The sequence below is a fragment of the Mesitornis unicolor genome, unplaced genomic scaffold (genome assembly GCF_000695765.1).
Source record: "Mesitornis unicolor isolate BGI_N332 unplaced genomic scaffold, ASM69576v1 scaffold776, whole genome shotgun sequence".
NCBI lineage: Eukaryota > Metazoa > Chordata > Aves > Mesitornithiformes > Mesitornithidae > Mesitornis > Mesitornis unicolor.
This window is the reverse complement of record NW_010192760.1, coordinates 31,682-92,662: the sequence shown is the minus strand read 5'-3', so window position 1 is coordinate 92,662 and position 60,981 is coordinate 31,682. Positions and strand designations below refer to the sequence as shown.

Genomic DNA, 60,981 nt, shown 5'->3' with positions numbered 1-60,981 from the left:
AGTTTTCCCGTGTGCATCCCCCGTCGGTGAGGGGGTGGCCGGGCCTCTTCGGAGAGTGGCGCACGGCTGTCTCGTTGCGGAGTTGGGGATGGGGAAGGGATGGGGATGGTTAGTGCATGCATGCCTGGGAGAGAAGCGGTGCTTCTGCTCTAAAACCTCCTTATGTTTCATAGTTCGTAGCCGTCTGGCATAGGGATAGAGTGTGAGGCGTGTACATGTGTTGTCATCTTTAAGCCACGCACACACACACGTGTACCCTGGCTTACTGAAGATTAGGTGCAGGGGGCTGTGAAATGCAGAAGCCTGACCTTCAGCCAGCCTCTGTGTCCGGGTGCGCTGTCTTGCAGAAGAGCAGAACCTCAGCGCTCTGCAGTTCATTGAGTCCAGTTCTTCCTTTCCTGAGCTTCACTACAGAAATAATCATTTGGGGTGCAAAGATTTTCTTCCTCCCCTGCCCGAATTGATTGTACTGTTCTTTTCTCACAGTCATTAGTTTAACATCAGTTATATTGATTTTGAGCTTAATGCCAGTTATACTCAAAATACACAAGGTTTTCTGATTGTTGATCACAGAAGTCACTTATGTGCATTCACTGTTCTCAGAAGTTTCAATTTTATCCTTCAGCTCCTTGTACTTCATGGCTTTGCTATGTATGTAAGGGTATTTTATAGAAGTCTGAAATCTTTGCTACCATCTGTAATTCAAATTTATACTACAATCTGCTAACTAAATCTTGAATTATTTATCTTACTGTTTGTATTTTACAGCCTGAACAGGGAAAACAATGTCCGCAGAAGTAATCACGTACACTTCTGTGCATATGTAGAAATACTTATATTCAAATCGTTGCTAGGTTATGTTCTAAAAAAAAATAAAATAAGGAAAGCCCTTGTAATAGGTTTGGAATATTTATTTTGATAGTCTTAGGGTGTGGGGAATTTCGGTGTGCTTTTGAATGGTTATATACTGGGATTGTCATATAGCTGATGAACACACCTGGCACCCTGCAACTTCTCAGGAGTGACCTATGCCCTTGGGATGAGAGTTGGTCATCAAGTGCTTTACGGGTCAGTGCTTAGAAACTTACTTTCCTATGCCACACTACTATAAGCTGGAATCAGCAGAAGTCATGAAGTCATTCCTTCTCCTTTGCAACCGAGAACTAAAATGCTGGCAAAGCATTTTCTTAAGAGCTTACAAACACTGTCTTCCCTTAGGCCTGAAGTAACCTGGGTATGTTTTAAAAGGCCTTAAAAGTATATGCTATTAAACTTCAGACAAATTTTAATTACTCAAAGGAGTAGAAAAAAATGTGTTAAGATGGAATGAAGACATCTTTTGCCTCTCTAATGTATTTCTGCTACATTTTATTAGGAACTTCCAGCATTGGTTCTGGTGCCCAACTTTAGGTAAATGCTCCTTGGTGTGGCCTTCTAAAAGGATTAATCTTAATATTCAACAGCAGGAGTTGGCATACTTAGTTTCCCATAGATATTAAACTTTGTAGTCAGTTTGTGTCTGAAAAAAGCGTTCTCGGAAGCCTTTGCAGTTACAGCACATTAAGTTCCACTGAATTTGTTGTAAATCACAAGGAAAGCTATCTTAATCTCTGATGTACTCCAGAGTTTAAAATATGACCTTACTGATTACTATCCTGTAGGAAAGAGGATGTTGTTTTATCTTCTCTCTGTTATATGTGACCGCTAGACATTGAGATTTTTGTTATGTTACTTACTGTGTTGGGTCAGAGAATGGAAGGAACAAGGCAATTGCAGATACGCTTAATTAGCACCTTATTATTCAAGCATGTCATCTTAAGTGTTACGATGTATTTGCTTATGTAATGGCTGTGATAGCTAGTAAGCAGTAGATTATTGCAGATTTTATGGTTGTGTCCTAATTTTTAAGGACAAAGTATAGAAGAAAAATACGACTTAACGTGGCTAATACCACATTAGTCTTGTGAACATCCCACTCCCTTGTGCTAAGCTTACGAAATCTGACCAGTGCTGCTATGCTCACTGTGTCTTTTTTCTGGTGATGAATTATAGCAAACACTTTTTTTTTTTCCCCAATTGTACCCATTCTGCCTTTGCTTCTAACTGATCTGTTTTGCTCTATTCAGGGCAAGTTCTCCTCTAAATAGAAAGAGTGATAGGCGTACATTATTGAAGGAATTACTGACGTGCATTTCTGTTCCTGGCAGTGACAGTAGCACATCAGTGAAGCTGAAGGAGTTAGCTCACTGCTGCCTCTTTTTATTTGTAGCTTCTTCAAGTAAGTTAAACTAAAAGACCTTAAGAATGGCAGGCAATTTACTTTTGAGCTTTAGCACAACAAGAAAGTTTTATGACTTCTTATGAAACAGAAAATGTCTGATCATAAAGCTAACGCTCAGCTTCTCTTGTTTTTCATCTCTGTCATGAATAGCATTAAAACTGTGTTCTGCACCTTACTCTTTCTTGTGCGGCTGCGTTTTATTTAAAAAGCAGTTTTAAAGCGTTCAAGCCAGGCAGCTGTTAAAAAGCTGGTACTTGGAGCTGCAGCAAAGTCAGTGTTGCGAGCAGAGAGCGGGCAGCACATCAGCATTACGTAACTCTCTGCCATGGGGAATGTGTGATTTGTGTTGCTTTCTGCCCCTCCTTTTCTGTCCTCTCTTCACAGGGCAAAAAGGCAACTAATTGATGGGTGAGAATTTGTCATGCCGCCCTGCAGGAATATGACATCAGAAGTAAATTAGCCAACCTTTGTTGTCTTGTCTTACTTCCTTCTTTTTTTTTCCTTAGTCACTTGCATGCTGCAATCCTGTTTGTAAACGTATCTTAAATTTTACATCCGTCACAGGTACAGTCAGTTCAATTGTGTCGTTTTCTTCTTTTCCTTCCCCATTCTGCTCCTTGTTGGGTAAAGGGACTGAAGCATCTACTTTAGGAAAATCGTTAAAAAAATTATTCAGTGATTATTCTCCTGAGTCTTTTTATCTTTTGGCTCATTGTCATCTGACCTTTAATTTGTGCATTACTGTCTTGTCTGAAATGTCTGCTTCTAGTCCAGCTTGTTTGCAGAAAAGTGATTTGAATGACTCTTTGTGGATCTATACTGAGACAAAGCAAAAGAAATGCAGATGTTTTCTGCAGTGCATACAACTGGATGAGCAACTAAGTACTAAAGCTCGGGATTGCCTTTTTTTTCCTGTGAAGTATGATTTTCCAGATAACTGAGTCATGAGGGAAGACTTCACGTGCGTATGAGTGATTTAGACATGGAAATTATAGAATCATGGAATGGTTTGGGTTAGAAGAGACCTTAAAAATCATCTTGTCCACCCCCACACTCAGAGCTGTGGGCAGGGACACCTCCCACCAGACCAGGTTGCCCAAAGCCCTGTCCAACCTGGCCTTGAACATTTCCAGGAAGGAGGCATCCACAACTTCCCTGGGCAACCTGTGCCAGTGTCTCACCACCCTCACAGTGAAGAATTTCTTCCTAATATCTAAATCTACCCTGTTTCAGTTTGAAACCATTACCCTTCGTCCTGTCACTACATCCCCTGATAAAGAGACCTTCCCCAGCTTTCCTGTAGGTCCTTCTTAAGTACTGGAAGGTCACTGTAAGGTCTCCCTGGAGCCTTCTCTTCTCCAGGCTGAACAAGCCCAGCTGTACCAGCCTGTCTTCATAGGGGAGGAACTACAGCCACCTGATCATCTTCGTGGCCCTCCTCTGGACTTGTTCCAACATCTCCATGTCCTTCTTATGTTGGGAGTCTCAGAGCTGGATGCAGTACTCCAGATGGGGTCTCACAAGAGCAGAGGCAGAATCACCCCCCTTGACCTGCTGTCCACGCTTCTGATGCAGCCCAGGTTATGCTTGGCTTTCTGGGCTGCAGATGCACATTGCCAACTCATGTTTAGCTTCTCATCAACCAGCACCCCCAAATCTTTCTCCTCAGGGCTGCTTTCAAGCCATTCTTCACCCAGCCTGTATTTGTGCTTGAGATTACTATGACTCATGTCCAGGACCTTGCACTTGGCTTTCTTGAATCCGCTTGAAAGGTGTAGGACCTACATACTGAACTGGTAAGAATTACAATCAACTTACCGCTCACTCTAGTCTTCCTTCATTAAAGCTTTGGTTTATCAGTACGGGGTCAGATGGTCATCAGTCTTTGACTTACGGGATGGTCAGAGCTAGATAGGCTGGTGGTAAAATGGGGAGGTATTAGACTGGGATATATGGAGCCAAAGACAGCAGTCTACATGGATGCCAGTTTAGCTGCTACTGAACTTGCTGTGTCAATGTGGTACTTGGGTTTGGTGGCATTTGTAAGTGATGTGTGGTGCAAGACTCTGACACGGCAGCCTGCTGTTGTACAGCACCAGACAGGGATAAAGAAATTGTCATTTTTAAAAGGCATGTGAATCTTGTATCAATGCAGGTTGTCTGTGCTTTTTAAAAACAGAGGTGAGACATTAAAATTGCTTCTGTAAACACTTCATTCCAATCTGTTTGCCAACATCATGCTACGTGTCGTAAATAGTTTTAAATTATCTCAGATAAGGCTTAATTTTCATATATCTTAACTCCATTGTCACTGACACTTTACTCTCACAGTGTTATCTGGTTAAAAACCTTAAAGTCAAGTTGTCTTTGTAGGTCTCAAACACATGAAAGTCAACCTACACAGGAAACGTGCACAAAGAAAAATCTCTTTCCCCTTCATTTCTTTTCACAGGACTGAGTCTGATAGTGATTGGCAAATAAAACCCCAAACGTTGTGTACTTTATGCCTTTGTTATAAGATCCCTAGCTTATATCTATCATATTTTCTGTGGTATTTATTGTCTTTGGAGAACTCTTATGTAATTGGTGTTACTGAGCAGATCGAGCTCGCTGACATTAGGGAAATTCTGCTGCTTTACGCAGACCTGGTGATGAAGTCCTAACTGGAAGATAAAATACTGTGTTTAGGGGCCTGTGTTTATAGTACTGAAAAATACTGAGTAGAGGTGCATTAAGTGGTAAGCTTTACTGTTGCTAGCCTGTGACAGTTACACTGATACTTTTAGTGATACGAACCTCTTAATCATTAAAGACAAAATTTTTCAGTGTGCTGGCTTTTTGCACGTGAAACGCCTAGCATAGACTTTTAATAGTTTAGAACGGTGAATGAGGATCTTCTGAAATGAGGTAAATTGCACTTTGAAAGAATGAGCTGTCCTTGCAGATACAGTAGTGATGCAATTAATGCTTAAAAAGTGGTATGTTTTACTTTTTTCCCACTTTTTAGTTAAGTTTTTAAATATTTACGTGTTACATATGAACAAAGAAATAAACCTCATATCTCTTTGTATGTTCTTCCTGAGTCAGGGTGATGAGGTACCAGAACAGGTACAATCCTTTCTGTCTATTCCCCTTTGTAAATTTAAAGCAGGGTGGTCTAACTGCATGTTGCCATTGCTGTGGTTTTTGGATCCACCTTTTGGAGGGCCGCAGATACAACACCCCACTCTGCAGCTGATTCACAGGAAGAAATGCTGGCTTACTGGTACAACAAGAGTAGCAGTGGTTAAAATACCTTTCTGGTTCTTTATGTGGACACAGGTTGTGGGATGTGGGCAGTTTCCATTCTTTTTGGCGTGGGCACAGACAGACATAAGATGGTTTTTATCAGCACTGTGCGCAAATTGGTTTATGGATATAGGGCACCAGTTTTACTGTACTGAACAAAATAAAATGAGTAGCGAAAACCAGCAAGAGTTACATGGTTGGTCCCACTCAGGTTTCTCTTCAGAGGTTTTGATTGAGTCTGCACGAGGGTAGTGCAGGAGGAGAGGGTAGGAACAAGACTGCCCTTTCTGGTGGCACCAAGTTGACGTGGTTGGGCCTATTATGTGAGATTTTTAGGTTCTTGAAAGGTGCACAAAGTCAAAAGAAATATGTACCTGATCTGTGCAGTGACATGTAATGTAAAAGGACTGCTTCAGGCTGTGGTATGCATACCTGCCACATCTAGTAAGTCTTCTAATCCTATTAAAAAAGGTTCAGTAACAGGAATAAAATGCCTTCAAATAGCAGGGTTAGCAGAAGTCAGCTGGGATGTGGCCAAGCTAGATGTTCTCTTCATGCTGCTTCAAAAAAGAGAAAGTCTGAGCTCTCTCTCAGCTTGTTCGTATCTGAAAAATGTAGTAGGAACCACATCAGAATAATCTCGGAAATCAAGCACTATGTTAATACAGACTGTTAGTAGCAGTCTTCTAGATGGGGAAAATGAGGTTCTTTTGACAAATGGCTAATTCTGGGCTTATTTTGAAACTTTCTTCCCAGTGACAGCATTGACAAAACAAGGAGGATGTGGCAACTGGCAATGTCATCACACCTGACTTGTGAGACCTCAGTGCTCAGTTCACAGCCGTAGATTTGAATGTTGGGTTGGGCTTTGTAGCCTCACACCTTCTTCTGGGCTTCAGGTGCGTCAGCTGCTTTGGAAAGAGAAATGAACAAACAGACGCATAGCAGTACACCCTTATTAGGCAAGCCATTTTCAAACAGAGACGAAAAGTGATCCTAAGAGATTGAGTGGAAAAAAAAATAAATTAAAAATTGGCAACTTATGTTGGAGAGACACTGCCAACTCCTCCTACTGAAATGGAGCTATTGCACAGCCAAGACTGTGGGTTTGAGCTGCCCCAGGCTTAGGTCTCCCACTTCCTGGACAAGTACTGTCACAGCTCGCTGATTTTAGTAAAACAGGCACCCCCTTTGCCAGCTGGGTTTTTAATGAAAATTACTGACTTCTATTTTGTGCTGAAGTCATTTCAGACTCGCACAGCCGAGGCTCCCGCAGCACACGTCAGGATGCTGATGCCTTACACCTTTGAGATTTACAGTGAAAGTGGAAAATGTATTTCCATTTTAACATCTAACTGTTTATTCCGCTTAAGCATCATTTCCATTATCGTAGGCTAAGATTAGCCTACAACTGATACAGTCTAACTTACTTCTCGATCACTTTGTAGCCTAAACATTAGGTATTGAGTCAGCCCCCAACCCCGTACCTGGCTGTGCTGCTTCCAACTGTGTTTGGAATGGAACGTGTATTTTAGAAAACAAGCCTCCAAGTTTTTAGTGGTGTAGACACGACTAAATCTGGTTAATACCGTGCATGTGACTGTATTTTGGATTGTAATCCCAGTTTTCTTTTTCTTGAGTTACTGTTCAAGGTGTTGGCAGAAACTTGTCCTCTTCCTTCTTGTTGCACATGGCTTTCCAGTTAAAAAATAGAAGCAAAATCTTGGTCTCTCACTATTGTATGATGACTTAACATATTCACAAAAACAGCTTGTCCATTTTAGCTTTGAACGATATGTTACCTTTTGACAGTAATCCTTTTGATGTTGACTGATTGTTGTTGTAGCAGAGGTCAGAATCATGTCCTTGGTAAAGCTGTGTATATATGAAATAAGTTTTGGTGGTGTTTTTTGTGGTTTTGGGTTTTTGGGTTTTTTTGTTGCTGTTTTTTGCAAAGTAGCACAAGCTCATATATAAGCATTGCAATGGTAATGGTTAGTGTAGTTAACACTTGTCATTGTTGAGGAGCGAGTGATGCTTTTTGTAAAGCATGAGACAATTGGGATAAGAACCCTGGGTGATACTGAGGCCAGTTGTCCATTTTGGTCATGGTACTTTGACTGTATTTTTAAGGAATGTACGGTCGCATTAAGACTGTCAGTTGAAACTTCAGAGTTCTGGTCACAAAATTGACTTGCATCAAATGCATAGAGTAGGTGGTTAGGAAAAAGACTTGCACAAGCTGTTTGCTCTTGAAAACCTGTGGCAAATCCTAGAGTGAGTGTCCATAATTCGAACAAAGGAGCAAGCTGCTAAAGCCCTGCAGTGCTGATGGTGGGCAATGTGGCCTGTGTTCCTTTCTCTTGTACCTCAGTGTCTGCTACTTTTTATTTGTTTGGGTTTTTTTGTTTGTTTAGCTGCCTTAGAATCAAAACTTGCTGGAAAGTGCCTGCTTCCAGATGTGTGCCTCATCTGTCTCGCAACTGAGAAGTCCAGAGAATTGTCCTTTAGGCCACATATATTGTAGGTTTGATTTAAAATGCTTGGTCAGCACTCTTTAACAGTAGGGCTGAAAAAACTCAGTGCTGTTTGTTGAGACATAAACATGCATTCTTTATAGAAGGGGCCTTTAATGTTCATTGCTGTTGTGTGAGTTGTGTTTCCTTTGCTATTAAACTTTATTAAAGCTGTGTATCCCATGGTGGATGAAAGAGGAAGCAGACCACAAATCAAAATGAGGATCTTTTCAGCAGGGCCTGTTCTTCTCCATGCAATGTACAAAAAGTGTGATCAGCTGGTGTTGTGTATGCGTGTGGGTTTTTTAAGCTGTTGAAATTTCTGCCTGTGTTATCTCTAAATTAAGGAGCTTGAGTATTCACTTTCCTGTTACTAAGAAAATGAGTTATGCTGAAAAAGTCAGGCACGATTGACCCACTAATAAGAATAGAGTGTGTTTGCTCTTCCTGCTTAATAATATCCACCTGATTCATATTTTATTTAATTAATGATTTCATTTTGGGCTACTCTGTACTGTTGAGTAGGAAACTGTTCTGCTTGACTAGCTTTATTCAAATGCACAAGCAATAAAACCCCTGTGTTGTCAATACAGCTGAGATATTTGAAGTTTTTAAGAGTTTTCCTGCAGGATTTTCAAGGACAGTTACTTACCTGTGATATGGGAGAGACAAACTCAAGCTGGTTTTTTTTTTAATGTGAAACTGTATGTTCCTTCTGCAGTTCAGTTCCCATTTAGGAAGAAATTCATCCTTTTCTTTATCCTACCTCTTGTAACATGAATTTGCTGTTTTTAGGGTCCTCCTGCATTATCTTCATAGGAAGCTTGGTGTGTCAGCCTTCCTACTGTACCCGGTCCTTTAAGTGAAACATACATAGTATATTTGGAGAAATATTCACTTTTCAATTGACATTTAATTTTTCAGCCCAGATGAATGCGGGCTAAAATGGAAGCTGGGGCTAACTGTTGTATATTGAGTTTGCCCTTGGGGACAGCCCTGTCCATTTCCTAATTTTACAGGCTTTCCTCTTTCTTCTGCTTTTATAGTTTACATGTTTTGTATGCTCTCTGTGACTCTAGAGTGTCCGGGATCTGCTTTCTGTACTGATTCTATAAAGCTGCTGGTAAGTAGAGACGTGACCTTTCGGCTTGCAATTCTTGGAGCTGTCACTAATGTTTTGCTGAAGCTGTTGGTCAGTGGCAGCTGCCAACAAATTCTGATGAAACATTGCCCATCGTCAGGGAGGATGGTGAGAATGAACAGGAAGCATCATTGCATGAAACCTGGGGCCTGACCACGTGTTGGATACTGTATGCAAGAGGAGTACCCAAGAGGAGTAGAGGAGCTACAGAAAGTAGGGGGAAGCAGACTTCTTAAAAGGCTTCTTTCACCCTCTGAAGTGGGCAGTGGTGGTTGGGAGTGATCAGCGCTTACAAAGTCACCAAGGCAGTGGATAAAGCATTTGCAGAGTTGTCATTCACAAAAGTGTGCAATATTAAGACTCTAGAGTGCTCACTGAAGTTTGATTTAAATCTTGGAAGAGAAACTATACAAGGAGAAGCAGACACACAGAGTTTGTTAATACCCAAGGCCATTGAGGCAGATAGTACTAGCAAGTTCAGAAACACAAATTCACACACATCAAATTCAAAACGGATGCAAATGGAATAGGCAGAAACATACCCTTTACCAGACATAACATCAAAGCTGTGAATGCTGGGGGAGTCTGTGGAAAATGGATGGCAAATAAGTGACTAAGGCTTGTGTGCTGTCCCTGTGTCTCCTGATGGTTGTGTTGGGGATGGAGCACTTCCTCAGACTGACTGCTGCTCTGGTAACACACTTCTGTTTGATTAAGGCATCTGTAGTATACACTCCTATTTCGAACTAGAGGGTCTTCAAGATGGAGAGCCTCGTTTTGCACTTTGTTTGTAGAATTTAAACCAGTTCCTCAAGCTGCTCTCGAGTTACCATTTGACAAACAGAAGGCTACGTGGTACTTGGTAATCTTTTTAGTGATTTTTTTTTTTTCAATCCTAGAGTAACTCAGAGCTGCAGTACCTCACTGCATACAAGCTTTAGAGTCAGCTTTTACTAACTTTTTTTTCTAGAAATATTTTTTGTGCTCGTGCTTGAAGATCTGCAAAACGTTGGTCCCAGCCACAGTCTTTATTACTATTAGAGACAACACGTTTTTGTTGGCAGATTTCACAATTAATTCCTATGACCATAGGAAAAACTAATGGAAACTATGCCCAATTTATAGTTTTACAATAAATATGAAGCATATATCTGTTTGGGTCATACCAAAAATTCACTGTTCAGATTTCTGAATAATTCCTTAGTCGAGAAGAAACCTGAAAAAATAAGCGGAGAGAAATAAATGCGCTTTAAAGTGTAATGCTACACTTCTAGTGGCATTAGTCTCCGAATATTTGCTTTTCTAAAAGAGTTCCCATATTGACACATGGAGTGTCCTGTACTAACAACTTTGCTCTTGCTGTTAAGGTGGGGGATGGGAAGGAATGTTTTAGAATCCATAGGGAATGAATGCCAATGTGTGTGTTGTGCTGTTGAATGCTAATTGCTTAAATCTGAATTTAAATCCATGAAAATGAAAGAGCAAGTAAAGTGTTATATGTAAAGTAGCCATTGGGATAGAGAGGGAAGAGATCTATAAGTATCTTGTCCACACACACATTATACATTTAATTTTTTAATTTTTTTTTCTCCTTCAGAAAGTCCTAATCACCGTTGTTGGGTTTTTTCCCTGACGTGCTTATAAGCTTTTTCTGTTAAGAGAAACTTGAAAAATCCAATAGGTTAATCAGCCCTAGTTACAGAGAACTGACTAAAACAACAAAGAATGAATTTAAAAAATCTCTTATTCTAGAATTATGGCAGTTTTCCAGTTCCTGAAGGAGGAGTCCTACAGGAAAGCTGAGGAGGGACTTTTTACAAGAGCAGGTAGTGATAGCACAAGGGGTAATGGTTTTAAACTGGCAGAAGGTAGATTTAGATTATATATTAGGAGGAAATTCTGTACTGTGAGGGTGGTGAGACCCTGGCACAGGTTGCCCAGGGAAGCTGTGGATGCCCCCTCCCTGGAAGTGTTCAAGGCCAGGTTGGACAGGGCTTTGGGCAACTTGGTCTGCTAACATTGTACCTGCTTCCTGCAGGGGGGTTGGACCGGATGATCTTTAAAGGTCCCTTCCAACCCAAACCATTCTGTGATTCTGTGATTTAACTATCACTTAAGTGCATGTAAAACACTTTCAATCGCTATGGATCACTTTATTTTCACATGAGGACTCCCATTGTGGCAGAAAAGCTGTTCTGTTGCAATGTACTTTTCAACAATATTCAGTATAAATCTCTTTGGATTCTTTTTGGTGGAAGTTTGCCTCCAGAGGTTGAGGGTTTCCATGGTACCTAATCGTTATTTAGCAGACACACTTGGTATTTCTACACAGCTGTGGAATGGCAGCAGTGGACTTCTGTTCTGCTTTCCTGCTTCTGGTGCGGATTTACACCTTTGACCTTCTAACATACTGACTGCTGTTGAACATTTTCTGCTGAGATACATCAAGAAGGAGAAAATCCAAACCACTGTCATGAAGGGAGGGCTGTTGCTAGATATGGGTACGTGATAGTTGATGCTTGCCAAGTGATGATGGGATGATGGGGCAAAAAAAATTGATGTGGATCTTTTCTATGCAGTCCAGGATTATGATAAAATCTGATCACTTAGTTTTAAATACCTAAAATGAAAAAGTAGGTGAAAGTTGCTGGACTTTTGCATTTTACTGGGATGTACTGAAGTGCCTTACAAGTTTAGTTGCTTAGTACTTTTGTAGCGTATTTATCAATCCGAAGGCTCCCTGGTATCTAGAGGATGATGTTTCTCTGGAGTGTTGTGGCTGTGGCCAGGAATGTGTTTCGGAAGAGGTTGCGTTTGGGGCTGGACTACAAATAGCTGCCTTCATACTAGCTGGGAAGTTAATCTGGTCTGCATGGGTTTGTGGTAAATTGGTGTTACAACAGGAATGTGAAGAAAAAGGCATGATGTTGTTGTACCTTATTGCTAGAGGATAAAAACTGATACTGAGGAGAAAGCTAGTATGTTAAAATGCTACATATTTGTTTTTCTTTTTTTCCCTCTTTTTTTCCCTTACTTGTTTTTTACAGAATTATAAAATATTTCTTCCAGAGGCCATTGTGGATATTTTTTTATTTTCTGGTAAACAGGAAAATTAGAGCATTTATTTTGTAGAACCATATATTTATCTCTTTCACTCTTAGATTTCTTATCTAAGTGTAATTACAGATTATTTGTTTTACTTTTGATTTTTCAGTGGCTACTAGTGACCTAAATTAGGGCTGATTGATCTTAGCACTTGAGTGGCGTTCATGGGTTAATGGTATAGGTTTTATGGGTTTTTCTAAAAATAAAAAGGTAATAGTCAATAGCATGGGCTGCTGAGACTGTTATGTGTCACTGAGAAGCAATAGAGATGGGGAAATGGAGGTCAAAGCTGTCTCCAACATGAAGTATTTTTGTAACAGGTTCAGAACTAAATTTTATTTCAAGATTTTTTTGTGTTTTCTTGAAATTTGCAAGATTAATAGTTGGCTGTATTGCCACTCTTGTACAATCAGTCAGGTCACCACAAATGAAGCAAACCCTGTTTATCCAGGCAAGCAAACCTTTGTACATCAGACTAAATGGCTTTCTGCAGGTAAATGAGAAGTGTGAGGAGAGACTGAGATTTTCCTTCCAGTTTAAGTTTTAATTTTGAAAAGTGTAAAGAGTAAAAGCATCTGCAGGAGTCCCCTCAGTAGAGGCTTCTGTACTAAGCACTTTCTTGTGGTTCATGTTCTTTGTGGGGTGTCAGCTGATTTCAGGCATTGCATCTGATTACTTGGGAAGTAATTACACGGACGGAATAACCTAAGGAAATAAATTACAGGAGGAGATGCAGTACTTCTTTAGAGAAATTATCTATTAAAAAAGTTAAATACATAAAATAAAGGTAGCTGTATTTTCCACAATATGTTGGTGCTGAAAGGTCTGACATTGATTCTAACTTTTTTAGAAATGAAATAGTGAATCATTGTTTTAGAGACCTTTTCTGGGAAAGGAACTGAAGGTAGTATAGGGTAAAAATCATATGAAGGAAACGGATGTTTTTTCCTGCACTGTGCGCTCTTTTGTAGTTACCATGAGATTTTGAGTCATCCGTGGCAGAAGAGTCATTGCTTCTCGATTGAACTTTGAATTTTAAGTGTCCTAACACAGATATGTCTTGAGAATATGAGAGTCATGGCTTTTGAGCCTGTAATATACTGTAGTTCAAGGGCTGCAAAAGCAAGGGTTGAAATACTTGTGTAAACAGTTTGAGTAGTATGTTTAAAAACAAAATATTCCCTTTTTTAAAATTTAAAAAATTCCCTTTTTGTAAAGCTCCATGTAGTCAGTCAGATACCCTGTGTACAGACTAAGATGTGAAGGAAAACAAAAAAAAGTCTTTGTCCTGCTTTTAAAATGTGAAGGTGGTGGGCAGGGCAAGGTGGTAATTTACAGTTGTCCATAGTTTAATAGGTCCTTGCAATCATTTTGACCATAATGTTGCCAAAAGCAGCTGTATTTCTTACTCCCATATACTGGTTCACTGGAGGCTTGGGAGGGGGCTGGGCTGATGAACTGTGAGTTCTCCTTAGTCCTTTAATTTAAAAAGCGGGCAAAATAATCTTATTTCTGTACTTTTAATGTTAAATACTGTTTCAGGTAACATTTGAGTACATAGGATAAGTGATGCCTCGAAACAGACATTTACTGTTCCCTTCTGAGTGTTTTTAGCTTGGTTTCTATGGCAATGAAACCTATGCAGAGTGTCAGGCCTCATCTTCCCCTGTCTCCAAAAATAACTTCTAAATTTACCAGCAAGTATAAGCCAAAATTAAACGGGAAGAGGGAGGCTCAAAGGTAGGCAGATTCCTACTGGTTTCAAGCAAACTGGTGTCTCTGCAGAGGAGAATCAGTACCTTGTGAAGAGAAAGTTAGAGTTGCTACAAGTCAAAACGATATAACCTACCCTGCTGGCATAGGCAGAACTTCCAGCTTGCCATGGCAAGTTTTGCTGTGTTTGTGGGGCTTCACTAGTTTTTTTTTACCCAAGTGGATTCCCCTGAGAGGAGCTGCTGTTACTGCCTTGAGGAGAGAGTAGGAGACAGGACACTTGAACGAGAACTAACAGAAGCTGGTTTCTGTTCATGAAACAACTTGTGTTTATTATTCTAGCTGTAAATACTCACAGCTGCTTAATCCACTTGTGATTTTTATGATGGAGTATTCTGTAAGGAGTGTTATGATTTTTTCTTTAAGTTGCTGCATCAGAATAACGTTGATGCTTTTCAGAATTTCTCTGTTCAGTAGAGGACAAGATAAATAGAAATGCTTGGCCCCTGAATATAAGTCCTACAAAATAAAGAACTTTTGAATGCACTGAAAGGCATATCAGAACTCTTTTGTATGGAGCCCTTAGATGGCTTTTTTCCTGTTTCTTCATTGTAGTTGCTGTAACAATTTCCTGACTTGTTAACTCGGGTCTTCAAGGGCAAGAAGTCTCACATGCATGTTCTTCTCCCGTCCTCACGTTACCTCCATTGTAACTGTCATTAAATTACAGATACTTTGGAGAATGGTAACTTTCAAGAAAGCATATGGAAGACACAAAATCGATTTATTTGATAACAGCAAAGTGGGTTTTGAGTAATAATATGCTCTTTGACCAGTGAGCTGCTCTGTGTGTCTGCAGGATAGCGATAACCATGTAGTATGGCTTGGTAGTAGAAAAAAAATGCAGTGATTGAAGTTAGAAGGCGAAAGGAAAGGAAGAATGAAGGTAACAGACAGAAATCCATTAATTAGGCTTTCCTTCTTCCCCTGCTCATAGGCCAGGTTGTTGAGGTGGGGTAGTCAGAACCATACAGACATCCCAAATGATGGTGGGTGTAGCAGCCCTGAGTGTAAAAGTATGCCAGGTACATTCTGTTATTTGTCTCATTGCTAATCAAATTACATTATTATTTAAAAATGAGTTTATTTTAGCTATATCCATTGCAATACAAGATTTTTTTTTTCTTGCGAAAGATTGTACTTAATTTAGAACCATAACATTTATAATTCTCAGGCTGTTTTTCTGACCTACTCTACTGTTTTAGAATCAAGTGTCTTTTCTTCTCACTCGCTTTCTGTATCCCTAAATATATATGGTTGTTTTGAAATGGTTTTGTTTTCTTTGGCTTTAACTACTCTAAATGGCTATACATATTTCTCACATTACTACTTCTTCTGGATCACTGATTAGCCATTAAATGACCTGATTAAATAACCCTATCGGTTCCATTGGAGATGACTTCTTGACAGTATGTGCTCGTGTATGCCAGTGTGTATATATATACTTACGTATGTTTGTGCATATATATGTAGTTTATAGGTATATAAAAATCTTTGAAACTGTAGGTTTTTGAATACAATATTTAGAGGGGCTCTTGAAAAATGTTGGAAAATGCTGTAGAAAGTTACCTTATCACTTTTTCTAATTTGACTCCTTTAAAGAGTGTGGTAGAAGCCACATGAAAATTGCACGACATTGTGCTGTTGCACTTACTTCTTTTGAAGCATTTTCTATTTTCCCTTGAACTTACCTTTCTAATTTACGTCCAGACTGTTGAAACGTCTTCTCTGCTTATAATCCCTGCTGGTTTTGGTTATCCTTAGTTTTTTGTTAGAAAGAAAAGCACAGAATTTGTAACCTGCAGAACTTGAACGTGAGCCAGCGATGTGCCCTTGCTGCAAAGGCAGCTGATGGTACCCTGGGCTGCACTGGGCAAAGCATTGCTAGCAGCTGGAGGAAGGTGACCCTTCCCTTCTGCTCAGCACTGGTGAGGCCACGGGTCTGGGCTCCCCAGTATAAGAGGGACATGGACATACTGGAAGAGAGTACAACAAAGGGTCCCCAAAATTATGTCTTTTCTCTGAAGAAAGACTGAGAGAGCTGGGACTGTTCAGCCTGGAAAAGTCTCAGGGAAGATTTTTTCACTGTATATAAATACATGAAGGGAGGGTGGAAAGAGGACAGAGCCAGGCTTTTTTGGTGGTGCCCAGTGACAGGACCAGAGACAATGGGCACACACTGAAACACAGGACGTTCCCAGGATCCCTCTGAACATCAGGAAACACCGTAGGAGTTTTTGTTTTGGTTTTTTTTTTTTATAATGCGAGGGTGACTGAGCTCTGGCACAGGTTGCCCAAGGAGGTTGTAGAATCACAGAATCACAGAACGTTAGGGATTGGAAGGGACCTCAAAAGATCATCTAGTCCAATCCCCCTGCCGGAGCAGGAACACCTAGATGAGGTTACACAGGAAGGCGTCCAGACGGGTTTTGAATGTCTCCAGAGAAGGAGATGGAGAGTTTCCATCCTCGGAGATGCTCAAAAGCCATCTGGACACGGTCCTGGGCAGCTGACTGTAAGTGGCCCTGCTTGAGCAGGGGGTTGGATCAGATGATCTCCAGAGGTCCCTTCCAACCTCAGCCATTCTGTGAACTTTGATATGCTCTGGATATAAAACAATTTTGGTATGAATGTCACACTATTTAACAAAGAACTTGGCATTCTTCTGAGAATGTGTTCTTCCCAATAATCTGATTGTAGTTTGCCTAATATGAAATGAAGGTAGATACATTATTAATATTTTTTGTTATTGAAATGAAAATAATATGTTTCTGTAGGATATTCCTAGAAACTACCAATAGTTATCTTTTTTCAGATGTGTTGAACTTACCTTATTTTTTGGGTTTTAAATATGGTTCTTCAGTAGTTGGCTTCTACACGTCTTATCTTGTAGTTTACACTAGTGGGAACTAGCACTTTAATGCTAGTTCTCTTTCTTCTTTAAGTTTGTTTCGTATTCTAAACACCATTGAGGTAGCTAAAATAATCAGAAATACCTTCTGTAAGAAAATATATTAGTTCCTGGGTCCGAATTCCACATTTTTAATCAATTTTCTTGGTTATCCAAATTCTTGTTTCTATATATGCTTAACTGAACATGTCCTTTACAACTTCATTTTAAAGAACCAAACAAACCAGAAACTTAAATTTTTGTAGGGAAAGGATTCTTTACAAGTTGTAAAGTACAGCAGAATGTTTGAAAAGTCTCAGATTTTGAGTGGAGAAGCTCTCTGACAAGATGAAGTGTATAAAAAATTCCTGGCCGTAGGAGTAGAAATGTCTTATTTTTTTAATTCCCTTGGTTTAATACAATAAAAGATAATGTTACTCACCTGTGTTATTTTAAAATGGGTTAATTTTATGGATTTTGGAGAAAAAGTGTAATGCTGTTAAAATATTCATATAATAGAAATAACTTTATAGTCAGCATTTTCCCATATAGTAAACACTTTTTAAAAAAACAGATCTTTAAGACTGTGAACATCACTGATGAGAAGGAATCCATTTCAGGGGAGGCAGAGGGCAAATACAGTTAAGATTGTCTTTAATTGTTTGCTAGAAAGGATTTAATTAGACTACTTAATGCTGTTTTGTAAGTAATTTTTTGTTTTGTTGAAGAATAATCTCTCTTTTTTGAAGACGGTTCTGCAAGTACTGGCTTGTCATTTCAAGTGTTCCCTAATGCATCTGAACTTTGTGTGTTTCTCCTCTCAGCTTCACAATGAGGATGATCCCCCAGAGTCTTCAGCAGCTGAGCAGCCTTCCACATCTGCAGAGACAACGCAGGTTCCCCAGACAGCAGCCTCACCCGAAGCAGATACTTCCCCTCCACCTTACTGTAGCATAGCTGTAGAAGCAGCTGCAACTTCAGGTATTTCTTACACAACAGCTTGTGTGTGTGAATCAGCACTCGGGTCAAAGTGGTACGATGCTGCGGTGCTGGGTTTTATTCTTCCTACGCATATAATTGCAGTAAAAAGTTACGCTTTCATGCACAGCCCTCTGTTGGGTTTGTTCAGAAGCAGCACACTTCTAAACTACGCTTATTGTTCCAAATGACTAGACTAAATGGGTGTTCATTAATTAGTTCAATAGGTTTTATTTAAGTCTGCGTGTAGTTCAGTTCCACATTTAATCTACATCTTTGACTAGTGCTCCATTATTTGATCTCATTAGCAATTTTTGTTGCCTCTCTATTAAAAAAAAAAGAAAAAGCCCAACAAAACAAAAAAACCAACCAACCAACCAAAAAAAAAACCAACAAAAAACCCCACAACGCACTGACTTGTCAAAACTCAAACTTCTTAAGCATGTGCTATCATTTGGTGAAAATACTGCCATGAAAAGATTCATTTTGCTTCAAAGACTCTTGATAAAACTTTTTATGAAAAATGAGTTTTTCTCATGAGGTTGTGACTTTTCTTTGGGGTATGGGAGACCTAACAGAAGGCAATGTCAAAGTGTCTGTTTAAGCAAAGTTGCTTGAATTTGCTTCTCCCATGTGCCAGAAACTATTTTAGAAGTAATATCCAACCTAATTTAATTTTTTAATATTGATTGGAAAAGCAATTTCCTGTCCCTGTTTTTTGAGACAGTGTTTGAAAGTATAATACATACCTATGCAGTGTTATCCCTATATATAACATCTTTCTGGTGATGCACTGACAGATCTTTTTACCATGTGATCTGTGCTGACAAATCTTTACCACGTAAGCAATCTTTTTACAAACTACTGCTGGCTGTAGGAGGAAGCCCAAGGTATTTTTAAAATATTTTTTTATTCACTTTGCTTATAATTCTATTCTATGTCATGATGCTTCACTGTTTCTATGTATAAGAATGAAGTCTGTGGTCCATTTTGATAGAAGGAACATTTTTAAAATAATGCAATGAAATTGAAACACTGGAAAAAACAGATTTCCATAGAACAACTGCAGTTAGCAACAAGGCCATGCTAATAAAAACACAGCATGATTATTACTGGACTTAAGTAACTAGTTGATGGTGATAGTGAAAAGCTTCTTTTTAGGATGTTTCTGTGCATGTCTTTTGTATGGTTTGATAATGGTTGGAATGCCTAAGGATGTAACTGCAAGTACAGTTTTTTTGTTCATAAATTTGTTGGCTCCTTGCAGCATCTAGGTTAAGGTTTCTGCCTTGAGTAGCAACTGAAAGCACCATCAAGCTGTTCACTGTTTTATTTTGTAAAAATAAAGGGGTTTTTTTTAAAGCTTAAAAGAACTTGAAATACAAATATCACCAATTTCAGCTTCTGTTGAAAAAAAAAATACTTTAAAGCTCAGTAGCTATGTGTATGTAAAATTTAATATTCTTCACATCTTTCTGGCTTAAAAATGTGTAACCTCTTTATTTTGAACAGAACCACACAATGAATTTTACCCTGTACCACCTCCATACAGTGTAGCTACCTCTCTTCCTACTTACGATGAAGCAGAGAAGGCCAAAGCTGCAGCAATGGCAGCTGCTGCAGCAGAAGTTGCCCAACGAGTAAGTGATACAGTTCTGCTTTATTTCAATGTTGTGAAAAGTGTGAGGCTAATATAATTATTTTCAACAGTTGGCCCCATGTTATGGCCTATTTATTAAAATAATGGTGGAATGGTGATTTAAATGTTTTGGATGTTTAGGTTTTGTATAGATAGTGTTAGTTGTAAAGTACTATGAAAAGTGTGTCATATTCACTCTTCTCTGAGGCATAGCTGCTGTCTAAGCAGCAAATTTTGCCCTGTTTTAATAGTTTAGCCTGTATTTTGTAATCTTTTAATTAGATATCCACTACTAATATTACGGTGTATTGTTATTGTTAATATTTAATGTTTCAGATGATAAGAAAAAAAATTAAAAATAGACCTTTAGAGAGGAAAGAGAATTACAACAGTCTGGAAGGGGCAAAACCTCAAATAATGTAGATCTTTTTTAAAAGGAAAGCTCTCTGTTGCTTATTTCATGAAGACATCAATACTGAAGTTCAAAGAAACATCCCAAGTACTTAGAACAAACAAAAAAACCCACACCATGAGTTACAGTAAACATTAAATTAAGCAATAGGTATACAGTCATTGCTTATAGTTTTGTAAGAATTAACATTGTAAAGAATAGTGTTCAAAATAGAAATTGGATATCTGCAATTAGTGTTAAATGTTAATTTTGTAAGGAAAGTTCTTCCTTTTTTTTTTTTCTCCCAAGTTTTGGAATGTGGAAACTCTACTGTAGGGTAGTATTGACCACAATATACTATACTCAAATTAGGCTTACAGCGCTTTCACTGAAAATCTCCACCTTGAGATTAAATGTGATTGCATTTGAGATGCGTTTGAAGTCTTTCTGACTGCAGTGTGCTTGTGACTGGAAAATAAAAGGTTCTGTTCACCAAGTGGGAGGCCACTCTCATTCCTTGACTGCTGTGCAGTAATCGCAGTGCACAACACTCACTGTAAGGCATGCACAGCTAAGGTTAAAGTGGATTTGTGTAACATGTGAAGGTGTTACACAAATCTGTTTCACTAAATGCAGCAGGGAACCAGGAACATGTGCAGGGTTACTTGTCAAGTTTCTGCTGTGAAGTGATGATCCCAGTTGTAACCTTTAACAGAAGTTGTAATCTGTCCATACTGCTTGTCTTGTCATGTAAGCAAAAATTTTGCTAAAATACTGGTCTGAATGAAACCCTCAATCTGAAATTATAAACCTTTGAATTTACTTGGAACATTATCAACCCAAACCTTAACTGTTAGGGCAGCATTACCAGTCCTGTGACACTTCAGACAGGAAGGACATGCACAACTCTCTGGCAAGACTCTTGTTGCTTTTAACTTTGTGTGTCTAGAACCCTAAGGGGTGAAAGTTTCAGACATACAAGCAGTCTTCCTTGACCTGAAATTCACAAGGAAAACCTCAGAATAGGGTTCAGCCAATTTCAAGAATAAAGCTGAGCAAACAAAAAAAAAAAAGTTTTTTCCTTGTCATATGAAAGGTTTGGTTTTTTTTTTTATTTTGAAGAACTCTTTTTCACATGTTCAGGTCATTGTGTCAGAAACAATTTTTGCCTTTCTGTAGAAAACTGGCCTGGTTTTGGCCAAATTACAAGTTTTTGAGAAACGAAGTTCCACAGTTGATACCTACAGCTTTCAATTTAGTAAATGGGTGGAGTTTGTCTTGCCTGAACTAGCTGAGACTGCTCATAGCTCTGAAGAGGATGGGACAACAGATGTGCTGTTGCCAGAAAACATTCCCAAATGTTCTGTATCGGAGTGGGATTACCCGACTAAAAGCAGATGCACCTTGTGACTGCTTCTGGTGAAAACACTGGAACTGAGCAGCAGGAATTTCTGGTGTGCCCTGAGGTAGTTTTATTATACTTGGCCTTTGGTTAGAACGGAAGGAGTAAGCCACTTGATTCAACTGCAAGGTCATCAGTGATAGGTGCAGGGAAGGAGGGCAATGACTGAGCCTTTGAAGCTTACGTGGTGTAGGATGAGAAGTCTGGTTTTGGTTGGGCAAGGAGGTAACTGGCTCAAAGTGAGCACAGACAGGGTTTAGAGAGGATGGGGTCTAAGTCAAAATGAGAAAAGGGAAGAGTGAATGGAGGGCAGTGGTATGGAGCATGTACAGAGAGATTTAAATGAGAAGCAGGAGGGAGAAGGATAACTGAATTGGTGGAGCAAGGAAAACCCCAGTGGGGACAAAATGTGGTAATGGGAAAGGAGCTGTAGCTGGTGTCTGAGAAAAGAGTAGGGAGGGAGAAGGAATCTGGAGTTAAGAGGCAGGAGGGTAGAATATGGTGACAAATAAATAAACTTCTACATAGTCTGCTTTTCCAAACCATACAGTAGAAGTGGGCACTCAAGAACTAGGCACTGGCACTGCAAGAATTTCACTTACGCAAAATCAGTAGGAACACAGCATCATTCCCCAGAGCAGAGACTGGCTAAAAAGTTGTAGACTTACAGCAGTACTAAGTTAGTGTCAGAAGTCTGCTCAGTGTACCTAAAAGCCACAGCCCTGCTGACTGCTAAAGATCTCACGTTTGGTAGAATTTCTGCTCAGTTTGCTTCTATGTTTTTTGGTGGGTTTTTTTGTGTTGTTTTTTTTTTTTTTAAGCACGCACATGAGCACAAAACTATGCTAAAGAAACAGTATTGAGCACAGCTTTAATTACTGCCATTTTAATCACCTTACCGTGTGATACTGCCACAAAATCCTTGCCTTATTTAATACCTCTGATGGACTTAGTCTGGAGTAGACTAAGACTGTGTAATAAGACTGTCTTAATCTGGCAAATGACTGGAACAAGAGAAAAAGGTCATTATGGTTAGAGTGGTGGCTTGCCATCTTGGGGAAGGAGTTTGATCCTTAGCTCTGCATACACATGGAAGAAGAGTTAAGTGACTTCAACTTGGCACTACTGGTGTGTAATTGATTGTTTTCTCACTTTCACTGTCCTGGCTATCACAAGCAGTGACAGCTGTAGACACTATCTGACACTTTGCAAAACATACACAAACAATATAACATGTAGCTTTTCAGGTTATATTTTCAGCCAGATGAAGTTAGTGCTCTTATGAATGTGAATTCTTCTATGATCCACGTCTCTAGTTTCTTCCTTGAAAATGAGGGTATAATGCCTCTTCACTACATAATGTGAACAGTTGGGAAAAATTAAGTGTCCTTATATTACCTTGAGTGATACATGAAGCTGATAATCGGTTCATAGAATAGTCCAACGTGTGCAGCAAAGAAGGCTGCAGACCTGCTCATCGAACAGCAGTGAAGAAAATGGTATAAAAAGCACATTCACTAAACAACTGTTATCCTTTTCTTTACCGGGATGAGGTAGCAGTCTTACAAAAGACATTAGTGTGATCAAAGTCTTCATCATAGGCCCTGCATCCACAGACAGATTTTATGAATAATCTAAACTTAAAATTTACTGAAACTGTTAGTACTTGTTTTTGTAGTCTTTTATATAGTTTGTCTTACAAGAATACATTGTGCATAAACGTTTCTGTATTTCAAATGCTCCCAGATAGCTCAGTGTATCAAAGATATTGTAGCAGCCCTATGTCATCAGTAGTGATAGCATTAGTTTACCCTGGCTTTTCACGTTTTCCTTTTCAAACTCTCAAGGTCAGTTTTGAAAGGATAATTTAAATGGGCAAAAGTATTGCTAACAGTTAAATGACCTGTTTGTATGTTGCAATGAATCGCTTTTACTTAACGCTTTTCAGTTGCATTTGTCTTATGTTTTTCTGTTTTTACATGCTTAGCACGCCCAGTTTAGGGAGTCTAGGAGTCTGTTTGATGAAATATTCCTCAGTCGTCCAGAGGTATGGTATAGTTCTCTCTAGTTTAGACTTTAACTGTGAATTTTCCTGCAGGCAAATAAATGCTTCTGGGGTTCATTGTGCCTTTTTTCCCCCACCACTAACTTGTCCATATCATTTTGTATGCTGAAGGTATCATTTATGGGTTTTATTAAGTAATTTGACCTTTTCCTCAGAAGTTTTTCTCTGTAAATCTACTACGATCAGAAGAGTTATATTAGTTTAGTTGTCCAAGGAATTCCTGAAAACTTGGGTTCTTTACTTGATTAAAGGTGATTTTTCTCACCATATGCCATGATGGGTTTCAATTTGAAAGAAGTTGCAAAGCATTGGGGGAAAAAACAGTCCTCTTTTTGCAGCATACTACAGAGAGCACTGTAGTTTCAGAAGTGTTAATAGATTGACTTCAGTAATGCTGTGTACCATTTGATTTCCTTCTGCTTAGAGAAATTACTCTGTGTGACATGCCATGTATGTTGATAATATATTTTGCAGTTTAGCTGTTTCTTTGGTCATAGGAACAGCAGGTTTTCTGTTTATACAGATCTCAGCATCTTTAGCAAACAAGAAATGTTGTCCATGATCTTTAACATGGCTAAATTTGTCAAGAATCAATATGATACACTGAAACAGTATTATATATTTTATGGATTTGTGTGTGTTGTTCTATGACATTCTTCTTATTAAAAAGAAAAAATATAAATAAAATATATAATTACTGATATAAATGTAAATGTCCAGTAGAAGTATTATTATGAAATTGTGTTTACTTATAACTGTCAGCAGAGAGGACAGTCCTTCTGCACTGTCCCTTTTGTCCCATTTGTCCCTCAATGGATGGTGGCAAACAATTACATTTTGAAGAAAGGTTGGAGAAGTTGACACCAACTAGATCACGTGAGAGCACTGTGGAAGACGTTAGCGTCTTCTATCTGCACAAATGATCATAAAACCACGTAATACTAAATGATGTCGATACAAGCTGAACATGATTTAAGCACCGGAAACTATTTTATTTCTTAAACATTCTGATAATTTTCGTATTGCAGTTTTTGGAGATGGTGCTATTCTTCACTAAATTTGGTTTAATATAATTCCCTTTTGACATAGGGTGTGATAAATTGCAACTTGTTCACACTTACTGCAGCAGTGCCTATTTACGAATGTCTGCTTTTGTATCCTTGGGTTATATATTGACCTGTGTTTCTCACACATGTAAGCCTTAGAAAAGCCTATGTATATAGAGAGAAACCTGTTGAACTTGTTATTTTAGTTGAGCAAAATTTTCTTTTTGTGAAGCAACATTTTGCATAGCCTGTAATTCACTAGTTGATTTGGAAGTGCCAGTGTAAAATACGGTAGTAAGCAGACATTTGTTTTTTTTTTAAAAAGAAGTCCAAATGTTATTTTAGATGGGGTTTTATAGACCTTCTGAAATTCAAATGGAATATCTTTTTTTGTTGCCCTGACTTGAAAAAGGAACTTCTGTGACACACTTCTCAGAGATCAGCCCATTCAAATGTGGTTTTTTCTTACATACATTTTGAGCCCATCTTTCACTCCTCCCCCATCAGTCATGTAGCTGCAGCAAAGTTGAGCTGAATAAACTCATGTTTTTGTAGTCACAAAAAAATGATGGCCATTTAGGGACATCTGAAATTATGTAGAGATGAATTATAGGCCCCTAAGATTGTTGTTCAGCTGGCTTTTTGTGTTTTCCTTGGTATTGTCGATGAGAATAGCAGTGTTTTTTAATGTAATTTATCTGATATAAAGTCCTGGTTAATTAATCTGAAATGAAACAGTGCAGCTGGAATTTCATGGCCATATTCCGAAGAGTAATGCTGGCTGCTTTGAGTTGGTACAGTTCGTTCTAGCACATTTTTAACCATAATTGCTATCCCCTGGTAAATTATTTTGCTGTGTTGACAAAGGTGAACATGTCAATCGCATGACAGAGCTTTAGATCACTGTGGTTGTTTAATGCCCTTTTAGTTGTGATTTTATTATACAAAATAAAACATTTGGTACAGCGACTGAATAGTATGTTAAAACCAGAAGTGCATTATTTCAGTAGTAAATGTTTGCTGTGGGTGCCACAGCTAAGTAAATCTCACTTGAACTAATCTCACTTCATTTTTATAGGTCATTTAATATCTCAACTCTAATACATTATGATTAATTGGAGAAAAAAATGGGAATAGTGTGTTACTCATGCTTATGTCCAGAACATGTCACTGCTGCTACTGACAGCATTAATTAACTGGTATCACCCTGCATTGTTTTGATGTTATTCATTTAAGAATAAAAATGGTGTGTTTAAGTGGTTTGCATCAGGCTCTCTTCATTAAGTGCTGTCATCATGAAAACGTTTATCCCAGGCACAGCTGCAGCAACGTTTTACTTGTGCACAGAGCTGTTGAAAACCAAGTACTGGCAAACAAAACAAACTCGCACTTTCCCTATCTTAAAATGTGGTATTTTGACACGATGGGAGAAATCTTTGCGTTGTTTTTTTGTCTGACTTTGCTTTTGTTCGACTTAAAGTACTCTGCTTTTCTAGAGTTTCCAAGACTTTTAAACACTTTTAATGTGCTTGCGCCCTCTAGTGTCCCCAGAGGGTCTCTTTGCTGTGCGTCTGTTTGGCAGTGCAGTGCTCTTGCATCAGCGATTTGTTTTAAGATACTAACCTTATTCTAAAACTTTATATTTTGGGATGCTTTGCAAGACTTTTCTGGCAGGAAAAAAAGAAAACATATTATATAATGACTTTTAAAAAATATTTAATCAAGATTGTTACAGTAAAAAAGATTTCTCTTGGTTTTGATTGTCAAAGTACTCATCTGAAGTGATTTCTAGCTCTGTTTAAGATGAATAGGCAGCACGTACATACCTTCTACAGAAACTTGCAGCAAATTTAGTCTCTGTCAATATAAGCAAAAAATAAGACTTGTTTTATAGATACGAATTATTTTTCTTTTAAACTTCCTTGATGTGGTCGTGTTACAGAAATGTAAATTTTCTTCTAGCTTTAGAAACATAATTAATACTTTAATCCTACAGATAGTTATTCTAAAATAAACTTTTGACTAAATTATCACTAACCTGTAAATCCAGGAAGAAGAGTATCCACCCCGGGATGATTTCAGTGATGCAGATCAGCTTAGAGTGGGCAATGATGGCATCTTCATGTTGGCATTTTTCAGTAAGTTATCTTGTATCCCAGACCTACTGAGATATATCTTAATTGTACCTTTTTTCTATGGAGTATAAAAGATAGCTGTGATAAACTGCATTATTGTACTGTAATGAATGGATTTTTTTAACCTGTACAGGCATATAAACGCTTCCTGTTTCAGATGTAGCAAATATGTTGCACTTTTTTCCTGTGGCATCTGTAATGGATGAGGGGACAAAGCAAAATCATAGTAAATGTTTTGAGGCATAGCAAGGCTGCACTGTTACCTATGAATTGGGAAATTCTGTCATCTTCTAGTTGGACTCCCAGCTTGAATTCATGGAATCACAGATATCTGGCAATCACTTCTTATGTAGGAAAGCAATCGAGAGAGATGTGCCATTAAAAAGCTGTTGATGTTAGCGTAGTGAATTAAATAGCTGTGGGTAGATTTTTGGAACAAATTCAACCATGCTTATTTTCAGGATGAACTAAGCACTCGTATATAAAAAGACACTGTCTTCAGGTAATGTCTCATTGCAGCCAGCCATACAGCCCTTCTTCTTCAGTTACTGTGTGTGAGCGCTCTGCGTGTCTTGTAACTTAAATGCTGCATCGAGCAAAGTTAGATTCAGCCACTGTCAGTTACTTCTTTAAAGAAGCTGCTGCTGTTTTCCCAATTGAATATTTATTTCTGAGGATATTTTCCCTCTCTGAAATAGTTGTGTTTGGGAACCTGGATGGAAGCTGTGTTGGGGATGTAGCTGTTCTTTTTAGCATTCACCAGGATGAAAGCTGATTGATTATCCACTGAAATCTTTTATGTTTTTCAACCTAGATCTCTTAATTCTGTTTTCTGTCATGTCTTTCACAGTCTCTTTATTTAACTGATACAGGTGCGGATTACAGAAGCTTTTTTCATGTTGGCATATGATGTACTAGGACAATGTGATGTTTGCATCTTGGGATAAAAATGTGTCTACCTTGCATAGCAAATATATAAATACATATATAGGGTGACAGAGAGTTTTATAGTCTGAACTCTTTCTGTAGTTGGACCATAGAAAGGGTATATATTCTTGAGGACCAAGAGGAGTATGGCTTAATTTTTCTTCTTCCCTTTTATTCCCCTTCCCTATGTGCTACAACTATTTATATTTAACCCCTTTAGTTTCTGTATTGTGTGAACTTGTTCTTGCCTTTAAATACTGGTTCAGGCCTTCATTAGCACTGCACTTGGAAGTCAAGTGGTTTGTCGATTCTGTTATCTTTTAAGCCCTTAAAATCACAGCTGAAAACCTGTTTGTTAGCTTGCAGCTAGGAACTCAGTAGTAGTAAAAATCCTGCTATGTGGAAGCTGGAGTCAAAGGCTCCAGAAAGGCTCCAGTGATACTCACATGCGGTTTGCCAAAACTTCATGCGCAGAACCTTGTGTCTGCCTTCAGAAATGCATACGTTCACTTGGATAAACTGGCAACTTGCTCTTCAAATAGCTGTTTAGCTGAGACTGCACAGAGCACTGCTTTTAAAACAGCTGACAAAAGTACTCTGTACATCATAATTTTTCTTGATTGTTTTGAGACTGTGTTGCTTTGCTCACCTGTGAATGAAATGGATAAAACGAGAGCTTACACATTGTAAGATATTTATGCAAGTGTATACTTAATTGGGAACTGTGTTGTCTGTTATGGATACTGGTCACATATGGAAATTGATAAAGTTTACTTGTTTGCGTTCATAGTCTGAGGAAGTCACAAAACCTCATAGCATTTATAGACCTGTAATATTAATTTTCAAAAGTCTTTGGAGTTTTAAAAATGTCATTTTATTCAACTGAAGTGTAATAAAATGAACGTTTTCCTGAGCTTACCTGCATATTGCAGTCAACTACTGATATGCAGCTACCATCTAGTGGTAGCTGCCCAAGTTGCATAAGATTGATGTCTTGAGGCCATCTGGTGGCCAGGTTGGTTTGTTTGCGTTTTTTGTTTGTTCTGGGAGTTTCATGCAAGTTACAATCAATCCTGTTTCCCATCCCAGTTGTAAAGTCCTGTTCTGTTTAGCATAATTAAGTAGAATGTGACAATATACTCTAAAGAATAGAAGTCCTTTATGTGAACAAGTGGGGTTTTTGCTTTAGCACTTGATTCAGAAACTTAGTGGAAAAATTTGGAAAATCAACCTATTTTATTTCTAATATGTGGTAAAATCACATATTTTAAGAAATTAGCATTGCTCTTGAATTGTGTTGGTGAGCAAAGAGTCTACTCTCTCGTGGTCAGGACTGCTGTTTGGTAGTTTCTCATTTTGAGGTGAATGAGTGTATTAGTGAATATGTTAGTGAATATATTCATTTTGCTATGTGTGCAAAATGCAGCAAATTTTGCTATCAGACCACTTAATATATTTTTTCTATTGTGTATTTTTAAGTCAGCAGTGCCTTATACAGCATAGTTCCAGCTTTTCAGAATTCCAAAGAAAGTTGTCAATAGGTGAGTTTCTCAGAGGGATTTTTTTATTTGTTTGGTTTGGTTTTTTGTATGGACAACAAAAAGGAGGGATTTCTGAGCTGTTTCTTTCCATTTTGAACACAGCTGCGAGGATGGTAGAGCAAGTAACTGTCATGCGTTTGGTTTTGGTGCTTAATTTGCCCATAATGGAAGTCCTGGTTGGCTCATCCCAGTTCATTATGTGAAGGAGGTTGTTTTGGGCAGTAATAAAAGGCTTATATGGTTTTCCCTTGTATTTAAGGAGTGCTTAATAAATATCAACCAGCCTTTTCACCTGTGGGCCCCAGAGTGAATTGCAGAGCTCATCTAGATTCTTAGAAACCATCGAAGGGAGTTTTGGGTTGTCCCTATGGTCTAGGAAAAATGAATATTAAGTGAAACCTCACAGATGGGTAAATAAGGAGGAAGGAATGGAAAAAAGTGTTCGATCATACAGCCGAAGTTTAAGTTCTTATATATGAATTTGATCTTTTTGAACAACATCTGGGCAATTAAAACACTGTGTACCACTCACATCAATAAAATAATCATGCAGAGAAATATAAATGTGCATCCTGCCCTGGATGCTATATTGGAACAGATAACAACCACACCAAAATTTTGTAAACTGATGTTCATACAGCTTCCAAATGCTTCAGTCAATACACTGCACACAAGCTAGGGTCTCTACTTAGGGGTTTCAAGTGGCAGAAGTTGGAGGACAGAGTTGTAGTACAAGCTCAGGGTGAGCACAGTCTCCTGTTGGAAGCTTCCTGAGGAGTGGTAAGCATGGCCCAGACTTCTCGTGGGAGCATTCCTCTGCGTGAATTTAGGAAACCTGACTTCTATATGTCCACATCACGAATGCTGTGCAGCTTTCCCTTAGTCGTGCAAGAGAAGCTGAAGGGGAAGCAATTTGACTGAAATTGCAGAAGTTGGAAGGAGATAAAGGAGCTGTTTTGGGAGTGGTTATTTCTCTCTGGTTATCAAGGGAGCCTGGCTGACCTTCATACACAGTCACTTCCTAAAGTAGAAAGAATTTGACTTACATGACTTCTCCATGCGTGTTGGTTATAATACAAAATAATTGGAATGAGGAGGCTTCTAATTGGACATTAAAGAAGAATTTACCAAGGGTAATGAAGGAGTAGAAGTAAATTGCCTAGGGAATTTCTTGAACATTCATCACTGAGCAGAAAAAAAAAAGTGAAGTTGTCAGTTGAAGTTGATAGGAAGTGCTTCAAGTGATCACCATTAGACTTCAGGTGAGAAGTGTGTCCCGGTTCACAGGTAGAATAAGTTCTATGCAGGAGTGAGAAGAATATTTTCTAGTGGTGCAGGAAGATCTAGAAAGTATTATTCATTGCATTATGCTTAGTAAACCTAAGCCGGCTATGAAACACTAAGCTCTTTGGTATTTTCTGTATGTTAAAATAATAAGTCATTGGACAAACAAATCAGGGAAAAAAGGATGTAACTGAGCATGGTTGTTTTTGTATATATAGTTGTCATTATAATCTTATCACAGGCTTGAGCCATGGCTAAAATTTGGAACCAACATAAGTCTTCAGACCAGTTTTGCTGGCTTCTTTTCATGACAGTGAATATAAAGTTAAGCCAGGCGATTATTGCATAGCTGTGGAAGGGATCAGCAAGTGAAGTGCAAGAACAATTGAGGAAAAAGCAGATTTGTTCTAGTATGCTTGTTGTTATTGTCACGTCTTCTGATGTATTGTGATATGTAAAACTCAACTTTTGAACAAGATTGCTTAGTAACTTGAAAAACTAAGTTTTCTTGTTTACTGTAAACTGGGAGTAGAATTAAAGGATGTGTCAATATTGCTTTGCAATTTAATGAGCACTGGCAAAAAACCAAGCATGGATTAATAAGCTCAGTGACAAAGTACTGCTTCATCCATCATCTTTTCCTTGCCTCTTTACTTACTGGAGAACCAACAATGGCAATGGATAGAAATTTGTTTTCAAAAATAAGTTGAATTATTTTGCTACAGCTTCTTTGGAATTGCTGATAGATAAAATACTTTTGCTTTCTAATTTTTTTATATGAAAATTCCTGTGCTTACCACTGCCCATCAGAAGAGGGCTTTGGGTGTAGAAATAGCTGACAAATAGCCATACTTTGTGTGTCAAATTCTAAGACTTTTACAACATTTAGAACATCCTGTGCTTTGTATTTTGGATGGGATTATCTTATTGAAAACTATAAAGAGAAAAAAAAGTACAACATAATTGTTGTGAGTGCTACCTTGGACATCAAGAAGACTTTTTCTTAAAAAGGACCTGTAGTCCTACCTTTCTCCCCCCAAAAAGCAAATTTTAACCTATTCTTCATTACAAAGTTTTTTGTCCTGTCATCTAATACTTACCCCGTGTCTGTGGATTATATTTTGAATATTCCTTTAGCTCAAGTTGAAAGGAAGGTAAAGTTGTCATTGTGTTCCACTTTGAGTGTAAGAACTACTTTTTTTTCCTCCTCCTGTGTTAACGACAGGGAAATCTCTAATTTTTATAATGCATGTACGGTTTTACAAAGAGTGAAAACTCTTATTTTTTAATTAGCAATTATTACTTATATTATTACATATTAAAATACTAAGTATTCCATAAAACGTAAGTAATTAATGGGAATTCCTCTAGTCTGCATAGTCCATTAGAAACATGCATCTTCTGTCCTTTTTAGCACGCCTCTCTGTGGAGCCACAATCAGAGTCCCCCTTTGTAGCTTGAGTAGTGGGGGGAAAGGGAGAGAGCAGGAAGCTGTTGTGCTGAGTCAGGAACAAGAGATGTGTTGAAAAACAAGCTTTCGAAATCTGTTGGTCTTAAAAGTCTAGTGGATTTGGAGAGATTGCTTTAAAATAGGAACATCTTCAATATTTTTTGTAAGAAATCATTGTTTTCAAAACAATGCATCCAGGCTTTCTCAAATGTAAATGTTCTTCTTGTGTTTTGGAAAACAGGTGAATGTTGTTCTGTTTTTCTTATGTAGTAGAAATCCTCTGTTATTTATATTTTTCTTCATCTCTGCATATGCCAATTTGGATCAGCATTTATTCAGTGTTATTTGTATTTTTTTTACTTCTCTGCTTATGCTAATTCAGATCAGCATTTAGTGTTGTTTCTTGTGGTTTTGGGGGAGTTGCTCTAGTTGTTTTGGAATTTTTTTAAAGATTAATAATTAGCATGAAAGCAAGCTTTCTCCTTGCCACCATCTGTTACCTATGGCTCAGTCTGAAGCAAGATATTTTCTCACTTGTGCAAAATGACTGTGTTGATAAGTTTTCCAAAACTTCTCTTGGGACTTCAATTTCTGTAGAGTTCATGAAATCCCACTGCACTTTTACAGGCTAATTTTTCATTTGTGGGCAAATCATTGCATTTTCATGTGGGTTGTTGGAGGAGTTGCAACAGGGTTTTAAATTACAAAAAGTGCTTGTTGATAGCTAATCTTCCCAAATTGACTTCTATTTAAGAAAACTGTTCACCAATTTTCTGTTCCTAATGTTTTCCTGTGAGTGTTCAGACTTTTACTGAAAAGAGAGACTTTTTTTTGTGGTGATTTAATGTCTGAATTTTGTGAGTTTTGTTTTTTCCCTTAAGTTTGAGGATTTAAAACATTAAGGATTTGTGTGCAGGGCTTTTGTTCCCCTCTTCCTGCCCTTCAGTGATTTTGTGTTTACTGTGGGCTTCTCTAAATGTTTTAGGTTTTCCACTGTCTTGTCCTCTCCAGAACTCCCAAATTGTCCTCTTCCACCAGCTCTTCTGTTTGGTGGTTTTCCTTTGAGTTGCCCTCGCTTATTCCCAAAGCTGGGACATCACCTAACTGGGAATTCCCACACTTTGGCTCAATGCACACAAACTGAAGTTAATACAGACGATGTCGTCAAATACAAATGCAGATACGAAACTTTAAATTGTAAAACTACTGGGAGTTGTGTGAAAGTGTTAATGAAGTAGCAGTGGTAGTTATGCTCAATGTCCTTTTTGTTTCTTGATTTCTTAAGCTTCTATATAAAACTTGCATGTCTTCTTGTATCTTATGCTTGATCTAAAAGAGAAGACAGTAACCAGCGAAACATCGGCTTCTCAATTTATCTCAATTACTATACTATGTTTGCAGAGCAAGAGTAGATACTTTTATTCCGTTTGATCCAAACTGGATGAAGCTGAATATGCAGCCTTGATGCATGCACATATGTGTGCATATCGCGATATTTTTGGTCGTAAAAGTGTAGCAAGGCTTTTTTTGTATATTTATTTTTATTTTAACCCAAGCCATGTATGTTATAGCCCTTTGTTTGCATTTACCCTTCCCGTCTAGTGTCACCTGGTTAGATCTCTGTAGCAAAGTGGTACTTTCTTTCATGTTGGCTTATTCTCTTGTTTAAAGTAGTAGGTTCCAGCCTGTTTACCATTTGCTTTGTTATTAAGTGACTCTACCATGGGAATGTCTGGGTTCAAAGTCAATCTCTGAAAGCCTGAATTACTGGAAGGGAATTACTGACTGTGTAAGCATGTCCTTATTAGTTTAACATTAATTTCACTTTTAAGTCTGTTTGCTTAGCTATACAGGTTAACAGAAGCTACTGTTTCTTTTATTTTATAGTGGCGTTTATTTTCAACTGGATTGGATTTTGCTTATCCTTCTGTATAACAAATACCATAGCTGGAAGGTACGGTGCAATCTGTGGATTTGGTCTCTCCCTGATCAAATGGATTCTCATTGTGCGGGTATGTTTTTCGATTCACACTGTTCAGGCTGTGTTTGTAGAACCAAATAATAATGATTTATTCATATAATCTATATTATAGAATTAAAAATCAGTGTATTAAATTCCAATTCTTAAGAGTGCCTAGAATTTTCTCTAATCTCCACTTTAGTAGAGAATTTACTTGCTATATATTCATCCATGCTTACTAATGATGGAGCTTTATATATTTTAGCATTTTACATTCACCTTTCCACTAAAATAAATGCAGAATGACTCACTCTTTGCACAAGTATTTAAAAGCATACGTAAGAAGTGGAGCAGGTACCTAAAATGTCACTGATATTACAGTGTCTGTGTGAAAGATTTATAAATGGCCCAGCCTACTGGGGCGGGGGGAACATCAGAAAACATTTCTTCCTCGTATCCGATTCTTTTATTTCTTATAAAATACATACTGAATCAACTCAAAATTGAGTATGAATTTAGTAAAATTTTGACCATCTAAGATGCTAAATTTCTTGATATTTTCACTGCAAGACTAGATACTTTTCAGAAAGCTGTGTTAGCCAAATGGAAGTTACTGAGCTGACTAAGTGGTTGCTAGATGGAACGTAATGATTGCATTCTGCATGTCTGTGAGACACATCTGAAATCGCATCCTGTCTAATGAAGAATGAGATCTCAGATAACTCAGTCATCTTTTATGCCCTGCCAACTCTGATTTTATTTTATTTTTCTGTGTCTGTGCTGGTAATTTAACTTGATTTGGTCTTAGCACAATGGTACAAGGATGGTAGAGAGAAGAGATGGCATGGTCCTTCCCAGACATATCCTGCATCCTTCTTACAGATGAATGTGATTTTATTGTGGGGTTTTTTAGCTTCCCTGGGGCAGGAGAATGCTACTGGACCAGATGTGATTCTGGTATATTTAGCTGGAATTCAGGCTTTGGGATGGAATTTATCTTAAGGGAGTGAGAAGATATGAATTTATCAGCTATGCATTCACTGGGGATATTTGCAGCTTCCCTTGAGGCGTAGTAAACAGAGGGCAGGACTTGCTCATTGTGTCAGTTTTATTACTGCCTGCTCAAAAATGTGCTCGTAACAAACACAAAAATTAATATATTCTAAACTTCCTTGAAGGATTACTGTGTTGTAGGCTATATTAAATTCTCATATATAATCTGTTACTAATTCTAAAATATCAGAGCTGACAAATTCGAAGACCTCAGGGGTGGGGGTTTTTAATAGTGAAGATTATCATCTTCCTATGTTCTCTCCCTGTCCAGAGACAACAGCAGAAAGGTGTATGTCAACAATTTTGTTATAATGGTGACACATAAGCACCCATGTGTGCATAAAGTTGTTCTGTTCCTTTGTCTCAAGCTCCTCTGCAGGCTTGTGCTGCCCTTTCTCACCCAGGGTCAGTAGTACAACACTTTATCGCGTTTAAACGATCCCAGTTCACATGTGTTCTCTGTATGTCGGTTTGTATTGGGGCTGGGGGGGGGGAAAGCAAAAGCACAACCTTGCCTCTGGGGGAGTTCTGCAGCTCTGAGTTTTGCCTGAAGAAGGTGAGAGCAGCACTCACAGGCCAGTATTTGGTTGCTGGTTTTAGTGAATCTTGTTTTACATTAAATGAAACTGTAACTTTTCAAAAAGTGGATTGGTACATATGTTTAGAGAATGGAAAATGCCGCCTGTCAAGTGAGATTGGATTACTGATGTCATGAACTTCCTGGGAACTGAGTATTCATTTGGTGTTTTAGTGAAGTGTCAAAATATGAGATGCTTACTCTGCCAAGTCATAGAAATGCTTGTATTTATATGGGGATAATGCAAGTATCAATTCTTCAACTTAGCAATTCTGTTTCTTGGTATTTTTTTCTTGCGTTGCCCATAGAAATGAATTAAACACCGGATTAAACATTTAAAGAATTTGCATGCTCTGGCTTTATTCTGGAGAAAACATGTGGATCTCAGCGCACAGTTACAAAAAGTGAACTATATCTATTGTTCCTTAAATGTTTTGGATTTTTATCTGGTAGTATATGTGGCTTAGTATCCTCTCCTTTTATTTATTTTTTTTAAGAGTAAACTGAATTACATGCCTGAATTATTTGGGGTCTTTTGGTTGATACTACTGAAAAGTCATCAAAATGGCAAATGGGAAGCACTCTGGCAGAGTGCAGAAAACATACTGCATGATAGTAGGGTGGGAGGCGTTTGAAAAGTGTGCAGAGCTACTAAATAGGTTATTTTCTTCCTTCTTGCAACTTTTCACACATCTCCTCATTCCTACTTCTTCTGTGAGTTTTGGAGGCGTTTGATTACCCTTTTTATCAGTGAAGCATGCAGTCTGGAGCCTGGTAAAGGCACAGATACCTGTCTCCAGCGCCATTGCACCTTGCCCTCCAGCTGCCTCCCACATCACAGGGAGGACAAAACTCTCTACCATGGTCACCAACAGGAACAGCCGAAATGGCACTTCAAGGTTCATTTAGTTACGTTCAGCTCACTGCTGGGAACTGAATGCTGGTTTGAAAATGAAAAGACTTTAATGAGTTGGGGGTCTTTATGGGGCTGGTATTCTTGGCAGCGATTAACAGTAGGGGGTATACAGAAGGTCAAAAGCTCTTCTTTTGAGGGGTCAGCAGAACATCCCTGTCTGATAAGATTAAACTAATGTGGCTTTTGGTGTTAATATCTAAAGCAGCAGGCTGCTGTAATGTGTTTGGGATGACAGGCACTGGGGGGGGAAAAGGAGAATTGACAAGTGGTGGTTCATTATAATAGAAAATGTCAGATGGTTCTGGCAAGTAATACAAGTTTATATATATATATTTATATATGTATTTTTCACACTTTATATATGTGTATATATAGATATATATGCACATATTTGTAGAGATTTTAAAATATTTTTTCCACAGACCAACTGACACTGGAAGTGTTATCTGTATATTAAACCGCTGCACAAATAGCAGTCTTGCATTTTAGGTGAATATATCACTTTTATTTAAGTTTTCTTTTTCTTCTGTGCTTTCTATATCTGCATAGTGCATTAAATCAGTCTTAGTCATCTGTCTTACTGCAGCTAAGCCTCCTGTGTATGTATTTCAGTTTTCAGATTACTTTACTGGATACTTCAATGGACAGTACTGGCTTTGGTGGATATTTCTTGTACTTGGTAAGTGACAATTGAAAACATCTCTGTTTTGGTGTGGAAGTACTTAAAGATGAATTGTGTGATTGTAAGTAACAGTTCTGTAACATCTTTAGCTACGTGTTTTTTCTTTAGTTGCTGATAGTTTTGTGTGGTGTTTTTATTTCCATAGTATTCATGACGTTATTGGTTACCGTAGTGGTGTACTGTGTGAACTGTGGATTATTCAAATAACATTCTGCTCAAAATATTTTGTTCTACATATGTAATCTTCTACATACATGAGACTTGTGATTTGTGCTTTCTAAGCTGCTTTTACTGATCTAGGGGTGCAGAACTCTGTAATGAAACTTTGGCTTTATATAGGGAACATATTGAAAAGTGAGTGCTGTCTAGTACTTTCATGTATAAACCTGGATGTTAAGTACTAAATTTCAAGAAATGTGACTGATCCTAGGAGGGTGGAGTCTGCTGTCTTGTACGCAGGTCACAAAATGCCCTTTTCTAGTCCTTTGAAATGCAGACTGCATCAGTAGTTTCTCAGTCAGACAAGAGAATGGCTTCATGCTTTCTGATCACAGTGCTCCCATGATGTCAGCTCTCTCTTCTGAGGTCTGTCCTCCCATGTTCAAAGACTTATACACATCAAATTCTGCTCTTCTGTCAGTTTTTACTTAGGGTATACCAAACTCCAAGCGCTATACCTTTATACTGTGGATTTTGTAATTTGAATATGGAATTTGGGATTATTTTCTTTCTCAGAAGTGAATGCTAGTATCCATTTTATTTTCTAGCTCTGGAAGCATAGTAAACTGTTGCTGGTTCAGTAGGTGGCACTCTTCCCTTTGAGTCAATTGACTCAAATGGCTAACAGCAGATGTTAGAATGCAATGTTGAGTACATTTAAAAAAAAAACAAAAACAAAAACAAAAGAAAACCTAACAGCTAACACTGAAATCCTGACTGTTTGTGAGTCACTGTCTATATCATAAGACATGCCAGAAATCCTAAATTATGTTACCTAAAACTTTCTCTTATCTACTTTTTAGTAAATTTTGAGGGCATTCATCAGACTTCTCAATACTCAGCTTGCTCTGCTGCTGTGCACTTGGTTGTTTGAGGTGTATAGAAATTGTTTAACGCCTCACAGCACCAGTCCCTTTGAATGCTTTCATATTCTGTTTGAAGTGATTGCATTTAAGTAGCAAGTGAAACGGCTCTTTACAAGTACAAACATCTCCAGATAAACCCTTAATTAAAACAAACCCTTGTGGTGCCTGAAATTGGGATTTGACACTGTTTTCACTTTGAAGATAGTGTGTTCTTCCCCTAATATTTTTCCCCACCTTGTCTATGGAGAAAGGTGAGCATTTGTGCTTCCTCTTTTTCCTAATCTCTTGCAGCACTTGTTCAGAAGTTAGCTCACTTAGATTTAGAAAAGCCTGATCTTCAGCCTTAACTGTTTGAAGGTTGTTTTGGCTTTTTTATTTTAATTTAACTCACGAAGTTTATAACATGCCTTGGAACAAAAGGCACTGTGAGGCATGCAGTATGCATCCAGCAGTGAGTATTCCCTTGTCTTATGAATTTTTTGCATTAAATACACCAGCAGTGTTTTTAAACTGATAAAGTGGATATACTGAGATTGGTAGAACACCACAGGAGGATTTAACCCGACAGAGCTACTTAGCAGGATGTGGAGGAGTATTATCAAGTCGTGGGAGCTCTGCCAACCAGATCTGTATTTCGTTGTCTCAGATAACTTTCCCATTAGAGCATGCGAAGTAGCATGTCCCGCGTCTCTTCAGACGCGAATGAACTGAGTTGGGTTCTTTCTTTTACCCAGTGCTTTGAAATACCTGAACCCACCTCTTAGCCATGTCCTCTCTTCTGGTGTACACCTATCTGTGTCTGCTCCCTTCCCTTCTTTCAGCATCTGGAAAAATCTGTTCATGGAAAAGTGATATGGTCTGCATCCAAGGAGCTGTTATATACGGTGAACAAACTGGAGAGAGACAATTCTGATTTTTAAATTTAAATATTAGCCCAAGTCTCTTTGAGGAACACAGTGGAAAGTGGGGGGGGTTTCTTCCTTAAACAAAGAAATATAAAATATGGGTTGAACTTTGACTGGTTTTTCAAGATGTGTAATGCAGAAAATATGCTTTCAAGTACCTTAAGAGCTGTCTGCTTACCTTTTGCTGTTTCAGCTGCTTTTCAGTTGAACGTGGGGCTATCTCTGGTAACGTCTGGGTAGCAGCTTTTGTAGTAGACTTTTGATCCAGATCTCACAGCTTTCTTCTCCATGCAGAATTCACCTTAATCACAGAAGTGTGTCTGGCTTAGGTCAAAGTTCCACTGGTTAGCAGACTTGTGGTTTTGTGTTTGCATGTCTGTCCAAATGAGGCTTTGGTTTAAAGAGGCAAAAAGAATGTTTTTTAAAAAATCACAAGCAAAAAGCATTTAGAGAAGAAATGGTCATAGGAAAAAGTCAGGGTCTCAACCAGGACAGCAGAAAGAAAAAGTACATCATGTAGGAGAATGTCAGTGTAATGTCAGAGTTTGTTTGATAGTATGTCAGAGAAAGGGATGAAATCCTTTGCTAACCTTCTTAAACCTCAGTTTAGATTTTCATTTGAGCCTTTGAATCCTAATACAAATGTGTATATATACACGTAAGCATGTATCTTCAAGGTATCTATGTGTTCATTAAATTGCTCTCTAGGCTCGTGTTTCTCTCCATTGGATGTGAAATTCAGATTTCGATCCCCCAACTCTTTGGGCAGCTTGTTTTATCTCTGTTGGATTCTCATTGATCCAACTGACGAATGGATCAATCTGTTGAAGTTTACTTAGTGGAGGAAAATGGACCAAAGAGCTGTGTCCACTATGCAACAAGGTGTTTTTCTGGTTTTGTTTGTTCAGATGTGCAGTGGATCTCTGAATTGGTAAAATGATGGTGGCAGCATCATGTTATTGATGTCCATTGCTGCAACTGTAACTTGTGTGTGATTGTTCTGTATCTCTTGTTTCTCATATCAGAGCTGAAATACTCTTTCAAATGCAGTTAAATTTAAATATTTAAAAATAATCTGTAATGTGGAGTTGACCAAAAAGATGTAACACAACACATGTTGAATAATTTTATTTGAATCAACTGTTGTTCATCCTCCTCTGGGACAGGTGCATTTTCCTGGATGGTTAAATCTTAAGCCATAATCTAGTATAATTTATTATTGGCTTGTTGCTAAAGCAATCTGTACTGTCTTTTTTTTTTCCCCCTGCTTTTGACTTGCAGTGCCTTTATAGTATACATTTCTAAAGGTATATTTTGTGGTTCAGGTAATCTTCTAAATTAAAATTCTATTTGAAAAGAATGTGCAGCATGTATTCTGTTTCCCCCCCCTTCTTTCTAAGTATTTTCATGCAGTCTTTTTAGCAGATGATACTTGAACCTAGAATGAGTGTAAAATTTCTGAAAACTCTTCCATAAAGCTATATCCTTATATCATGAGATTAAAGCGGGAGACTTGCTTGTTGAATTTGTGAATGATGCATAAAGAGCTTGCTTTATTTTGTATAATCTAGATTTTTAAAAATTAATAAGAATAATGCAAAGTAGCATGTATTTAGGTTGATATACTTAATTTTGCATTTTCTATACTTTCAGGACTCCTCCTGTTCTTTCGAGGCTTTGTTAATTATCTTAAAGTCAGAAATATGTCCGAAAGCATGGCAGCTGCTCACAGAACAAGATTTTTTTTCTTGTACTGAAGGTAAGCAATCTTCAGTGATAAGATTATCTTTCCCAGGAAAATAAAGAAGAATTAAATACTTACATTAAAAAGAAATAATCAAAATTGTGTCACAAAACAGAAGTTGCATCAGTTTTGAACATCTGTAATGAATGTTGTATATATTCTACATGGACTTGGAAATATCTGAAGTCTCTTGAAGTCATGAAATTTGAAAGTAAATAATGCATCCTCATTGCCTCCAGTTCTCTCTGGAACTAGTGTTCAGTAAGGAAAATGAGGAGGAACCTGTTGTTTTCCTAGGCTAGAAACAGTATCTGCTGCCTGTCAGGATACTGTCCTTTGTGTAGAAAAACTGGCTTTAGCAGTCAACCTGTTGCCAGCAAGTTTAGGAAGCACTAATCTGCCTGCATATTAAATCTGGTTGACATGGGTCTGAGCACGCAAACAATAGATGAGTATTGTCTCTTTTTACATGACTGGATTAAGAGAGTCATGTACAAGTATGATTACTGTGTATGCAACAACGTGCTTTATATATCCTTCAGGTAGCTGACTAATCAGGCTGGCACATATCCACACTTTTTTTTGTTGTGGTTTTTTTTTTTTTCACTTATGAAGTAACAACCAGCACATTACTGAAGCCTGAAAAAAGCTGAGACAGTATTTGCTTAGAAAAAAATAATTCCTTTTATACAAGACAGCAATATACACTTAAAAACAGCTAATGAGAAATATTTGTCCTGTACTATATGGTTCTTGCTCATGGAAGAGATCCATTAATATAACTGATATTTTCTTTTAATGTGCCATTTTATCAAAATTATATGGTATGTTAACCTTAAATAACTAAGGCATATATTGCCTTTTAGTTACCAGCCTAAATTGGCATCTACATGGCAGAATTTCCTTTTTGCAGTAGTTATAGAATCATTGAATGTTTTGGGTTGGAAGGGACCTTAAAAATCACCCAGACCAAGCCCCCTGCCATGGGCAGGGACACCTCCCATCAGACCAGGTTGCCCAAAGCCCTGTCCAACCTGGCCTTGAACACTTCCAGGGAGAGGGCATCCACAGCTTCCCTGGGCAACCTGTGCCAGTGTCTCACCATCCTCACAGTAAAGAATTTCTTCCTATTATCTAGTCTAAATCTACCCTTTTCCAGTTTAAAACCATTCCCTCTCGTTCTGTCGCTACCTGCCCTTGTAAAAAGTCCCTCTCCAGCTTTCCTGTAGGACCCCTTCAGGAACTAGAAGGCTACAATAAGGTCCCCCCAGAGCCTTCTCGTCTCCAGGCTGAAATCTCTCTTTTTCTTAGTAATGTGGTAACCTCTTCAGAATGCCAAAATTTGTAGAGACAAGACTAAAAATACTATTTCAAAAATAATTGTTAGAACTAAGTGGTATTTGAAAACTAATGCTTGAAGAGAATAATGGGAGTGTAGGATAATGTGGTCTGGGATTCTTTGTTCTCGTGCAGTTAAAATTCTGCTCTGAGACAAAATGCTATTTAACTCAGCAATTAGCTGAAGTTAGCGAGTTGTCCTGTCTGAGTGCAGTGGCTTTGATTTTTTCCTTTACCTGTAAGCATCACTGAGATGCATGGGCTGATAATGTCTGTGGAGTGTTTAGAGAGCAGGACATGTAAACACTATTTTTATGAAGCATCTTAAGTATGGAAACATTAAGTTCAAATCAATTGCTATCACACTTAAATGTCCTTGTTCTTCCATAGACAGGTAACTTCCTGTACAGTGACTACTAGTTTTCATAAATAACAAATGTTACCTATACAGTTACTAAGTTTTCTCAGGTTCCTTTGAAATGATAACAAAATAACAGTAAGTTTTCACTTTCTTTCTCCCTTTCTGACTTGGAGGGGCAAAGGCTGCTGCTTTGCTACTTCTAGGTTTAACGTCAGTTAGCAACGCTCCCTCTAGTGAATCACTGCGATGAACTGAAGTACAACTCTTTCTTTATCTCCAGACTGCACCGAACAGACATTTTTTTCCTTTACCAGTGTGAAACTTCCAGATGATCTGTAACCCTCCACGTTAATAGGATAGAAGACTGCTAAAACCAGAAGACAAATTAGTGAAGATACGGCTTCAAAAATGAATAGCAGGCTGATTTATGCTCAAATGCCAGTTCTGGTCATTCTAGTAAATATTTATAATTGCTGCCTTTTGGTTTAGCACATTTGTATATGTGCTTATTAAAGATATAGTATCGAATTAAGAACAAACCATCTGTTAGTATAGATTAGGTACAGTCAGACTTGGTTAATCTGTCCTTGTTGCATCCGAAAGATTTAAGTGGAAACTTGTTTCACAGCGTGTATGTGCCACTGACTTGCTGATCTGAACTTTGAGTACAACGGGATGCATGGAATGATTTGGATTAACCAGTTCAGACTGTTTTTAATATAATTTAGATTCATCTAATGATTGTGTAGACCATTTTTAAGTTTACTAAAACCTGAAGTCCCTTGTTGTCACAAACTTGTAGTCACCAATATTTTATCAAACTCAAACCGATATACTGGTTTGCTGAAAACTGATACTCCACTTTGAGTCCCCTGTAAATAACTCTGCTTAAATGACTGTTTGAATTGCTTCTTAGGAAATATGTCAAAATATATTTTGTAACAGCATATTCTCTAAATTTTGTTTACTTAGAGCTACGTACATATTTTTTGTTAATTGGCCATTAAGGATATAGTTACTATTAGATGTAATTTTGAAGGTATAGACACTGAATTGTTTGTCTCATCCTAACTTTCTTCACATGAATTATTATTAATTAGTTTGGGCTTGAGCCTGAAAGTCCATTATTACTCATATGCATGATCCCATTAAAAGATAGAATTTATTCACATTGGCAGGCCTTACATTTTTAGTCCTCGGTTATGCAGTTGGATCCTTGTAGGTGCACCTTTGTTCCTGAAACAGCGGATTGCAAATGTATTCCCTGGGTTATAACACTGGCTGTGTGTAAGAAGCCTTGAGTTCAGTCTAAACACAGCATCCTCCCTGAGGGCTTCTCAAATAAATGACATATAGCCGTCTTATAACGCTTGTTTAGAATAAATACTTCGCCATTTCCGAAGAACAAACAAATGTAAGTGTAAGGTAATTTTGGAAATAATTGATGAAGAAAAAAAAAATCTTACTTTTAAGGCTCTGGAAGTAGAAGTGTGTTGCACCTCTCCCAGTATTCATTAAAGATATACCATTGCTTTCTTATAAATATCATCTCTTAAAGGGGTACTGTCTACTGTTCATGCATGTGTGGTTTCCTTTAAAGTTTGTGAAATTTCAGCTTCTCCTTAAGTAGGAGAATACATCTCTCAGTCCTTTGTACAACTGGAATTTCAGTTGCAAAAATTGGTTGTTGGTTGCACCTTTGAGGAAAAACACAAATACTTTCCTCCAGTTTTTCTTTTTATATTAGAATTCTGCCTTTTTATTACTAACATTAAAAACAGTGAGGTATATGTTGTTTTAAGCTAGTGCTGTATTCGGTTTTGTATCTATAATGAATGTTTAAAATATACATATGTAAACTGATCACATTAATTTTCTTAATCTTTCAGAGACACTGAAAGTGACTAAAACTTTTGGGGCACCTCCACTTCCCAGCTTTTTATGGAATGAATGAAATTAAGTGTTATGTTCACTATCCAATTGGGATTTCCTTCTAAACTTTTCTGTTTATTTCTGTGTTCTTTTGCTTTCATTGTCTATATAAAAAAGAAGCGGATAATAAAACATTGCTTTGTTTTGCTAATTAATGCTTTTTTGGGTTTCTTGTACTTCACATTGAAAAATGCACACTGCAGTATTTGTGTCAACGTGGAATTATAGACAAATTACTTGGCAAAATAGGTACTAACTAACCCTCTCTTCTTTTCATCTCATATTTTATGGCAATGAACTGTAAGGACACTTATTTCAAGAGTTAATACAACTCTGCAAAGCATGCAATGTTGATTAATTTTCTATGTTTACCAATGTCAACTAGTAGTATTTTCCAGCTACCAATTTGTTGGGGTTTTTTTTTTTTTCTGGACTAGCTTGGAAAAATTCTCTTTTGGACAGAGAGAATATGTAGGGTTAAAAATGTACAAGTGTTATCTAATCCTCTATAGTTGATGCAGCAGTTTGATAGCCTGAAATCTCATCAGCAGGAGGAAGGGAATTGGGACACTGTTTTCAAAGACTCTGCAATCTACTCCAGATGTGTCAAGTGCTGCATATTTTCCTTGCTATTTCCTGTGAAAGGGTTGGGAGCAGCTGGCTCTGTGGTTTGGAGACACCTGGCCAGCTTTGCTTTGTGTCTTAGTCGGGGAGGGGGCAGAGGGAAGATCCAGTATCTCAGTCAAGTTGACTGTAAACAGATTTTGTGTGAATGCAAATAAGGCTTTGAAGTTTGGGGCAAAAACAGCTGGGGGAGGGGAAAAGGGGAGAGAAAATTCCATTTTATTCAAGCAACAGGCATGAACATAATTTCTTGAGTTTTGTCATCTACTTTTATTGATGAGGACACCGCAGGAAGATGGACATCTTGAATGTAATTCGAGTGGCCTGTGACTCTTATTAATGTGTTTTTTTAAGTGATCTATCATTCACACTTCCGGTCCTCTTACAGAGAGGAGGTGGTCTTTAGGCTTTCACTTTGCTGTCTCGCTGTGGATGCAGTCCTCATCCCACAACACTTTTTAACCTGGTTTCAACACCATACTCTTCCTGGGTCCATTTCCCTCACTTTGAACGATGACAAGAAGTGAGGAAAAGTGGCTTTATTAATGTGCTATCGTAACATCAAAAAGCTTTTAATCTCCCTTCCACTTTTTTGAGAATGTTTTCCCACAGTACTCTGCATTAGTCCCTTGTGTGTGGTTGCTTGCCTTGTTCCTTTGAACAGAAAGTTCATCTTGTGAAATTACTATTGCTTCCTGGACTTTTGAAGAGAAGGTGAATAACCTCTGCTATGGAAATAGATCTCTCTCAGTATGGGAAAAAAAAAAAGACTAATCATGCTAAAACATGATCAGCAAAGGTGCACAGCTACCCAGAAACAGCAGAGTCCAGTATATCGTCTGTCCTTTGTGTTGTTCTTCTCTACCATCCCAAGATCCTTATCTTTTTTCTTTATAATTCCGAGGATACTTTTACCATCTGTATCTTTTCTCCTTAGCATATCCTTTCCATTTCCATGGCCTTTCTTCTCTCTCTGTGCACTTGCTATGCACCCTGCAAAGACAGGCAGAATGCTGCCCTACTGCATGGTGGCCGCAGTTGATAAATAAACCACCTAGCAATTTCTAGGGTTTTTTTAATTTCCTTCTCTGCAATGAAGATTTGTATTTTTATATGTCCATATCTTACAGGTAAGAACTCTTTAGATCCAATGACTGTCAGACAACTGAAAATGCTTAAAAATATATGGCTGCATCATCCACCTGTTGTAAGCATTGCGTGTACAAGTGAAATTAAACAGCAGCAGAATTTGGTTTAGGTATCTTTATCCTTTATCTCCTGAAGTGTCTGGATGATCAACTTGAAACATTTCTCTGATATGTAATTGTTTCCCCCTCACCCTTCCCAAATGAAAGAATAGTCAGTTTTCCTGGATTTTTGCCTGTAGTGTATTTTCTGCTTGAGGAAACTTGCATGCAGCGGGGATTAAAAGTATCGCAAACAGCATCAGCTCTCCAGCTATTGTTCTTTTTTTGTCTGTGTAAAACAGAAAGGTATATATTCAGAAAGTTTAAAATGTTTTGGTTCTTTCATACTGAAGGATGGTTACAGTTTTGCCCATGTTTTTGTCTGTTCCTGTAGTCTTCACTCTTATTTTTTCTTGTGGTCGAAGGAACACTGTGTTTATGAGGGTATCCTTGGTGTAATACGAGAAGTTATTTATTGATTCTTCATTGTGGATGGCTGCACAGATGCCCGTCCTCCTTAATTTGTAGCCCTGTGACTTCCAAATGCCCACTTGCACTTGGAACCAGCTGCTGCTGCTCTAAATTGTTTATTAGTAAAATAACTATAAAGCACATTTCACTTGGATGCGTTCAGTGATTGAGCCTTGTTGTTTAATATAATTGCAGTAGCATTGCTGATCAGTCCGTTTGCTGCTGCTGAGGGCTTGCTCCTGGAGTCTGAATTCTTAAATGTGTTTTTTCCATTCGTAGTGACTGGGTGTTTGAATTAAATGTGCAGGTTTTACTGCGGAAGCATTATTGGAATAAAGCCAGCGCTAATCGTGTAATTGGTTGCATGAGCACCTATGGGACCATTGCTTAGCTGGGCTGCTCTTCTTTGAGTCTCTGACTGACTTCTAATTAATGAAATAATTTGACAACATCTCTGGCAGCTTTCATAGAAAGTCTTTATGTGGATTTTCATCTCAAAGGATGACGAGTTGTTTTCGATGGATCAAATTTATCTCTTGAAACAAGGAGCTTCTGAAGACAGCCCTATCACTTCACTTCTCCGTGTACACAGAACAGTGGAAATAATTTCTGCAGATTAAAGTGATAAGCCAAATAGCAGTATTTCTACCTGAAATGTGAATCGGATCCCACTTAAAAGCTGTTACTTTGAGGATAGTCTGACACTGCAATTAAGCAAAACCAGGAATTTCTATTGTAAATAATTTATTGGCAGTCAGTTGGCGTGTTACTTTACTTTGGATTTTCAAGGGCTGCTGTTTTTCCCCTGAGGAGTCAAAAGTTTTGTTGAGGGTTGTTTTTTTGGTAGGAAACTTGCTACACTTGTTCCAGTTCTGCCGGTGTTCATCATAGCATGGACATATGTTAAATGCAAGAAATGCTGACAGCATAATCCCATGGTTAAAAAACTTTCAGTGTATGCATTCAGGAGACTTCAATGTTTCTGAATTCTGACTGAAAGCTGACATGACGTGTTGGACTCTGCAGGTTACGTATGGCATGGCTTGGGTGTTTGCCCCATTCCTCCTTCATAAAGATGCCGAGTGCTGCTACACAGCGTGCTCTGGATATATCATCTGGTTCAGGCTGAGATCGCTGTGTCTTGAGCAGAGATTCACTGTGGAGGGAGCAAGAGAAATGCAGGGAGGAGGAGTGCTTGGACCTTCAAATCTAGGTTTGCAACTGCTGACATAGCAGGGGTTTCTGGCAAGATGATGGGAGGGCCTCTGAGTGCAGTCCTCACCCCCTTCCTCCCCAGCTGACCTGCCACTTTATGTACCTACGTGATCTGTGCAAAGAGCCCTTAGGATTCCTTTTCTTCCTGGAGACAACTGCAATAGCAAACTCTCCACCACTTGGACAGAGAGAAGGAGGTCCCAACTGGCTGTGCACAAAGGTGCTTGGCCAGCAGTTGTTAGCCTAGCTGTCCCCATGGGAAATGCCTCTAGGAATGCAATCTGCAGCCCCGTCTTTGATTATACTGTGCAGCTTTCTCAACTCTTGCGACGCTGAGGTTTAACATCAGTGCATAAATCAGTGTTGTCAACTTTGTATTCCATCACAAATCTCATGATGCTGGGCAGCTTTCTTACCATTTTGCTTCGTGTGGTAGCTACATGAGGTTCAGTTTAGGCAGGAGGGAAGTATGTTCCATCCCAGCATGCTTTTTGAAATCTCCTAGATCTCTCATGAACACTTGCTTCTGATCCTGGAGCCACCTGGTATAAAGGGTTCACTGAGATTTGTGGCTGGCTTCTTAGGAATTACCGTTTTACTCATGAAATTTGCCCTTTTTAAGAGAAACTGCTGCTTACTAGAAACACTATCTATCCAGTTACAGCAACAACTGTAGGAGGAACATGGCCCATAACACTAATAGTTCTTACTGATTAGTGTCTGATGTAATACATTATTTCAGTGAATGGAAAATTTCAAGTACTCAATTAAATTTTTCATTTTTTACTTGCTTCTAACGTTGATTTTTACACTTATATTGTATGAATTTTGTTTTCCTTTGGGAGATGTAGATGGCTAAAGGGTGAGTGCTGCAGTTCTCAAAGGCTGAGCCATTTAATTTGGTTGTTCTTACAAGGGTTGCGCTTCTTTGAACTGTGAACATTACAATTATTTAGTGAGGTTTTGAGATTAATGAGTTATCAAGAATTTAAGAATCGATCAAGGCAGCATACCCAAGAAATAAAGCAAACCTACAAACAAAGTCTTTCAGGTTTTTTTACTTCGATTATGGCCAGTCATGTATAACTAACTTTAGTTCTGCAAGGTCCTGCCTTGCAAATCGTCAACATTAATAAAAACTTAGCAGAAGAAAACTTCCTTCCAATTATGCTTTTATAACTGAATTTGTATTTAGAGTCTGCCCACAACTAACATACATATAATCAATTATATAAAAATTCCTTACAGTGAAAATTCTTGATTTTGTAAGTCAAGGAAGATGCATAATTCTCACCTTCCTCAATGCTCTTGAAGATGCACAATGCAGAGATCCTGCAGCTTGGTTGGCTTTGTGGTATAAAACTGAACGGGTTTAGAATATGGGAAGGTACATTGTTCTTCATTTGCTTTTGCTTTCAAAAATCAAGTAACTTAGAAGTAATTCCGTAGTCTGCAGTCAGTATCACAAAGCATTTTTTGTGTTTGTTGCTATTTCCCTGCTGCTGTTCTGAAGTCTTTCTCACAATGATAGTTGGGCTATATAAGTACTGTCTATAGGATTTGATCTTTGTGGTTCATATCTATAAAGTGAACTGTTGTATTATATGCAGTATACATTTTGTCTCTGATGTTATCAAGAAAAAAGATGGTATATATATTTAAAAAAAACAAAAACAAAAACAAAAAAACCCCAAACACCAAAAACCACCACAAAACCTAGGGAGGTTTGCATTTCGTTTGCTTTGGAAGTTTCAGCAGACCATTTATTACTTCCGCAGCTCAGCCCTAAACTCTGAATCGCAGTGATAACGGTGATTTTTGCATCTTGGTTCTTTTCTGTTCTGGTTTTTGAGGCCTCTCTTAGTGCTTGTGCGGTGCTTAGCACAGTCCCACTCCCCATCTTTTTTAGAGCTTCTAATTATACAGCATCTGTGCTACAAAACTGATTAAACAGCTAGCTTGTATGATTTAATCCAGATTTAGGGCTTGTGAAATGCATAAAATGCAATCCAGTAGTGTTTGTGCTCCTAATTAGTACAGAATTGTTTTGCCCTTCGAATGAGCAATGCCGTATGGTTAACTCTGAGCTACCCAGAGGCAGCTTAACTGTGTGATGAATCGGTGAATGCTGTGGGCTGATACCTGCACTGGTCTTGTTTGGCTGCCAGCTCTGCACTCATCACAGAATCATTAAGGGTAGAAGAGACCTCTAAGATCATCAAGTCCAACCATAAACCCAACACCACCATGCCCACTAAACCACGTCCTGAAGTGCCACATCCACACACTTCTTGAATGCCTCCAGGGATGGTGACTCTATCACTTCCTTGGGCAGCCTTTTCCAGTGCCTGATAACCCTTTCAGTAATGAAATTTTTCCTAATAACCAATCTAAACCTCCCCTGGTGCAACTTGAGGCCGTTTCCTCTTGTTCTATCACTAGTTACATGGGAGAAGAGACCAACACCCACCTCTCTACAACCTCCTTTCAGGTAGCTGTAGAGAGTGGTAAGGTCTCCCCTCAGCCTCCTTGTCTCCAGACTAAACATTCCCAACTCTCCCAGCTGCTCCTCATAAGTCTTCTTCTCCAGACCCTTCAACAGCTTTGTTAGCTTTCTCTGGACATGCTCCAGTGCCTCAATGTCCTTCTTGTAGTGAGAGGCCCAAAACTGAACACAGTATTTGAGGCACAGCCTATCAGTTTAGTCACAGTGACCATACTGCTTTGAGCTAGGTTTGAATTTGAAAGAGTTATCATGGCCATCCTGTGTCCCAGATCTTCAGCTAGTTGATCTCTGCAACTGAGCTAGCTGCATGCAGAGCCATCTTAGGTTTCTTGGGCTGTGTCTTTGGTATCCAGGCTGCTGGGAAATACTATGCAGAAATTTCTGTGTGGAGCCAACTGGGGTCTGACATGGCAACTCAGGTGAAACAAATTTGGTCAGGGTCAAGCTTATGCCTTCTGGGCCACTCTGAACATCAGCCCTCTTCAACACATCTTGAGTATCCATATTAGCTAGATCTGTTTTCATGATGGTGAGAAATGAGTAAGTATGCAACAGGTTGAAGCTGAATTCCTGCTCTCAGGATCATTTCTATGTTTAGAGTAAAGGAAAATCATCATCTCTGAGTATCCCAACTTCTATCTGAGTGATCTAGCTAGGTTAAAGAGTTAGACTCTTACCTGCTTTCTTCTGGACCAAGAGTTTCCACTTTCACTGCAGAATCAGCTATTTGGGTTGGATGGGACCACAGGAGGTTCCCCAGTGCAAGCTCCTGTTCAAAGCGGGGCCAGTGCTGAATTCAGACCACATTACTTAAGACTTTGTCAGCTGGGTCTTGAAAACCCCAGAGCACATCAATTCCCCACACTTCCTGAGCAACTTGTCCCAGTGCTTCATCATCCTCATTCACCATCATTGCTGACTGAGTTTCGATGAGGGATGTGCTCAGCAGCTACTTCCACAGCCCCCCAGAGCTCCCAGCTCTCTCCTGGCAGGCGAATCCCAGCACAAGGAGGGATGTATCCCAGATCTCTGGGTTGCTGAGCAGCCTTGCAAACTGCTCAGCTGTCAAATGATAGAGGGGAGAAAACATTTAGAGAGAGAGTGAGAATCCAATCTCTACTGAATTGCCCACATTTCCAACACTGAAAAGGGACAATAGCTCTTCCAGCATTTTCTGCCTGCTTCCTTAAGTATCTTAGCACCCAGAGCACTGAATGCTGTCATTTCTCTTAATTGTTCCTAAAATTGTCACTTCCACAAGGCCTCTTCCTCCATACATGGCACCTGGGTATTCACCTGTGATTCCTAATTCAACCTAACTGTAGGTTTGAGTATTTGAATCACCTGGAGCAGGACTTACGTAATCTAATTTAATTTACCTAAAAATTTAGTCCTTTAGTCTAAGCTAGTTACCAAAGATTACTCTTTAGTCAGGCCAAGAGATCCATCTGCAAATGATGCTTTTTTTTCCACCCAAAGCTGTGTGTCCAAAATGGAGTCAACTGAATCAGCATCGAAAAGTATTTGGACTGCAGACTGCGCCTTTCAGTACCTTTAAAAAGTGTGCCTTGCAGGTTCATAAGAAAACAATAGCTTTTGGTCGCACTGGACTTTACTGAAGAGTTCCTCATTTATAGGAAAATTGCTTTTCATTCTTTGAAATCCAGTTGAGCAATTTGCCTGGCTTCCAGTGTTCCTGCCCTTCAGGCACATCTGTCCCATGGCTGAGGATACTGCAGCTTCCAGAGTTGCCAGTGCCCTGGTTTATCCCCAGGATCCCGCCTCGTCCTTGGCCATAGACTTCAGTCTGTGGTGTTTCAAGTGGAATGGTTTGGGCTTTGTGAAATCCTGTTTTCCTACAGACTTTATTTCAGGAGCAAATAAGGATCAGTTGTTCACTCCTTTCTGATCCAAGAACTGAAGGGACAGAATGAAGCAAGTATGTAGACACTGGGGACTCCTTTCCCCAGTATTTTGATATGTTGGTGTGGTTAGAGTGGCTAAGATCCTTACAAAGACCAGAGAAACACATTTCTATGGCCTGACTCCGTTTTGGTATGGCTCGTGGAGGCTGTGTTTTGTCATGGCAGACCTGACAAGGACCGTTGAGAGTGCCAGGCAGTGATCTGCTAGTCAAAATTTGTCATGTTCCCAGCTTGCTTATGAAGGGTATTTGTAGCTGTTATTTTGGGATTAATTGCTACTTAGTAATTTGGAGATTTCAGGAGGTCACCCAAGCACTCTGAGGCCTACACACCCATTTGATCCTTCAGTCCTTCCCCTGCGAAAACAAGAGCTCTGCCAGTTTCGAGTCTCGGCACGAAGAGTGACAAACCCTGCTGCAGGAGTGTTGCTCAGTGAATTAAACCAATTTCCAGAGACAGCCTGGGACTTCTAGTACACTGCTAAATACGTCAGCTGCAGAAAAGGATTGTTGGCTCCTAGGTAATATTGGTTTACATGTACGTTACTGCAACCCTGCAGACCTGCAGCAGGCCGTCTGCATCCACACTGCATGTGTCAACACCATGGGGCTTTGCCTGTTGTTGGATCCTATTTTGCATTTATGGTTTAATTCAAAGGGCCTGACGTGTGGCCTTTATTGCAGCTTTTCAGACTGATGCTTTTCTAGCACAAAGCAGACGATCTGCAATGTCTTGGAGTCCTCAAGGGTTCAAAGGCTGCTGAGACAGTGTATGGAGGACTGAGATAGTAACAGAGGAGGGACAGCTAAACCTGGTGTAGTCTTAGCCATGCTGCCTGTCGGGAGGCTCCTCTGGAATAATTTCTTGCCAGAACCACAGCCAAGTTCAGTCATGGGGAGAGAGCTTAGCTGGGGCAGTCCAAAACCACGCCAGAGAGTGACCTAACAGCAAAGCAGCGCAGATCAGGGCTCCGGTGCTTGCATTCAATTCCCAGCTCCTTCATTGAGCAATGTGAGCATAACCTTAAAATCTATTTTCATTATGCTGGAAATTTCCTTAGCAGCAAGGTCAGTTGGATGAAAACCTGGAAGAAGCCTCTATACTGTTCAAGAAGCTGTGTGGATTCCCTCTCTCAGGTCTGAATAACTTAGTTGCTCCAAACTAAGCAAGATTTTCTTGTGAATTTGAAGGTTAAGCCTGAACGTTTTAGTCTGTTACATGAAATTAGAAGTGATCCAAAACATAGTCTAATAAGCTGAAGGACTTGAACATTTACTTGCGGCCACAGAGGGAATGGGAGAGTCCACTTGGAAGCTCAAAGCTGCCCTCACCACCACGACAGAAGTTAAAACGCAGTGACTCTGTGGCTTCCAGGCAAGTAGCAGGAGGTGTATGTTAATATTTAATTTTAATCTCGCTCCCAACTCTGCTCTGTGTCGCATCTTCTGGCAGGCCGGTTTCCGTACAAAGGAAGGGAGTTGTAGTGAGCTCTGAAAATATCCGTGGGTACAAACAATTATGAAAGGAAGGTGTGTTACCGAATACACTCGCCCTGCCCAACCAGAGAGACCTAGTTTTGGATAGTTTCACAAGCTGCAAGGCCTCAGATCCTTATGTTAGCACATAATCTTTGCGTTCGTAAGTGGTCCCCTTGCTTTTGAAGAGAGGAGGGGTTAAGAAGAGAGGCCTCTTTTGTAGGGTTGGGTTTTAATCTGATTTTGTAAATCTCAATTAGTGCTTTTGATTAAAAAGGAAACACAGCAAATGTGACTTTTTAAATATTATAGTCAAGTTTTCCTCCGTTTGGTTTCTGTAGAGAGGTTGACACAAAGGTGAGTGACAATTGGTCATACTCTGAGGGACTGGATGGGTATCTAGAAGGTAATGCCTACCCAGAAGGCTCAGTAAAAACCTTTTTTTCTTTCTATTTTTTTTTCCTTTGCCACTCTTCTACTGAGAGGAGGCTTCCTGAATTCAGCTATATAAACTTCTAATGAGTGATCTGTTTCCATGGCTCCTTTCCCCATTGGCAGATAGTGTGGATGGGGAGGGAGCTCCTGGTGCTCTCTGCACCATGGCCGCCCTCTCCTCCCCGTCCCCTCTCAGTGGGACCCTACTGAGGCAGAGAGCTTGACCTGACCACGCCAGCCGTGAAATACAGTGGCTGGACGCAGCATTTCTGCGCCTTCCTGTATCGACGCAGAAAAAAAATAGGCAAATAGGTGTTGCACACCATCTGCCCTGACTAGGTGAGAGGCTTCTCAGGCCTAAAGTAAACAGCTCTTGCTAAACGCTGAGGCCTGCACTAGTGTTGACATAGCGATAAAATAGCATTAGCAGCCTTACAGCCTCCTTTCACTGCTTTTGAAAGGTGTAGTGCATCTGAGCACTGAGAAAGCGATGAGTTTGGATTTGGCATGTTGTGTTTTGTCGGGAGAGGTTCCAGTGTCCCATCTGGATGGGCATAACAGCGCTCCCTTCTGCTTCCTCCTCCTCTGTCTGCTACTCCGAGAGTTGGGGGTGTTCTCCAAACACAGGAAACTCTGGGTTAATTTCTCCATACAAAGGAAATACACTTTCTTGAAATAATATTTTTTGCATGTTGATATTCTTTAGGCTTAATGTATTCCTGAAAAGGGGATTAAGAACTAGATCTGGGAGGTGAGGGGGGAAAGCCCAAACGTGGATCAAAATAACTAACAACAGTGATTGAAAAAAGTAAAGTTAAGATGTAACGGTACATGTTCTTAGAAACCCAGATGACTTCATACTATGCAAGAAAATACAGCAAAAGAAGTTTCTAATGAATAATCCAGTTCATCATATGATGTTCCAGTAAATACTGAAAACCAGAATTATTGCTCAAGGTTATACAGTCAGGTGGTTTTTATGAAAATGTTCCTGAGTTAACTTCTATGGACAACTCTGGTCAGAATTTGTCCCACAGGCAGTTAGCTACGTTTTCAAACAAAAAGTCACCAGTAAACTGTAATTATTTAACTATTGCTTTAACAGAAAGGAGTTCATAGACTGTACTGATGACTGCTTAGTCTTCCATCTCGGACAGACTTGAAAGAAATTTGCACCGCTACAGTGAAAATGAAATGTATACATTACATGTGTTGTAAAGAGAGAGGATGCATAGAGAGGAGAATAAAGAAGCATCATCAATTAACATCTGGTTTCACCTGAGGCAGATGTGGGTTTCACATCTCAGACTTTGCTCCATGTTAGCGTTCACATAGAGGCTTTGTGAGAGACCGGGTGCATGTGTTGATTGCAAGCAGAGTCCATCTTTCATGTCTGTGGTACCTAAAACTGCATAGTTCAATGCTGTATGCAGGAAGAAGGACAAAAACATCCACATTTGTCTTGAAGTTGTACTCAGAAAGTGAAAGGAGAATGCTTATTTCAAGTCTTCAGTGTTGCTCCCTATTTCAGTGGTTTTCCAGTGAGCTGTCCCATAGGTTCATTTGCAGCTCTGTAAAAAATTGTGATTGCAATCCAATATTACACCTGCTATTTCTCTAAAGCAACTAATAAGAGGTACAAGAGTGATAGCCATTTAAGCAAGTGGCCTTGAAATGTCAGGTTTTGGTTGCAATGCAGTTCAAGGTTTGTGTAAACATCTTCATCCTGAAACTTGAGTTCAAACATTGGTTAATTCAGCGTGCTGGAAGGAGCCTGGTAGTTTATTTGTGTGCATCTCAAAACCGCTGCATAGTTTGGCATGGGAAGGGAATAGCAGCGAACTGGCAGGTCAAGAGTGAGGTCAGCTGGCAAAATCATCCAGGAAGCTGGCAGCATGGCAAGGAAGCTTGCACAATACCTGCCCGCCATCAGTTTGACTCTGGCTGGTGCTCATGTCCCTTGCCATCAGGAGCTCTGAAGTCATCCACAAATCAAACAATGTTAAAGAAACACCCAGTGCCTTGTAGACGTTTGTATAACACTGTAAACATGAATCAATTTTATTAATGGAAAGTGCTTTATCAATGGAAATGGGAATCTGGACTTGGTGGAAAGGAGATTGATAAAAGATGGCTTTTCTGGGGGGTGGGGGGAAGAGGAATCTCTTCTGTGCAGCAAGATTCATTCCTCTGGAAGGTCCCCACCAGGTGTTTTGGTGAAGTCCTGTGGAGAAATGTGCAGTCATAAAAAATGGAGATTCAGTGAACAAACCGGGAGGCAGAGATAGATTTATGTCCTTGGCAGCTCAGGCCAGTCTCCATATGTTGTTAACATTAGATGGTGAGAGAAATTAACTGTATCATATGCTATTGCACAGCCTGTATTTTGAGCCTCCTCTGTTTAAAAACAGCTTAAAACAAATGGAAAAGATAAAATGAGAATTTTCCTCAAGTGAGAACAGATGGCAAAGTTTTCAGGCTCTGGAAAGCAGAGGGAGACTCCTCCATGGACAGGAGGAAGTGGGAAGCTCTCCTCAGGGCTCTATGTCACCTCTTTCTGCAGCAGGCATGTCCGAATCCTTCAACAATGTGTTTTTTGTCACAATAACTTACATTTTGTAGTGAGTCACCTTCCCTTTGCTTAACTGTAGCTGGAAGCTGGAATTATCATGAGTATAAAGTTCCTTAATAGACGTGGTCGTTACTCCTGATGTCACTTGGACGAGCATTTTCCAGTAGTCCTTCTTTGGCAAGACTTGAGGCCTGTAATGTGGTACCGTCAAGCATCTCGGTCTTCCTCCTTTCATGTATTTCAGGAAATCGTTATTGATTTTTGTGGCATCTAAGTTGCTCTCAGGCAGTCTTTCTGCCCAGCCAGCACCTCTGGCTTTTCCTGGGCTGTGGTGTCAACAAGTGAAGGAGCTGTAGCAGACATCGTCCGGACCTAGAGACACTCTGCCACTGATATCCAGAGCCTCCAAATAAATCAGGGAGGATGCTTTTGAAACAATTATCTCAGGAACTCTGCAGTTCAGCCCTATGTTTAATTAATTTATTAAAGATGTGGGGTGACTCAAGTTCCTTAAAAGCCTTAGTTGCAATTTTTTTTCTTTTAAGATGTAAGCCTTTTTAAGGCTTTGTAAAAAACAACCAGCCAACCAAACTCCACTTCTCCAAAATTTTGTCACTAGAGCACCTGCATGGGGAGGCTTTAATTCTCATTTGATCTGCAGGGGATTTGAACCTTGACACATACCTCCCAAAACAGTGCCTCCAAGTTACACAGTGTCTGGGGGCTATTTGTGCAATTTCTGATGGTAACTTTTTCTTCCCCAATAAAAAATTTATTGGGTCACTGAAATAATAACATAATTAATGAATTATTCACCGGTTTGCTTTACCTCCCAGTAGAGTGCCCTAACTGATAGGCCTTAAAGTCATTTCCCTCTCTCTTTGTTCAATGTATATTTAAGTAATTACTTTATACAAAGGGGTGGAACAGCTCCAGGAGCAGAGCTTGGCAGAGCAGGGCTGCTTTGTTGAGTCTGGCAGGATCTTCTTCCGAGAGGCGGCGGCTGAGGACTTCACGTCCCAGTAGGGAAACACAGAAGTTGAATCAAGTTCTCCCAAAATTCTCCCAAATCTTCCAAATTCTTCATGCAGGCCATTGAATAAAGCTTTGCAAATGATGCCTAAGCGCAGCTGTTAGAATGATTAGGAAGGAAACATTTCGTTTGACATGAAACAGATTGGTTTGATTTGGTTCAATGTCAATGAGGACACCTCTCTTCATGTCCCATTTTGCTTTGGAAAAAAATGCCTTTTTACTTCTTTCAGTGGTTTATTTTCAGGGCTTAAATAAAATGGGAAAAAAAACCCAAACAACTGACACATATACAGCTAGCTGGGCCTTGCAGAGAAAAAGGCAGAGAGGGAAATGCAGCTGCAGGTTGATCCCTGCAGGGCAAGGAGATAGCTTTTCATTTAATGTCTATTCCAAGTTGATAAATTTCATTGCATCTGGAAAATAGTCATGGCTATAGGATTGCAGGTCAGCTACCACCTTCTGAGCAGTTCATATCACCACGGATCTTAGGGGTTTGGTTGAGTTTGTAATCGCTGTTGCACCGCCTGATGCTCAGTAAACATTTTGAAAGCCAACTGCTGATCCAACTGCGAGAGACTTTATTTTTCAATGTAATCTGAGACCCAAAAGCATGTTTTGCGGAAGAGATGAACTGTGGGCACTCACCAAATATACAACAGAGGCTGCCATCGTTCACACCTGCATTTCTAATTGCTGACAAATCTGGTAGCAACCAAATCGCTTCATAAACTCTGCAAATGAGAACAACTGAGGCCAGCCAAACACCATGGTATGATTACAAATAAACTGCAGTGTTTGGGCAAATCTTGGGTGGATTATCTGTCTAATCCAAGTTTGCAAGGTGTATTTGACAGTATAGAATCTGAATTTCTCAGCAACAAGTCATCAAATAATTCAACAATTGGCCAGGAAGTTAATTGTTTACATTAAAACAGCTTTCTTTCAAGACTTTGGGTGTGGATGAAGCATAATATTTATTTAAAGATGGAGATAAAAATTTACCATGCACACATAATCTTGTATGTACATCTCTGATGTAAATACCTTCTTATCCCTAATGCCTCTGACTGCTGTAATTATGTATTGCTCTATTTATACAACCAGGAAGATATGAATTAAAAAGGAAATCCTGTACATCTTTTATAATACAGCACACAAAAGCACCCGAAGCAGGGAATCAGAGCCTTTGTTTTCATACGGATTTTGTTTTTTTTAGCAAACAAAATGGCTCCTAGGCAAGCGTATTTTCCTCTCACCAAGTAGGTTCTAACAGTTACAGCATAGGCTATGTCTAGAGAAGATCAACCAGTTTTTTCCTCCTGACTTTGTTGTAGTAATATAGTAGGGGGTTGTGGGTTTGTCTTAGGTTGTGGGGCTCCGTGCTGCAGCAGCCCTGGGAGCAGTTGATACCGAAGTTATTGCTGCCATGAGGAGATGCTCAGCAGGCTGCTCCCAACACGGTGCAAATCTCCCTTACCAAGAAGTTTAAAACTTGTCGACTGGGAAAACCCTACTTGCCAGAACAAGATCTTTTTACACACAGCGAGAACAATCTCCTATTGTCTCTGGGGATAAAATGGTGCCAATAAAAGATAAAAAGCCCATGCCAATGTGATTATACATAACTATGTTAACTGCTTCACCACTGTATTTAACCATGAGGTAAAAGCCTCTGAGAGAGGTGGGGTTTTTTGTCTCGCACATCTGAATAAACTGAATGTAGCAATTACACTGAAAAAAATCACCAAATGTTATGTTCACAACTCCATAGCTGTGCGACTATGAATATTACCATTTTTAAGTTCATTCTTATGCCCTGGCTGAGTGTCTGTATGGCAGGGCAGGAATGAAGGTTGAAGTGTCTCCTGCTGCCTTCCCAGCTTTTTGGGGCTGCTGTCAGGAGTGAAGAGTTCATATTTTAATTCTCTGCATTGGAGAAGGTTTACTCTGGACATCAGGAGGCATTTTTTTGCTGAAAGGATGTTCAAACACTAGAACAGGCTTCCTAGAGAGGTGGTTGATGCTCCAAGCCTGTCAGCCTTTAACAGCACATTTTAACTTTGGTCAGTCCTGAACTGGTCAGGCAGTTGGATCATTGTAAGACCCTTCCAACTAAAATATCCTCCTCTAGAGACATTCAAAACCCACCTGAACATGTTCCTGTGTGATCTTCTCTAGGTGATCCTGCTCTAGCAGGGGGTTGGACTGGATGATTTTTCAAGGTCCCTATTCTATTCTGTTCTGTTCTGTTCTATTTTGTTCTGTTCTGTTCCGTTCCGTTCCGTTCTGTCCCATTCCGTCCCATTCCGTTCCATTCCTCAGAAGAGATGCTCTGATTCACTTCACATTTTCATGGGAATGAGCCACTTCTTGTGCCCCTCTCACAATGGTTTCTCTCATCCTACAGAAATAGAGGCTGCCTCAGTTGCCCCTCACTAGGGAAGCCCAGCTGTGTATAAGCAACGGCTGCTTGAGGGTACCAGTTTGCTGAAGCCAGCAATTTTCGGTGAGCAGAAGGAGACTGGGGTTGCATGTTATAGCTTTGACTAGAACGTTGTGGAAGCTGGGTCTGATATTTCTGATTCCCTCTGCTCAGTTTAATGCCCTGATGATGGGCCTGTAGGGTTGGGTTCCCTTTTCCCCCAACTCCTCCTTTATCTCTGTCTCATGCTTTTGAATGCCTGTCCCCATCAGGAGAGGTAGCAGGCGCTGGCAGCAGGGCAGTCTGGTGGTGAGGTACTTCTCTGCACCATGGGCTCTCTAGATGATAGACTTGTGGGTGAGACGAGCCTGAAACACCTTCTCTAGAGACATCATGCATTTAGGGCACCAGAGCAATTCCCACAAGGGACCCTGGATGCAGTGAGCACCTATTTCAAGAGGAAAAGCATTTAGCCATCCCAGGCCTGTTATGTTCAGTAGTGCAGATGAAGTCTCCGGGACGCGAAAGAGGAGCTTGCAGGACTTGTGTGAAAGATGGGTGCCTCTTCCAGGCTCATCAGAGAGGCACTGGGGGATTGTAGGGTCCTCAGGGTTAGGTGCTGCTGGGCAGTATACGCTTTCAGGATCTTTTGGCTACATGCGTATAGGTAACCACAAGGAGAATTTGGTGGTCTGAATCTTTCTCCGTG

General features: G+C 39.2%; 1 protein-coding gene across 1 annotated transcript; it reads left to right on the top strand.

The window, feature by feature from the left end:
- Positions 1–17,818: 17,818 nt before the first annotated feature.
- On the top strand, positions 17,819–43,342 carry NDFIP2 (Nedd4 family interacting protein 2; the record flags this gene model as incomplete). Its single annotated transcript, XM_010187198.1, has 7 exons — positions 17,819–17,975; positions 19,485–19,612; positions 26,566–26,653; positions 33,740–33,864; positions 36,971–37,037; positions 40,684–40,789; positions 42,754–43,342. Coding segments are annotated over 6 exons (669 nt in total), but the record flags the coding sequence as incomplete, so codon positions are not given.
- Between the last annotated feature and the right edge of the window lie 17,639 nt (positions 43,343–60,981).